The 64,703-nt window shown below is 42.7% G+C and overlaps 2 protein-coding genes across 2 annotated transcripts; both read right to left on the reverse strand.

Annotated features, from left to right (window-relative positions):
* Positions 1-24,314: 24,314 nt before the first annotated feature.
* On the reverse strand, positions 24,315-45,744 carry LOC142218633 (histo-blood group ABO system transferase 2-like). Its single transcript, XM_075287464.1, has 5 exons — positions 45,699-45,744; positions 34,280-34,398; positions 28,757-28,888; positions 26,258-26,386; positions 24,315-25,002 (listed from the first exon to the last, which is right to left on the reverse strand). The coding sequence occupies exons 2-5, from the start codon at positions 34,366-34,368 to the stop codon at positions 24,318-24,320; spliced, it is 1,035 nt and encodes a 344-aa protein (XP_075143565.1). The 5' UTR covers positions 34,369-34,398; positions 45,699-45,744; the 3' UTR covers positions 24,315-24,317.
* Positions 45,745-49,701: 3,957 nt separating this feature from the next.
* Positions 49,702-52,563, reverse strand: LOC142218694 (histo-blood group ABO system transferase 2-like). Its single transcript, XM_075287580.1, has 2 exons — positions 52,439-52,563; positions 49,702-50,386 (listed from the first exon to the last, which is right to left on the reverse strand). Exons 1-2 carry the CDS (start codon positions 52,561-52,563, stop codon positions 49,702-49,704), a joined length of 810 nt encoding a protein of 269 aa, XP_075143681.1.
* Positions 52,564-64,703: the final 12,140 nt, after the last annotated feature.

Below are 64,703 nucleotides of genomic sequence, written 5' to 3' on the forward strand. Positions count from 1 at the left end.
GCGCTGTGCAGTAAAAGCACACGGACCCCATAGACTATAATGGGGTCCGTGTGCTTGCCGCGCTCTGCCCACCCAAATCATGCGGACAGGAAAGTAGATTGTGAACTACTTTCCTGTCCACATGATCCCTGCAGAGATATGGCGGCAAGCACACAGACCCCATTATAGTCTATGTGGTCCGTGTACTTTCACTGGCACACCGCTTGCAGTTGCATTCAGTATTCCGTTTGGTGGGTCCTCATGCGGACTCCCCAAACGGAATACAAATGCAGATGTGAACGAGGCCTTACTATGTTAGTGACGTCACCGGCTTCTTCCCAGTAACTGCTGGGGCCCAGTGATCTTGTGAGGCTTAGGACAACCAGTATCAATGATTCAATTTACAACTTCCCTGTACGCCCCCACAGGTTGTTCCATTTCCTGGACAAACCCTTCAATAAATCCCAAAATGTAATAAAGTAACCCAGAACAATGGCACAAATGGCTTAATACATTCTATACTACCTAAAATTAGACTAGATTAGTAATTTGCCCCCATTGTTCCAAAATACAATCAATGTAGACATGTTTGTAGCTAGGCGTTCCTTAGCCCAGGGCAGTTTAGCTCATTGCCCTTACCCTGCATCTAAATACATATTAAATACATAATAATGGCTGGTTAGCACACCCCCTAACAACCAATATCCTGAGCACATTCCCTGGATGCCCCACCCTGGCTAAACAAATTGTGTAGAATAAAAGTAGCAGAAAGATCATTCATTACATTCTTCTATATCACGGGTGCTTGGAGCGGGATCGCAACCCAGAACCAGATATATGTAAAGTTCTACACTTACCGAAATGGAATGCAAATCCTATCACATGATCACATAATAGCATATCTGTTATCTGAAAGAACAAAGTTCACTATCTTAGAGGATATAGAACAACTTCAAGATGTCATTATTACGTATAAACAACAATATTGGGTAATGATACAGAATTGGTAACTTCGTGCATATATTACATATGTATAAATGAACATTGTCAAGAGCCAAAGCATTCGACTAAAGACACACATAAGATGGATAGCAGAAGCAATGTACATTCAGACAAAGCATTAATAATGTATGCAAAACCTGTGAGATAACAAGATGGTGATGATAAACAGTGCAAGGTACACAGGAGGAGCAGTCAGCTGAAAGCAGTATATAATAAAACTCACCAGATTGTCAGTATGTCATGTCTATGACAGCGTTTGACACTATGTATAAGAAGCTCATTGTCAGTGGGGAAATTTTTGTATTTATTATGCCTTCTACACCAGTTTTCTGGCATACAAGGGATCCAAAAATTTCACAATTCTGTGCAAATTGGGTTTTTGCAAAAAAAAAAAAAATTCACTTAGCCAAAGAAGACCTAGATTCCAGCAATGGTGCTCGACCCAACGGAGCAGCCGCCATATTTACTAAGAGGGGTGCGCCTTCTCATAAATCAAAGTGCCATGTATTCAGATAAGCAGAAAGAAAGGTGCAGAAAGGGCAGAAAGTCAGCACATATAATGAGAATAATGAGGCTTCAGGCTGGAATCCAAAAAGCGAGGCTCACCTTAAATGGTTGCGCGGTTACGCACAACTCTATTGATTTCTTTGATAGAGCATTAACCTCGTCTGACCAGGAATGGTGCCAGGTTATACGTGATGTGTTACACATGGAGTGGAGGAAGTACTCTCCCCCCAAGAGAACAAATTAGGCCGTCTTCACAGGTGCTAACCTTTAGAATAAAAACCACAGTAGAAGGCGTGTTGGAAGTGGCTTTATTTGAACAGACGTGTTTCAGGGTTTTAAGATCCATTTCTCAAGTCATTAAAGGAAGCAATACAGAACAGAACATCATACAGGGCACCAAAAAAACACCAGATGTGACTACCCCCTGGGGGAGGGGATTCTGGGAGATGGGAAGAAGAATAGATACGGTACGGAATGGAAACTGTAGCCATGTGGAGGTATGAACCAAGATGATGTTGGGTACTTGGTATGGGACATCGCGGTGGTTTTTTGGCACCTTTTTCATGTATATGTGCCCTGTATGATGTACTGTTCTGCATTGCTTCCTTCATTGACTTGAGAAAGGGGCCTTAGAAACGTGAAATGTGTTGCCTTTATAGTGCATAGTGTTGAGCGAGTAGTGTTCGATCGAATACCTCGCCGGCATAGGAATGCGTGTAATCGGCTGAACACCAAGGGGTTCAACGCATCGAACATTTGAAGTGTTTAACCCCTTGGTGTTTGGCAGATTACACACATTCCTATGCCGGCGAGGTATTCGATCGAATACTACTCACTCAACACTTATAGTCTACCCTCCTATACACTTTCATCTTTGAAACACTTTTTATTTTACTGGTTAGCACCTGAGATAACTTCCTAATATGGTCCCTTTGGTTTCTTCCTCCACTTCATCCTCAAAAAACAGGTGGCCCTTCTACCAGGGTCATGGAGACTGGCGTCCAATACACCACTCTCCTTAAATATGCTGGACACGTTGATCCAGGGTTTTTATACTGACTGCCAGATTGGAATCGGGATCGGGAAGGAATTTTTTCCCCTGAAATGGGGAAATTGGCATGAGCCTCATGTTTTTTTTTTGTCTTCCTCAGGATCAACTGTATAGAGGATTGTAGGCTTATAGGTTGGACTTGATGGACTGATGTCTTTATCCAACCTCATCTACTATGTAACTATGCTCCGATGACATTCTTTTGACTTTGCTGGCAGGTATAGCTAACCGCGTTTCCAAAGAACTTTGCTATCTTGGCTCTTTACAATGTCTCTAGGGAAGTTTCTAATAAAAACCAATAATAAAGTGTTTGTTTTACTTTTTTATTGCTTCAGTTTAGAAGGGACTTTACAACGTTGTTAAAGTCTTAAATTGTTGGAGGTTTCATCACTTAAAATTTACCAATGAACTCCTGGAACATTCACAGTCTGTCTTGTCGCCATCCAATCATTGATGGGATCATTCATGTAGACGATCCCACCATCAGCATTACCAATCAGGGGGCGGTGTAGATGTAAAACAAAAACAAATAGCAGCAGATCTGGTCAAGTTGGGTTACGGTCTGCCAAAAGCAACTGATCTTACCAAACATTCATATATTTGACCGACTTACAACCAAAAATATCAACCATAGACGTTCTGCTTTTGGCAGACCAAAGTCTTCCAATGGTCAGTCACGATATTAGCGGTGTTATTCCTATTTTTAGGGCCAACCCAGACAAATACTTGTCCCAAGCAGTGTTGTTATAAAATAGGGATTGGTCTTTTTTATTTTTCAATCTGATACTTCTATTGGACTATTTCAATAGGTAACGGCCAATATTATACTGACCTCTATCGTCTTCTCAGACCCATCTCCTGGTGGTAATATGGGGATCCAGGCATGTATGATATCACTCTATGGGGGCTTTATACTGTGTGGAGGAGGCGGCACTATGGAGGCATTATATTGAGCGGGGGAGGAATCAGGGCAAGGTTTATATTACCATTACTTTGGTCATTTTTGTCTGCACCAAACCCATATACTGTCTTGGTATTACTGGCACGTTAACTATTTCAGTCCCCATATCTATACATTATTCTTTGTCTTTATTTGTATCCTGTTTTTATCTGGTTAGTCATAAAACCGTGACTGTTTTAGTATTTTCAATGTGTGGCTATGTTTTTTTTGGTTTATTGACTAAAAACACTGACTCCACACACCTAAATGGTGGTTCTCTCGCTATGGAGTGAGGATATCCCCTCAACCCTGTCTAAGCCTCTCACCTCTGCCAGGTCAGTCCTCTCTGTGCCAAGCTGATGATATGCAAGAACATCAAAACAGCTGTCCTTGGCTGAGAGACTGAACCTGGTAAAATCCCAATATCATTGCAAACAAAGGCCTCTGAGAAAGTCGGCATGATGTTAAAGGGAGCGCCCTCTATTGGTTTGCTTGACTGAGACTCTGTCTTCCTAATTACATCATGGAAGATAGATTTGCACATTCTCAGTGAGCGCCCTCTATTGGTGTGCATTCTTGAGGCACTGGCTTCCTAATTATATCATGGATGTCAGATTTGCATATTCTTCCCATGTTCCTTTGCACAGTGGAGCGCTCATGGCTTAATAAGACTCCACACACCTAAATGGTGGTTCTCTCCCTATGGAGTGACAATATCCCCTCAACTAAAAACACTGTGGAAAGGACTGCATCTCAGTTTTTCCACAACACGAGGACTAAAAAAATTTAGTAGTAAATTGTGGTATCCAAAAAAACCAAACATTTTCCTCCCCTATACTTGTACATTTATGCGATTTAAAAAAAAAAAAAGAAAAATAATATAAAAATAAAAACACAAAACTTATTTAAATACTCCCCACCCCCTGCCAGAAAAAAGTAATAGCCTTCAAAACATTAAAAAGAAAAAAAAAGAAAAGAGTCCCGTAATAAACCAGAGAAAATAGTCCAGTCATGAAGGGGTTAATGAAAATGTATTATTATAAATAAATTCATGTATATCTTCAATTATTTATAAACACTCTTCTTATCTAGGGGGCAATCGATGGGCGCTAGAAGCAGCACATGGGGTTACATCAGGACACAGAGCTCAAGACCTTGGGGTATATATATATATATATATATATATATATATATAGATATATATATTTTTTATTTTTTTTTAACTCGTTTTATTGAAGAAGATATAACAAAATAAACAATACAATCAGGAGAGTGCATACGCAATACAAAATTAAGGAAAATTATATTTTTATATATTATATTTATGGATTAAAGATGACCTTTCACATGCTGTTCCTTATACTGCTGGAAAGCTGACAGTGTGCTGAATTCAGCGCACTGTCGGCTTTCCCGATCTGTGCCCCGGGTAAAGAGCTGTTGGTCCCGGTACCATAGCTCTTTACAGTCAGAAGGGCGTTCCTGACAGTCAGTCAGGTACGTCCTTCTCCACAGCAGTGCCTATCGCACTGTGCTGTGTGTGCTTGGTTGAGGCTAAGGCCCCACAGACCGGAGCCGCCGCGCTAAAGCACTGCGGGAACAACCGTGGTGTGAACACACTGCGGTTCTTCCCGCAGCGCTATGAACAGAAAGTTCACTTAGTTTTCTTCCGCGGACTTTCTTTTACAATTATATCTATGGGAAGGCCTCCGGCGTTTCCGTAGATATAATTGATATGCTGCGATTTTCAAAAACGTGTATCCGCGCTGCGATTTTTTTCTGCAAACTGGGCATGGGATTCGCATGAATCCCATCCACTTTTCAAGTACTGTAAAAATGCAGCGATTTTTTTTCCCACGGCGTTTCTGCTGCGGCCAAATCGTGGCGTTTCTGGCCCGTGGGGCCCTGGCCTAAATAGCAGAGGACCATAATTCCTTTGGATTTTCAACATAGCTTTTCAGTTACCTTTATTGCACATGAGAAACTCAACTGAAGACTCATATGAATTTCCGCAGAACAAAACTGAAAAACGCATGTACATGTGCGTTTTTTTCCATGACAGTTTTCTCTGCGTTTTTTTTATGCTGCATTTTTTTGCTGTGTTTCCACGCAGTGGGGACTTAGCCTAAAGGGAGTGAAAAGGAGTGTTGCTACGTCTCCAATATTACAATCCACTCCTGGTTTTGACTTCAAAAACTGCATCTGACAACCTGAACATGTAAACACACAACCTCTCCTCCTACATTCCAAACATGAATGAGCAAACACCCCGACAAAAGAAATATCACAGCCAAGAAATCGTCTGAGCGGTGTCCGTGTGCTCTCTAGGAATGGAGCATGCTCAGAATCAGCCGAAATGGTACGGAGGGGGGTTGAGACAAAGGATATGTAACTATCTAATAGTGTTCATATGAACAGCAGCATTGGAAGAAAAACCTGTCCTTTATCACGGCTTGCATCTCGTTCCTCCTCCCTTCTGATTCAGCTGTGCTCCATTCCTAGAGAGCATGGCTCGGTTCCAGGAACTAAGGGTGTACCATCGGAAGCAAATGTCAGCTATAAATTAAAAGCTGCTTTGATCAGTAAAAAAAACAAACAATAAAAACCTACATATAACGGCCTTCATAACAACCTGTATCATAGCATAAAGGCATACTGCTTATGAGGAATACCATTACATATCTCTAACAAATAGAATAAAAAGTGATCCAAATGAAGAAAACCAGCCATCACACGGGTCGGTAGATAGAACTAAAAAAAAGTTATAGCTAGACGCATGGGAAGTTTTGTAGGTTTTTAATAGGATAGTCTCGAATGGAAGAAGTCTCCATGAAGGTGTGGGCTGGATGGAGAAGAAAAGGGAAAGTGAAAATTCTAATCCGAGGTTTCAGCTGTAAGTCGCTGGTTTTAAAAGTGTTGTGTCATTACAGACTGTTATCCCCTTCCCACAAGCATAGGGGATAAATGTCAGAGTGGGACTCCCACCAATTAGAAGAATGGGTTACCAAAAGTCCCCCTCAAGCAGACCCCGTTCTTCTGATCACTGGAGGTCTCAGGGGTCAGACCCTCAGCAATCGGACTATTATCCCCTATCGCCTTGTTAAGGGGTAAGTAAGTGTAGTGGCACAACCCCTTTAACTGTGCTGTTCTTATATGTCCTTCACGGTGCCTGTGTATCTACCACTATATGGTCACCATATGGTGGTAATATTATACTTTGTGTAGCCATTTTTGTTTGGTGATATTATTCAGCCACTTTTTGATTATGATGCGGAGGTATTATTTCTTTGTGATGCAGAGGTGACTGTAGGTATACTATCATGGTGATATTGTAGATGAAGTTGGATATAGACACAGGTCCATCAAGTACAAGTTATAACCTACAGTGTTGATCCAGAGCAGTGGCGAAACTAGGAATGGCGAGGCCCTAAGACAACATTTCACATGGGTGCACCACTCCCGACTGACCCCCCCTCTCCCCGGAAGAGCCCAACCAACCTCCCACGCATTCCTGCACACACTATTGTGGCCCCTGCACACAGTATTATGCCCCATAGTGGCCCCTGCACACAGTATTATGCCCCATAGTGGCCCCTGCACACAGTATTATGCCCCATAGTGGCCCCTGCACACAGTATTATCCCCCATAGTGGCCCCTGCACACAGTATTATGTCCCATAGTGGTCCCTGCACACAGTATTAACCCCAATAGTGTCCCCTGCACACAGTATTATCCCCCATAGTGGCCCCTGCACACAGTATTATCCCCCATAGTGGCCCCTGCACACAGTATTATGTCCCATAGTGGTCCCTGCACACAGTATTATGTCCCATTCTGGACCACCCATGAACAATTATTATAGTCTGAGGTCTTTTAAAGGGATTCTACCATTAAACTACCTTTTTTTCTAATGAACATGTCGGAATAGCCTTAAGAAAGGCTATTCGTCTCCTACCTTTAGACGTGGGCTCCGCCGCGCCGTTCCGTAGAAATACCGGTTTTAACCGGTATGCAAATGAGCTCTCCACAGCAATGAGGGCGGGCCCCAGCGCTGAAACACCGATGAGCGCATCCCCATTGCTGCCCAGAGCTCTTTCCTGCGCCGCCTCCTTCTTCTGCAGCAACTCCGCCTCTTCTAGCTTCTCTTGCTCTTGTAGTTCTATACAGGAGCATAGAGAGGCCACCCCAAAATGGCCGCCGGCCAGCTCCTGTATTGAACTGCAAGAGTGGCTGCCCCAAAATGGCCGCCGGCCTGGAGCAGCTCTGAGCTGTGTATGTCTGACAAATAACGGAGCTCCTCAGATAGGGGAGGTGAGAGCTCCTGCATTTCTGATTCTGGTTTAATTGAATGTGGCTGATAAGGGCTGAGATGAGGAATCTGTTACTTCTGTATGTAATGCAAGATGACTCAAATCCAGCTCTGCTACATCAGCTTCATACTGTGGTAATGCATTTACAACCAATCCCTCATTACTGACTGCAAACATAGCAGATAGCAGAACAAGTGAAACCCCGCCCACCAATGTGCAGAGAAAACCAGAAAGTGAACAGAGCACAGAGCCTGCAGGTTGGTGAACAAAAGTTATGGAAATACCCCTTTAACTTTTCCAGATATAAACCCCTTCCTCCTGAGGGAAGGTCCTTGGAGCTACAAAGGTCTGGCCGCCAATCTGTTCCACCGCACCAAATTACCCCAAGCCGCAAGCACAGGCTCATGGGCACCATAACACCCAGAATGGCAGATTACCACATATCCATGGGACACCCCCCAGCAGGAGCACAAAGACCAGCCAGACCAAAGGAGCAATCCTAGTCCTAGGGTAAGCTAACCACCATGTTTCCCCTCCCCCAAAAAACTCGGGGTTGAGGGGGAAAGCACACAAGGCCGCGGGCAGGAGTGGGGACTGGTAACCCGAGACTACCTGCAGCCAAAATAGCCTAAAGTCGCTGTATGGGGGGTGGTTACTGTATAAGGCCCACAAAAGGCCATACTTAGGGAGCCTTCACATGGAGTAAACACGTTTATTTTTGCAAAATACACATTAAAAATAAGACTCCCATTGACTTCAATGATATTTTTTACACGTGTAAAAATACGCCTGTAAAATGTCATTGAAGTCAATGGGAGTCTTATTTTTACACGTGTATTTTGCAAAAATACACGCGCGTTTACTCCGTGAGAAGGCTCCCTTACTGTTTAGGGGCCTGCAAAAGAGGTGGTTATGGTATGGTGGCCACTAAAGGGGGCACTTGCTCTATTGGGCCAATAAATGTATGGATGCAATTTGTACCCACCAGTGTACAGTCTCTTCCAGCAGGAATTGCAAGCAAATTACCTTGGCTGTCAGCTGTCCCTTCCCTGCTCCTTCATGTTCATACACAGCAGTCTCCTGCTGCCGCATCTGGTTCTGACTATGGGACAGACAGGTCTCTTCTCCGCCAAGGCCCAGCAAGCTCACCTGTGACCTCTCCTCAGCCAATTCCTGGTTCTTGTCACCGATTTTTAAAGGGGCTCTATCACTAGGAAAAGTCATTTTTAACTAATCACATCCTTGCATAGCCTTTAGAAAGTCTATTCCACACCTACCTTTAGTATGTAGATTGCCTCAGTGGTTTCTGAATATGTCCGTTTTTATTCATATGCTAATTAGACTGTTGCATGATACATCGTGCACTCCTCTCCTGTTGTTTCCTATGCACAGGCTGCTGCTGCTGATGATGACTCCTGTTTGCAGACACACATAGGAGCTAATAGGAGAGACGAGTGCTGCTGGGAACTTCCTGTGCTGGCTGAAAGCTCATTAGCATATTAATAAAAACGGACTTATTCAGAAACCACTGAGGCAATCTACATACTAAAGGTAGGTGTGGAATAGCCTTTCTAAAGCCTATGCAAGCATGTGATTAGTTAAAAATGACTTTTCGCAGTGATAGAGCCCCTTTAACTTTAGCTCAGTTCCAGTTTCTAGAAGGATTTCATGTTTATATTCCTAATTGATAAAATTTCTGACTTTGCTTCTGCTGCTGATTCTGTTCTACTGCCCACCTGTGTATGACCTCTGCCTGTCCTCGACTTTAGAACCTGAGCTGCCTGTCCTGACTTTTTTGGCTTGTTTACTACCTTGCTTATGAATTGACCTTCATCCTGTACCCAAATATCCTTTGCCTGACGCTCTGGTTTTGCACACTCAGAGTCTGTCTGGTCCCTGGTAAGGAGGGTTATACTGCGTGAGGGACAGGAAAGAAGGCATTATACCATGTGGGGTCAGTAAAGGGGGCATTACGCCATGTGGGTGGCAGTAAAGAAGGTGTTACAACATGTGGGTGCCAGTGAATGGGGAGTCCTACTGTATGGAGAGACAGTAAAGGGGGGGGGGTTTAGTAAAATAGAATTTTATACTATGCGGGGGTCAGGAAAGGGTGCATTATACTGTGTGGGAGCCAGAAAAGGGCTTTATACTGTGTGCTATGGGGTCCAGTTTTTTCTAGTTTTGCCTCTGGCTACATCTGTACCTAGTCCAGGTGCTGACCTCAGTCTTGTCAAAGTAACAGTTCTTCTGGCTACCTGACAAATACCACAATGTATTTTATAGATAGATGGTGCTGATATACGTACAGTAAATACGCCTTGATCTTATAAGTAAGCCTTGCCCATATATATTACCAGCACAAACAATGAATATTTAGACTATATATGCCTGCTATTCGATGCTATAAAGCAGGAATATTGTACAGCGCACATATGTAACAATGCAGTATTCTCATATTTGTGTTTGAAGACTTCCTTTATTTGGTAGTCATTAGTAGAAATGTCATCTGATAGTATGGAAAGTAAGCGGGACTTTCTATGGAAATAACTGTGTGTTTACTCTTCTCGTTCATACCTTTCTTAGGCAGCACCTGCAGTAGTCAAACAGGCAGAAATGACGTAAAGAGACAGTTCATCTTTTACCATTGTCCTTGTTTCAGGCAGAAAAAAATAGAAAAAACATTATTCAGACAAAACTCATTCAAGTATACGCATAAAAAAAGTTGCAAACCAATAGTTATCGCGTCTGCCATTTGTGCACTTGTTATTTTTATGAAGTGCTTAAAAAGTTGTTACTCAAGTTATCCCACTGGTCCCATAGACTGTAACGGGGAACTTATGTCTCCGAATTTTTCTAACGGATTCGGGGAGAGAATCCTCGAATGGAAAGCAATTGCTGGTGTGAACCCAGCCTTTGTTTGCATCTGTTGATATCTGTTTTTTGCATTCATAAACGTATCTGGAATGAATGGAGGCTAAAAGATCTATCTATCTATCTATCTATCTATCTATCTATCTATCTATCATCTATCTACAGTATCTATCATAGGCAGGCAGAGGAACCTCAGTCCGGTCGCTTCGCAGCTCTCTCTTCTTGTCATCGCTTTGGCCGCTCTCAGCGCTGCATTTTGTGAATGTGCCGCCGGACACGGGGAGAGCCTGCGTCTCCTGATGTAAAGTTACACTGTGATGAAGAATAGAACTAACATTTAGTGACGGACACTGACACCTGAGGGGCATCTTACCGCCAGAGGGGCCTCCAGTTGTTGAAGCACCTCCTTATGGCGTCCAAGGGTATAAACCTGATTCTCGCCCCCCTGTTACCTCCACTTATAAATTTCTAGAAATCCTCCCCCTTTCCTCTGCCTATGTCAGCCTGCTCCATGTACCTACACACTGCCTCGTGCACCTCAGGAAGCTGCAGGAACTTGGGGTCATCATCATCTGGAGACTTTCCTGGGCTCAGCAGCACACTGAAATAAAAGGCCTATGATGAGGTTACAGCGCAGAGCAAAGGCGACTGGCCGAACCTCAAGTGCTAGACCACAGGAAAGTCTCAAGATGTGGATGAGGCCAAGTTCCTGCAGCTTCTTAAGGTGCGCGAGGTACACGAGGTACATGTGCAGCGCCCTCTAGTTGCCCCACCAGGAACTCTACCTTTTGCTCCTCAGATAGAGGGTACAGTTTAAACATAGACAGAATACTGTCCTTAAAGTCTTTTTGGGTGTGCGCCAGCGCCGCACCTCCCATGAGGCGACCTGAAGCGTCCGCTTCAGGCGGCGCTATGCCAGAGCCTCAGGGAGGGTGGCATTTTTGTCCATTTTTGTCCAAGCTGTCCTGGACTGGCTTAGCACCGAGCGGTGGTTTGGGGAGGCCACTGGAGCAGCGCTGCTCCAGCAGCCTCCTCTCACGCTCAGGCAGAGAGCAGGTCGTCTCCGTGCCTGCTCTCTGCCGGCGAACGGCGCTAAGCCCCTCCCCCTGTAATTTGCCACGCCCCCTCCGCTCTCTCCGGCGGGGGGGAGGGGTGGCTTTCTGCAGTTCGCCTCGGGCGGCGAAAGGGGCAGGTTCGCCCCTGGTGTGCGCTTCCCCTTTGTATTGGGGTACCCAAGGCGCACCCAAATAGTACGGCATGGTGAGCGGCATGATGGTCTCCAGAGAAGTAGGAACAAAAGACACATGCAAGGCAGCAGCCTCTGGGGACCCGCTTGGGCTGATAGCTTCATGATCACTAAGATCCAACATAATGGCAGATTGATGGATATATTGATTGATCTAGATGGATATAGCACTATACTAGAAAGTCTATGAAAGTGAGCTTACCCAAGATGGTGGCACCCAGGAGGCTCCGCTGACGCTGTTCTGGTAGGAGGGCGGTCCCTTTGAAGTTGCTGCTTCAGATTGGCTGGATTTGAACCTTTCCCGCCTGAGCGCTGGTTTGGCGGGCCGGCGGTTAACCTCTGCGGAGCTGTAAACTTTTTGTATGATGCAGCTCCTGTTGAGGCTGGCTTTTAACCCCTTGTGGGCCGGGCTCACGTGCACAGGCGATGTCGCAGCAATAAATACAGTCCGGTAACGGCTGAAAGTGTCTGTGGCTTGCAAAATGGTGGCACCAACTTGGCAAACAGTGCAACGGTCCACTGTCTTTGCGATTTTATCCCGGCAGGCTAGCGACAGGTAGTCCAGGCACATAACACAGAGTCTACAGTATAATCCACAGGGTAAAGTCTGTTACACAGCCAATAAAGGATTTCAGCTCACCACTTGTAGAGATGATTTTTCTAGGAGTTTTCTCCGTGGTAGTCTGTAGATGAGGGTAAGGACATGGGAGTCTGATCCTGCCGAGTACACCAAAATATTTGACATGCAGAAACCCGGTGGAGAAGACCAAAAAGGGAGAGTAAAGATGACTCTGGCTGTGCCCCCTGCTAGGCCTGGGACACTGCTCACACACTCCAATCCCTCCCCAGTGCTGGACACAGTTAAAGGTGATGCTGTTGATGATGCAGGTACGAACTTGGAAGCCCAGGTTTGCAGTAAACCAACAGTTTATTTTCAACAGCAACCAGCTAGAACAACCAGCAGCTGTGCAGATGGAAATATCGGTTGCAGTTCACGCCCATTGCCTCGCTCCCAGGAGGCTGCCCAGGGATGATGCAAGCTCTATCATAAAAGTCCACTACTATTCCTCCTCTCGTGCCACTCCCAATTTAGTGAGATGGGGATTCTAGTGGGACAAGGAGTTGCCGACAGGGCTCTGGTTACCTGGAAGCTAGTCCCAACTGCGTGCCTCCTGTCGGTTCCTCCGTTGCTCCTCCTGGCACGGCTGGCAAACGTCTCTGAGATACTGAAGTATATCCCCTGTCTCAGGGCTGTCTATGGATGAGCCTGGGGCGATGAATATTCCTCCAAGGGCTGTAAGAGCCGATCGTTGGCCCAGATTCTGGCTGCAGTGCAGGATACCTCTGCACACTTACCCTTCAGCACCTAACTGCCAGAACCCTGGACCAGGGATCACCAAGGAGATGCATGCCTACACTATCTATCTATTATCTATCTATCTATCTATCTATCTATCTATCTATCTATCTCCTATCTATCTATCCATCTCCTATCTATCTATCCATCTATCTATCTCTATCTATCTATCTATGTATCTATCTATCTATCTATCCATCCATCCATCCATCCATCCATCCATCCATCTATCTATCTATCTATCATCTATCTACGTATCTAGCTATCTATCTTACTTTATCTATCTGCCTATATCTTAATTATCTATCTAGTTCCTTTTTTATTTTCACAGTCTTTTAGGCTCTAATGCATTGGATTCCTTCCAGGTTGACTTGTAACATTTTCTAGTAGTTGATCTTGCTCATGAGATACTCATTACATTTATTAAAACTGGGCTTTGAGCCAGAGTCAATTGCTACATTTCTGTCCTGGTCCTAGTGCTTGATATTCTGTTCAGCGCTCATTAGTTACACTCATTAACCTCTAATGATTAACAGGTGATTAAAGAGACAGGAACATCTCCAAGCGAGAGGCTCTCATATATATTACACACTACAAATCTGTGCAAAGATTTTCTTTGCGGTAGAATATTAAAGGAGAACCAATATGAGGAGGTAGAGTGCTCATAAATCTGGTAGAAGGGCGGCTGCAGTGTACTATAAATCTCAGAACAACTGTTTGCTGTCCATCTGCCGTTACAGACTTTGTACTCATTTTTATGGCTTATTACACATTGTAAGTTTGGTAATGGTGAACGACATCATAATATTATGACGTGTAATTCCTACTAATATGACACAGAATTTTATATATATATATATTTTTTTTTTGTACGAAAAAAGGCTAGGGCTAATTTTTGGGGTAGGTCTTATTCTTCAGACTCTTGTAAAATGGTTAGAGCTAGTAACAATAACCTTAACCATTGATGGTGCAGTGTCAGTGGGTCTCTCTAAACATTTTGCATGGCAGTCACCCCCGTCCCCTCTCTATCTCCTCTACTTTACGCTAAGTGGAGCGACCACGTCTGGTCATGTCCGGTCACATAGGTAGCCAGGCCCACAACATAGTGGCTGAGAAGTGGACTTGAAAGCGGGTGAGCAGATTTTGCCCTGCCGTGACGGGAGGTAGCAGGGCACTTGTCCAGGACGGTTGGGAGCTACAGTATGCCTATTCTCCATCCAGGTGACAACCTAGCACTGGAGGTGCTGACTGTGACTAGGACTTATTTTTTGGTTAGGGCTTATATTTTAAGCCTACTCTAAAGACCCTGTAAAATCAAGCTAGGACTTATTTGTGAGAACCCAGGGCTGTGTGTCCGACAACGTGATCTGTACTACAGGGTCACCACAAGGTACAATTCTTACTCCTTTCCTCCCATCGTTTTCTAAAGACCTGAGCCCCTCCTGTTTGAGCACTTCACTGGTGCTTTAGTACATATCACCCTACTATGGTATGTTTTTTTCCATGCCAGATAATCTTTCCATGGCCATGTACTCATGTTCTCAAAAACAACAGCCTCGCTCTTCTTTCCCATAATTGTACCTGCAAACCAGTTACAGTTTCACTTGTGCACTCATTTCTATAGAAACATGATGATAATGGTGAAGGCCCTCAACATACAGTTGTCTGTATACACTGCATAGCACATAATGCTATTTGGTGTGGTCCATGCTGTGGACTCTTCATATCTATGCATGAGAAGACAGTCCTTGACCAACGCTGTTATAAAACAAATCATAGGAAGGATTGTATACAGTGAAGAAATAGGCAGAAGGAGGGACACGTATAGATTTAACCAGTGTCCTCAGGTTCTCAGCGGCCATTGAGCAAGATATGCTGTAGGTCTATGACCTCTACTGAACTAATGTATGATGTATGATGTGAACTATGGTGGATGTCCACATGGCTTATTTGGGCGTAAATACACAGTCCAGTCATATTAATGTGAGCACCGCCTACTTTTGACGTCACGTTAAATAACCAATCGCAGAAAGCAAGTGTCATCAGCCATCTGGGTGCACTCATCATTGTGGAAAGCACGATGGATCAACACAAGTATGCATGTATCCTTGCGGACCATGTTCATCCCTATATGCAAATGTTTTTCCTCAGGATGATGGCATCTACCAGCAGGACATTGTGACGTGTCATAAAGCTCGCAGTGTACGTGCGTGGTTCGAGGAGCACCAGGATGAGTTTACCATACTCCCTTGGCCAGCAAATTCCCCGGACTTGAACCCAATCGAGAATCTGTGGGACCACCTCGATCGGGTTGTTCGCGCCATGGATGCTCAACCACATAACCTAGTGCAGCTGGCCGCGGCACTGGAGTCGACATGGCTCAACATCCCAGTGACCATCATCACAACATCCCCTCTCTTCCTGCACGTCTCGCAGCGGTCCGCTCTGCCAAAGGTGGGTATTCTGGATTTTGACAGGTGGTCACATTAATGTGACTGGACTTTGTAGTACCTGGATTTACCTTTTAGGCTGGGTTCACATCTGCACCATTTGCAGACTCTGTTGCAATTGCTGCTGAAAATCGACAGATGAAAAAGTGCTGAAAGTCTGACATTTCACCCAGCGGTTTCAGTGTAATACCACAGACTCCTGGAGGATTCCTTTATAGTCAAAGGGTTCTGTTGGGAACTGTTGGCGTCTGCTGTTTTAGAGGTCCGTGCGTCCTTTGTTCTGGTTTTCCTACGTAGCAGAACAACAGACACCTGGGCGCAGATGTGAACATAACATTACAGTGGTTGTGGTGTGTTTTATAGCCATGTTGAAGTGGAGTTTTTGGCCCCTGATAAACTCTAGTGAACTAACCAGAGGCCAGAATCTAAGGGCCCATGTACACGACCATTTCAGTTTTGAATATTTTCCAAATATCTGTTTTTACTTTTGTTTTGCATAGTGCACTGAATATACATATGGTATTACAATCTAGCATTCCTGTGCAAATGGAGAGGTTATCCGAGACTATAATGCTGACCTGCACTTCCTCTTCTCTAGCAGTGATATCAGGTCCATGGGTGATATGGCCATATTACTGCTCAGTCCCATTCATTAGAATTCCCATTCATTAGAATGGGACTGAGCTGCAGCATGGACATGTGATGAATGGAAGTGATGTCACTTTAAGTACCAGATACCCACTTGTCATACACTGACGGCTTACCCTAGCAATGTGCCATCATTTTATGAGATGGTAACCTTTATGGAAATAACTTTGGCAAAGAGCTTCCATTTCTCTAGACTTCATTAACATAGCCGTAAGCTTATTAGATTTAGAAGGTATATTTTAAGGACAATTTTCAGTGAAATTTGGAATCTCTTTTTGTCCAAGCTCAGGATTTTTTAACTACACTGCATAATATAGCAGCGAGATCAATGCTTCTTTGTATGCATCAAGCAATATATATAACATGTCTATCTCTGCAGAGAACAGAGCTGGCAGAGTGCCCAAATGCACAGCTGTTTGTCAAAGATAGTGTCGCTGTAACAAATATCGATGCCACTCTGAATCCATCAATGTATAGTTTGGCCACTTTCCATATAATGTTCCTAATAATTATATCCATGTAAGTGAATCACTTTAATTGGTCTCAATTTATTACTTTGATAGAAACGACAGAAGTGTTTGGGGTAAAGACACACTTTCAGATTTTGTTGATGCAGTTTTTGAAGACAAAAACCAGGAGTGGATTGGAAAAAGAGTTGAAGAAGAACCATTTGTCTTTTATATGTTCTCACCCTTTTACGATACGTACCTGATTTAGGCGTTAAAAAGACACTCCAGTGTTTTTTTTTTTTTCGTGATTATGCAAGGTAGACTCAAAATCTGCCATTGCTGATGCTGTCACCAATGTTTAGGACCTGTAACCATGTCCAGTAGCATTACTATGCCTACTACCTGAACCCATGTCTAGTTCCGGTAACATCCTAGTACCTATACACATGTCTAGTATCATTACAATGCCTACTACCTATACGCATGTCTAGTACTGTTACTATGCCTACTACCTGAACCCATGTCTAGTTCCGGTAACATCCTAGTACTTATACACTAATTGCAATGGGAATAGGGAAAGGAAATGCACAGCCCAAACAAGAAATTCTTCTTATAATGTAAGGTAGAAATGTCCAGATGACGGTTAACAAATTTTGCCACAAAATTGACACACTAGAGAGCTTGGAATCATATAGTCCGAATGGATCAAATAAGATGGCACATGTTCGATATAATAAGAACATCCAAACACATTATGTGTGCAATTCACACTCACGGTTCCAGGAATATGCAGGTTCGGGTGCACGGAAGATGATTCTCCGTCGACTCGGAGTGTAGATACGAAGAGTAAAGAATCCAGCATCCACGATGATAAAAAATTGAAATTTCCTTTATTTATCTTGAGAGCTAAAAAACATATACGTCCAACAAACAGAGGTGATCCCCACCCCAACACACCGAGCAACAAGAGTGACATCAGCTGACGCGTTTCAGCACGTACGTGCCTTAGTCATGCCTTGGCTATGACTAAGGCACGTACGTGCTGAAACGCGTCAGCTGATGTCACTCTTGTTGCTCGGTGTGTTGGGGTGGGGATCACCTCTGTTTGTTGGACGTATATGTTTTTTAGCTCTCAAGATAAATAAAGGAAATTTCAATTTTTTATCATCGTGGATGCTGGATTCTTTACTCTTAGTACTTATACACGTCTAGTACCATTACCATGCCTACTACCTATATGCATATCTAGTACTGTTATTATGCCTATGCCTACTACCTGAACCCATGTCAAGTACTAGTAACATCTTAGTACCTATACACATGTCTAGTACCATTACCATGCCTGCTACCCATACACATGTCTAGTACTGTTACTATGTCTACGCCTACTACCTGAACCCATGTCTAGTACCGGTACCATCTTAGTACCTATACACATATCTAGTACGGTCTAGTACTGTTACCATGCCCATAAGCATGTCTAGTACTGGTATCATGCCTAGTACATATATGCATGTCTGGCACTATTACCATACCTAGTACCTGTACCATGTTTAGTACTTGTACTCATGTCTAATAATGGTATTTTGACTAGTACCTGCACCAATGTCTAGTAAAATCAAATCAAAAAAGCTTTATTGGCACGTCCGAATAGATATTTGGCATTGCCAAAGCTAGTGAAGTGTGTGTGTGTGTGTGGGGGGGGGTTGGGGTTGGATTCGGGTGGGTGAGTGGTGGGTATGGGGGGTTGGTTTGGGGTATAACAGTCCGTGGAGTCTCATCTTCCTCTTCGTTGGTGACTGCTATATGGGGAGGTGGGGGTGGGGGTGGGTGGGGCGGGTGTATTGGGATAAATATAACAGTCCATGGAGTCTCATCTTCCTCTGGTTTGGTGACAGCTGGACACGTATTGGGCAGCGATCTCCACAGTGGCCTCTTCTTCTCCCAGTAGGATGTAGAGTTTCCTCTTCTCGTCTGCAGATATGAAGTCTGGGATGTGGGCAGAGAGTCTTTGGTAGCAGACGGCCCTCACAGCTGAGTATTTGTACCTGTACCTGTAGTACCTGTACCCATGTCTATTTTCTGTTCCTGCAAAACACTGCGGAGCCAATAATAAAATGGAGCTTCCAGCACCTTAGACTGTGAGAATGGAGTCACCAAAGATCCTTGTAAAGCTACACCAACTGCTGCTGATAACAATGGGGAAAGTAAAGGGGGCCAGAATGCGAGAGAGGGGGAACTATAGGCAGTATGTGAGAGAAGTGGTCCATAGGGAGCAGAGGAGGAGCTGTGTCCCAAAATTTTGGGTCAGTGGAGGTAACCTGAAATGGGGTGTGGGGGAGCCTGTTTTAGAGACAGAGGTAAGTAGGGCTAGTTCACATGTAAATTACATGTGGCTTATTTTGGTCTGGAAAAAAAACGCTTCCTATTTAAGAAGCGGTTTTTGGACCTTGCCGTGTTTTTTGGAGCAGTTTTTGGTAAAAACCGCTTCAAAAAACGCCAGGTGGTTTTCTCCTCCCCTAAAGTGAATGGCCGCAAAAAAAAGCCTTGCGGTTTCGGTTGCTTTTTTTTGCAAAAAAAAGGTAGGCTTTATGCAAAAAAAAGCTAGGCGTTTTCCGCCTCCCATTCGCTTCTATTGCCTTTCCTCAGGTGGAAAGGTTATGTCCCTTTTTTTTTCTGCTAGCATGTGTCTTAATATGGCTTTCTAGGCACGGTCTATATTTAGATGTCACCATTTGCTTATCATATATTTGCAGTGTTCTATTCATGTCATTGTCTCCATCTACTGTGATGTTATTGTGTATCGCTCTCTTTTGTGAGAGCAGTTCCCATCATTTGTATTTCTTACTCCACTTCTTTCTCTATCTACAATGCTATCTCATTTTACAGCATTGTCCCTGTTTTTTAGCATTGTCACTGTGATCAGTTAGTCACAGACTGGCTGCATCTATTAAGTTTTTTGCCTTATATTAAAACCTAGAAATATATCCACTTCAACATGTTTCATCCTCAGGGTTTATAGCACTAATAGTGTTATGGACAGGTATATAATGCCCTCCCTCCTATGTCACAAAGCACCAGCTCTCCTTCTTTCCAATGAAAATCCCTTACTTTGCCTCCTGACTGCACTCTTCTATACTAGCCTAATGACAAGTGGCCTGTAAATCTTCCTTTGTCCTTGTGGCCAATTTGCGTTACAATTTCCCCTTTGCATCATGTATGACTCTTTAATACTCCCCACCTTTCTCTCCAGAATAACTACCAACAGGCTTGGACCTGCTGTCTGTATCTTATGTGACATGGTGACATTCCCCCTTGAACAGGAGTGGTTACTATGAGCGCAATCCGCTCTAAGTATCACCGTATTGAAGTCTGAATTAATAAAGTTGATGTATAAGCTAGCTTAGAGACACACATACACACAGCTTTGATGTATATAGTGGGTTCTGCTTTAATGGAGGGAAAGAGGACCAACATTCAAAAAGTAGGCCTCATAACTGCTAAGGGCTTGTTCACATCTGCGCCCGGTCTCCGTTCATGCAGGTTTCCGTTTCCTGCACAAAACTGAGTAGGAGACGGAAACCTGCAGGACTCTTTCAAACCCATTCATTTGAATGGGTTTGAAAGATGTCCAGCTGTGAGCACCCGTGAGCGTCTCATGCTCTCTGCCGCCAAACCGTTTTGGTTTTTTTTGTTTTTTTTTTTATCGGACACAGAGTCGGACATGCAGTACTCTGTGTCCGGTTTAAAAAAAAGTTTTCTCGGCGGAGAGCATAAAACGCTCACCGGCGCACACAGCCGGACCCGGTCTGACAGCTTTCCGTCTTCTGCCTGCAGAAGACGGAAAGCTCAGAACGGACTCCGGGCGCTAGTGTGAACCTAGCGTAAGCAGTGCTGTATATAGTGCAAGTGCTACCTAGAAACCAGTACACTTTTAATGAACACGTAGACAAAATTATATAGAAATATAGCACCACACATTTATCACATCATAATACTTTTATAAACACCAATTATCATCATAAAGTGCATAATCCAAGAACATATAAATAATACCAAACACATAGTAACACCAAACAGTGTAAAATAGAACCAAAGAACTTCATACCACCATACATTGCAAAAATAATGCCAAATAATATTGTTTTATTATCCCCAAAAACATCCATGCGGTGCCCAAATATGAATGGGATACTGCGCATTTATTTTCTCTAAATTACAGTATTATCCCGCATCACTAGTGGGAATGTATTGTTTTACATTTAAGTATTTGTAGTGACTGATATTAAAGGGGTTGTCCAGAATAAACTGATAATTAACCCCTAGACTAAACTCCCTCCATCCACCAAGCTAACACCAAGTAAACAAAAGGAGAGAATGCCAGCAGCAACCAGAGACACCCAGAAATCACCCTATACAGTATTTATTACTTATTAACCCATTACTAGCACTAACATACCTTTAAAAAAAAAAAAAAAAAAGACTTTCCGCCCGGAACACCCCTTTAAGTTTGGTCTGTCTCCTGTTTTGTATATGTTATATGATGTCAGCATATTTTTCTGTATAATGTGAAAAAGTCAACCCATAAAATCATGTGACAAGTAAGGTATAAAAATTGGAGTCTATTGGAAGTCTATGGGCAGACACACTATAGCTTGTATACTGTGTGTGTTCCTATTTGTTAAAAAATAAAACTAATCTTATTTTGTTTTAGACGACCGATGCTGTCATCATTTGCTAAGAATTTGGAATTCTCTGCACAATCACATTCCCATAAAATTAACAATTTTCAAAATTTGCATTTTTAGGCTCGTAATACAGATAGTCATACCATACCACACGTCTCACTACCGTCATTTAATGTAATTCACCAAAGGATGAGAGCAACGGACATTAAAAGTTAGATACAGACAGAGCCTCCTTCTTTCGGGTGTCTGTCTGCATTCACCCCATGTGAACAACAATTTTACTTTTCTGACGGAAGTAAAATATCTACATGTAGTGCAGACATGTGCAGTCGGCTCTGCCCAGGCCCGATGCCTGGCAGAGTGAATTCAGAGCCGGAAGATGCCACGGGGACGCTGCACAGAGAAGACTTCTCAGAGGATCCAGCCCGATCCTCACTCGTGGACTTGGTAAGTATAATTTGATCGAATGTTGCCTAACCCTGAAACGAGCATTTTCCCCCCATAGACTATAATAGGGTTCGATATTCGATTCGAGTAGTCGAACATTGAGGGGCTACTCGAAACGAATATCGAATCTCAAACATTTTACTGTTCGCTCATCTCTAGACAGAAACAGACTGTAATAACGTTACCGTTATTACAGTCTGTTTCTGTCTAGAGATGAGCGAACAGTACCCTTAGAAAGTTTGTTAATCCTTTAGGATTTGATAGTGAACAATACATTTTGATTATTCATTTTTTGAGTATGGCATTAACCATATAATTCATTAAATGACCACAACTAGGGTTGAGCCGATCTTGAGATTTCAGGATCATTTTTAAAATCCAATTTCTGATCATTTTCCATCTGAACCTGATCCTGATCTAATTTCCGATCCTAATGCAAGTCAATGGGATTTTTTAATGATTGAAGATCGGATTTTAAAAACGATCTTATTCACTACACAGCATGGAGTCCAAAAATTGAATGCTTCAATTGCTTCAATTTTTGGACTACATGCTGTGCAGTGATTTAAAAATCCCCCGGCTACTTAGTCCCCCCACTTACCTGCAAAGAATCGCTGCCGCTCCCCGTTGTTCTTGCTCCTCTTCTCTCTAATTCACATGCCTGCAGAGCACCGTGCGCACCCCCACCTCCCAGGCTAGTGTTACTGATACTGGGAGTAGGCGGGGCTTGTTGTGGCTTAGCAGAGTGTGGGCGGGTACAGGGTGGGGAGACATGTGCATCACTCACGTCTCCCCGCCCAGTACCACACTCTCCTACGCCACAAGCCCCGCCTTCTCCCAGCATCTGTAAGCCTGGGAGGCGGGGGTGCGCACGGCGCTCTGCAGGCATGTGAATTAGAGAGAAGAGCAGCGAGAACAACGGGGAGAGGCAGCGCTTCCGTGCAGGTAAGTTGAGCGATCGGAATTCTGTTCCCGATCTTTTTTAAGCGGGATCAGAACCCGATCGTGAAATTTACTCGATCGGCGATCGGGAGCCGATCTTTTCCGATCCCAATCGCTCAACCCTAACCACAGGTGATCAATTACTAAACAATGTTAATGATTAACATTGTCCCTAACAATGATTCAATGATGATTCATGATCAAATCATTAGTTGACTCTCAGCCTGCGCTGTGAACAAGCAGTTGACACTTGCAGGTCAGGCAGCAGCAGCTCCGGGGGATGACGCGCTCCCCGCTCTTAGGGATGGAGGGAGCTGGGGTGCTGCTTGTTCACAGCACAGGCTGAGAGTCATCTCCGGACACTGGCAGGCAGGGCTGCCGCAGCCCCAGCCTGCCAGTGTCCAGAGATGACTCTCGTCCTGCGCTGTGAACATGGAGACGCCTGGGATCCCTGGGCGGCCACAGAACGCCGCTGTCTCCTGCTCCGCGCCCACATGCCCGGCCCCACCACAGACACGCCCCGCCCACAAGAAGTGGGTAGTAGATCTTTGGACTTGGGCATGTTATAAAGTAGCTCACATGCTGACAAAGTGTGAGCACCCCTGGTCTAGAGTATATAACATATCTATACTAAGATCAGTAAACTAAGACTGTCTACACTAAGATATTTATGGGGGTTAATAAGGAGTGTTTTTTAATTGCTTTTATGTGTTTATAGCACACGCTATAGCAGTTTCACACGGTAGTCCTTCTACAGGGAAGAACAGGAAGGCAATGTATGGGGTTAGGAGTCCACTTAAAGGATGAAGGCACAAGGATCAGCTCTACAGCCTGATAATATAAGTGGTCTGGATGGGAAGGGATTAATATAGATAAATATGTGGAAAATTAAAAACATCACCAAAAAATCTTAAAAACTATGTTGAACATAAAAATAGGCTTGAAACATAAGGACATTTTCTGGTGACACATTCCCTTTAAGGGACATTTGATAAGTTATCTGATTCCTAGAAAGCCTCTTTAGAAATAAAAGGCACATATATAATAATACTAAAACTAATATTGTTTGCTCTTTCCTATGGCCCGCTCCACTGCAAATATCAGCAAAGAAGCAAATGAGTTCAATGTCCAACGTACCATATCTCACCTGGTACAGCAAGAACAGTTACGTATTCTATATTATAATATACATCATTCGTTGGATGTATGGCTTGTCACTGGTACTGTCATAGAAATTCAGTCAATGTCTTTTTTTCCTGAATTAGAGGAGCTTTGTTGCGGCTTAGGTCTGACCATGGCTCAGCCATTTATGAGTCAAAGTTGGGGTTGGGCTTTGGAAAAATGGAGGATTCAGATTTTTGTCAGTGCTTTGGTCTATTGGATCCACAGCCTTGTTTTATACATAATATTACATAAGTTATATCACAGTATTTCAGTTCCTGACTTCTTGGTGGTCTTTGTGCACTGCTATGAATCGCTTCTTCTTGATGAATTCTCCAAGAGGTAGATTAGTGTCCCAGATATATTCAGGAGAAAGGACCTTGGTAGGTTTATTGTACACTAGATATCTATTGAGATGAGATTCTTCTTGCCACAAAGCTTCAATATTCTTTTTCTTGTCCTCTATAATACCATTCTGGCATGTCGTACTGAGTTTGTAAATTTCATCCACTTTTCCACCATAAAAAGCAGCCATGTAATAGAAGTCTCCTTGACCGTAGGGTATATATGCTGCAGATATTGGTCTTCGCTCATAAGTAAAAGACTGTGGTTCAGAAAGGAAAAATACAGGATGGATTGTGGCAAACAAGTCTCCAAGTATTTCGACTCCTACATGATCATTGAATACCATATCTACATCGGCGCACACCAGGTAGTCTATCTCACTTGGCATATACTCCTTAGTGTAGACTGTGAGGATTTCCATTCTTCTCATGGACACGTCCTGCCAGCGTTGGTCAGCAACCACATTGTGAAGTTGTAGGATGCGACCATCAGCCATTTTGGGTTTAACTACTTCATCGACTTTGTCAGTGAACACATAGTAAGTAACTTTGTGACCGACCATGAAGTAACGCTCTGCAGACTCCAGGAATGGCTGAAGAAAGCGAATATACCTGAAAGGAGAACATTTACACCATTATTACTATAATAGACTGTAACCTGAAGCTATTTAGTAATTATAACGTACAGAAAGATTATGAGATCAAGAATCGAATAGAATGTTTCCAATTATGGACAGTTTTGGAGCTTTTTTCTGCAGGTTTGGGGACAGTTTTTGCATGGGTATCCATAGTGGGTCATTATTATAGGGGAACCTTTGGATTTCTTGTGGGCCAGTTCACCTTGGGATACTAATCTAGTCTGTACTGGTGGCACAACCAGCACTACAATAACACAAATGAACATAAATAACCACTAACTAACTATGATCTCATACAACAGCGATGCATTTCTACTTCTATGTGTTTGTCTCCCATTGGCTCCTGTACATCAGGGCTTTCTATGCTATCCAGAAAGCAATAAAATTGTCTCTGTCATTCCACCACCTACTATTATAAGATTATATTGCAAATAAATTCTGCAAGCTGAAATCTTATGATCTGTAGACTGCATAGAATTGCCAATGGTTGGCTCCCTAAGTTCAATGTAAGGCAAACATTCTGCAAGTTACCAGAAGTCAAGTTGGGCTTTTCCTCTGCTTACCGTCCTCAGTCCAATGGTCAACCCAAAACTATGAATCAATTATAGAAAACCTCCTCAGAAACGTTTCTTCACAAGACAAGTTCTGTAGATAAACTTGGTTCCCTTGGTATGTTTGATCCATTCTTCTGTTGTGTCATTGAAACAGATTGAATAATAACGGAGGATCTGATGACAAAGAACAGATCCTAAGGGACCACAATGACCATAATGGGGTACATTATGTATTCATTGTTTTCTCTTGACATAGCCAGACAAAAGTTCTGCTTATAGGACTTTTTCATTCACTTTGCCATTGGAGTCTCTCCAAGTCCTCCAGTACAGAGGCGTAACTTGAGGCTCATGGGTCCAATTGCAAAATTTGTAAATGTACCCATACCTACCTTGTGCTATTTAAAATAGTGGAATATTTCATGTGACAGAGGAATCTTTGGGGTTCAGGGCATTGTAATGACTGCTACCACTGCACCCCCAACAGCAAGCAACACCCCTGTCCAATGCAGATGTAGACAGACTGACAGTATTTTGTTTCCTTGGATTCTTCCTCTTGTCTCTGCTCTTATCACTTTCTACACTCATAGGCTGTGTTCAATCAATCCTTTCACGGTTTTCCTCTTTTGTGTTGTGCATTTATCACCCTAAAAACCAGCTCCATTCTAGAATACTCACTTTTTGACAGCAAATACAAAAAGTCCAATTCTTGTACTACTGTGTTGTTTATCTAAAATGTTAAGGTTATACGTTCCATCCCAGATGATCGGGGCAAGCCAGGGGGTCAGAACATTGAGAGCCATTTTTCTAGAAAAAAAATATATATATATATAAGTATGATGATAGATAGATAGATAGATAGATAGATAGATAGATATCCACAATAGTCTTTACCTTACATAGAGAGGTTGTAACAGAGCTCGATCTACCCCTTACCAGTAAATGGGTTCATTTAATAAATGACAACATTAAAATGGTAACCCTAAATACAGGAAACCTGTATAGTGTAGATTCTCCTAGCACTCCGCATTGGTTGTCTTTTCATATGCCTTGTTTCTTCTGGGACTCAAATTCAGAACTTGGTGTATGGGAGGCAGAGATGCTAACAATGGACCCACAAGCTGAACTGTTGTCTATGAGAGGATTTTGTCTGACTAAATACTACAATGATAATATACCAGTATATAAATACATACCTCTATAGGTCATACCTTATAAAATAGAAATAAAATAGATATATGTTTTTCGGTAAAGTTTGTTACAAAAAAAAAACAGTCTTAAAAAAAAATTAACTTTTTTTGTAAATTATTTAATAAAAAGCATTAAAATGATGCATTTTTTTTGCTTTTTGGAGTTCTTTGGTAAGAATAACAGACAAAAAAATGTTAAAGTTACAAATACAAGGAAAACATGCAAAATAAAATGTGGCAAAATGATGAGAAAAGCTTTATTGTTGTATAGTATAGAGGGTGGATGAATTATGTTGAGAGATAGTTTTGTGGTGTGAATTCCACATCAAAATCCACTACAATTTACACAACAGTGCACGTGGAGGAGGTTTTAAGAATCCAATCCACATGTAGCAAGAAAAAAAAACAATATAGAAATCCTATCCTACTAATATTATAAATGTGAAAGTTTGTGTGTGTGGATGTTTGTTCCTCAATCACGCAGAAACGGCTGAACGGATTTGAATGAACCTTGATTGAAACATAGGCTACGTTTTATCCCGGTAAATGATATGGCTTCACGACTGTTATGAATTTATGTTCACGTACTATATTGCACTGCTCTTATCTCAGTTTCTGAGAAAGTCAGGTCTGTTATCTCTCTGTGTAAACACACGTTAACCCTCAGTGGTTTGTGTACATGCATTTGCATATTATCTGATCTGCTCCAGGCACTGCTGACAAACTGACATGGGCAAACACCTTTAATCCAAATTGACAGCTTGCCAATTTTCAACATGCCTGGAAAAAGAAAATCTAATTTGTAGCAAACAACGAGAGCTATGAAGCCAGAAGTCACAGAGCTCTCATGAAACGGAGCTGAGGGGGATCATTGACCCGAACAGCACGCTTATTATATGATGTCCCAGCGAGCTACTCAGATACTGGAACAATCACGGGCACAGCTTGAGGAATGAGTTCAGTGGCAGCCCAGCTTGACAGCTGCCAAAATGCCGGAGCAGGTGAATCATCAACGCCAACAACACGCTCATTACATGACATTCCAGCGAGGTGTTGAGATGCCAGAACAATCACAGGCACAGTGCAAGAAACAAGTTCAGCGGCAGGCCAGCTTGAGTACTGCTAAAACGCCGGCGCATGCAGATCATCAACACCAACAACACACTTATTATATAGCATCTCAGCGAGTTGCTGAGATGGCGGAACAATCACAAGCACGGTGTGAGGAACAAGTTCAGCAGCAGGACAGCTTGAGAGCTGCTGAAATGCCGGAGCAGGCAAACCATCGACAGCAGCAATTTGCTGAACATAGGCAGATCATCCACACTAACAACCCACAGACGAAGTCACGGGCAGAGTCTAGTACAGAAATAAAAGCATGCTTTGAATTTTTACATTTGTTGCATGCTTATTATGTTCAGATTTTCTCCATTGTATGTGGCCTAAGGGAGTACTGCTGACATAGTGATAGGTAGCTTGTAGGCAAGGAAATACTAATTTCCTTCATTGACATGTAAAGTTTGACAGCTTTATGGTGTTTGGATTGTCTATTGGACAGTCATGTGCCCTGCAGGTCTGTAGCTCACACATCTCTCCAGTTCTGACAAGGAGCGTTCACACTAGCGCCGATGTCCGTCCTTTGGGAGTCTATCCAGAAGCCAGGCAAAACCTGTCGGGGACGGCTTACCGGCAGTCAGTTTAAAAGCCCTTTCATTTCAATGGGTTTTTAAAGCAAACCGCTGGTATCCATATGCAGCCTCTCCATTGTGAAGCCAGTTTTTTTTGCATGGACACAGTCCTGCATGGAGGGTAAAAACAAAAAGTGGCTCAAAAAGGTCCCCATGGAACAGGAATCTACAAGAATAGCTACATCCAGTCATCAATTTATTTAAATGTATTTCCAGGAGGAATAACGGAGGGACAGCAGCAAACAGAAAATTTGCTCAGAATTGTTACTTTGTGGATAACAAAAGAATCTGTAACTTACCTCTTATTTACGCTTTTTACGAGCAGCTTCCTCTCGCAGTGCGCCAGCTCTATCGCCTTCTCGGTCACTTGATCTGAGCAATGATTTGTCTCTTCTTGTTTGGATGGAGCTGCTGGAGTAGGGATCTGTATGCTGTGAATGAGACAGAATTAACATAAAATACTTTATTTATTTAGTTGCCACCATTTTTAGCTGGTAAAATTGGGGCATTTAAAGAAGTTCTCCTTTACAAGTATCCCCCTCCCCTTTTACTGCCATCTTTATTGTGAAATGTTATGGAATTGAAAGAAATCCTAGTCTTACAAGTGGATAAAAGCAGGTAAAGGTTATTTAGAAGATTTAGAGATGGAGGTAATGTAAGAGAAAATAGACGGATTGAAATTGTGGTCACGGAGGATTTCTGGAAGAGATTGAGAAACCTGACCCTGATCCCAAAACAGGAGTTCCTATGTTATATGTCTGACATCTAGTCACCACAATGTCCCCTTATAATCATTGTCACCCTTGTAGGAGAATTAGAATTATCTAGGCCACATGTAGAATTATACTAAGAAGCAACATGTAGTCTAAACAATTAACGGTCTCTCTTTGAAGTAGTGCGATCTAATATTGGTACCATCCTCTAGGACTGTTAGTTCCAAAGTAAAGCTTTACATAAAGGTCTGAGGATGGGACGGAGAAGAGATTCTAATTAAATACAATGAAATGTTTCCTAAAGACCCCAGCCCCTTACCCAGACCACATTTTTGTGATGTATTTCCAGTTTTCCATACCAAAAGTCACCACTTTTTAACGCAATTTTGGGTGGTCATCTCAAAGAGATATCACTGTACATCATACGTGATGAATGGAATATAGTAGCAAGGCCACAATCCCCTCCCTCAATCTCAAGGTGAGTTGGGGTCTCAGGAGTCAGACGCCCCTATTAGCAAATTTTTCCTCTATCCTATGCATATAGGGTATATATTTTTCATGGTATACCCACTTCAACAATGTTTTTTACTAGAGATGAGCGAACACTAAAATGTTCGGGGTTTGAAATCCGATTCGAACAGCCGCACACTGTTCGACTGTTTGAACGGGTTTCGAACCCCTTTATAGTCTATGGGGGGAAATGCTCGTTTCAGGGGTACGCAACATTCGATCAAATTCTACTTACCAAGTCCATGAGTGAGGGTTGGGCTGGATTCTTCTCCCTGCGCAGCGTCCCCGCGTCCGCACTACAAGCGGACATGCGCAGTCGGCTCTGCCCAGGCCCGATGCTTGGCAGAGTGAATTCAGAGCCGGAAGGGGATGCGGGGACGCTGCGCAGGGAGAAGACTTCTAAAGGTAGGAGAAGAACCAGCGTTGATTGGCAATGTATAGCATTCTGCCAATCAACGCTGGTTCTGCATCGAATCCTAACTTCGAACAGCGAGTGGTACTTGATCGAGTACGAGTATTTCGAATACCGTAGTATTCGATCGAATACCTACTCGATCGAGTACTACTTGCTCATCTCTATTTTTTACGCCTCCTTAAGCAGAATCTAGCAGTTGTCCCAAGGTATGTTTGCAAGGAGATTGGTCACTTTGAGAGGAAACGTTTTACCATACAGAGACATGACGGGACTTACTATCAGTTTGGAACTTACTTCTCATTTTTACCCTTTAACTGCAGCTTCTTCTCACACTTCTCCAGCGCGATAGTCTTCTCTACCACCTTCTGTGACCACTCATTCATCTGATTTTGTTTGGATGGAAATATTAGATCTGTTTTTTGGATGCTGTGAAAGGGCCACAAATAAAGGGAACAAGTTTATCTCTTTCCCCATGTTATCATTTACACATACACCTAAATAATGCTGGTAAAATTGGTGCAATCAGGAGGATTTTCAGTATCTTGGCTGTCTGCTCCAACAAAGCACCTCCCACCTGGCGATAAAGGGTGTAAGTAGTATATTGGGGACTGAAACTAACAGCTAGAGAAAAAACGCAAACTCTGCTGAAATCTGCAGAGCCTATTAAACAATGCAAAAAGTTAGTGGAAATGGTGAAAAGGTCAAAGAAGTTCTCCAGTGAGCCCCCATTTAAAAGGGAGCCTGTAATGTTATTGTGTAACTTACTCACAGCTTTATTATGAAGTTATGTGCTCCCCACCAGAGCACTGACCTCCTCTCTGCTCCTATTTGACCCCTTGATCTGACCCGATAGACATAAATTGTGAGTTTGACTTCCTGTTGATATAGGAACGACTGTGTGCATGAAGGTGCAAATAGATTAGTGCTCTGGAGGGGAGCATATAACCTCAATAACAGCGCACTACAGACAGGCTCATTTTAAATGAATAGAACAATTATGTTTTTTAACTAGAGTGCTGTTTTAAGCGCCACTCACGGGACAGCACCTAAACAGGGAATGTCCACTTTAAAATATGCCTTTTCGTACAAGGATAAGCTGAATCGGTTAGAATTGTTAGCCCCTTGTTAGGAGAGAAAATATGTGACATTTGCAGAAACTTTCAGACTGTTGGCAAGTATAGAGTGGTCTGCTTTGTATTAGTATTTTTCCATATGAACATAACCTACTGTGTAATCTGGTGGTCACTTTGCTCCAGGGGGCAGTACAGAAGTACCTATAATATTTCGACATTGATAACACCTCCTCTTGCCTGATCTATAGGCTGGAGTTCAGTGGTCTGGCAAAATCTGCAAATCGGATAATCCCCTAGTTTTTAGGAACCAGAAAACTAGGGGGTTGTTTTCCCGCACCTCTATGCTTGTATGGAGACATATGGAATCAGACACCACATCGTCCATAGGGTTAGAGCGCTGGATTGTGTAACATCACCTGTAGATGCAAAGCTACAGCACTATACATGGGTGTGGGCAGAGCCTAAGTGCAGCAGTCAGGATGGAGTGGGAGTGCTTCAGAGACAGGCCCAGAACAATACAGCTATGGGACAGACAGACAGCATAATGGTCAAGGGCAAGTTCGACGCTGGGAAGCTGCTGTTCCTGAAAAACTGGTGGAAGCCGGAAACCTGCCAATAGTTTCGCAATGTTTCACGGCTGTACCTCTGTGTACCTAGATGACTAAAAAAATAAAGAACAATTTCTCTAGCTAGCTGGGAATCTGTTCTTTTTGGGACAGAAATACTGATTTGGCAATTAAATCCACATTATGATAAAAAGACTTTATAATTGAGTCGTTCATGATGTTAAGGATGCTGCCCTCTATAGGGTGGTGTACAGAGTGCACTCTGTTCTCCTAATTCCATCCTGGAGAATAGATTTGCATATTTTTTACCCAGAATCCCTAGCGGAGCAGGAATGACTTGTAAGTCTCCGTACTGCCTATGTAGGCAAACACTCTCCCTGATGTGTACGATTGTCCCCTGACCCTTTATTATAGCATGCCATTGTTAGTCAGCCGAGCACTGCACCTTCCCCGTAAGATGTCTTATTTGTAGTAATATGTAAGAAGTCTTTCTGTACCTTGAGGGCTCCTTTATAGTAATGAAAACTTTCCAAGGTGCAAGACGTTACATTGGTACAATGTAAGACTCCCTTATTATAAAGTATAGGGGCTCCTCCTGACCACCACCATGTGTTGTGAACTCCTGATTGTAGCGGGCCAGATCTGGTGACCCACCCTGCACCTACATGTATGAAATGTAAGATCCAGTCCCTTGTAAGTAGCCTCAGACTCCTTGCTCTGATCCAAGCAAGAGGAAAGCTGCAGTGATAATACATTCTGAGATGACTGCTGAGAATGGGAAAGCTTGGTTATAGGTTTTTACACATGGTGGGTCGTATGACATATTCTAGGACTGCTGCTGGGACCAAGTAGAAGTTGGACTTCATGTAGACAAAGCCTGACAGCTGTTTGTGAAAGTCGCTGAAATGGGACCCCCACCCTCCATGTCATTGCTACCTATCTTATAATGCAAATATAAAATTAACCATGATGTGTTTGTTCAACCTAAGGGTAGTGCCACGTCATCTGCAGCAGAGCCACAGTCATTGCTGCAGCCGCCAATGCTTCCCCATATTACTGGCTGCACAGTAAGGCTAGGTTCACACTAGTGCTTGGTCTCCACTCTGGGTTTTCATATCCCATTCCACTTTGTGGCTAAGGCCCCACGGGACGACCCACAGCTATAAAGCGCTGCGGGAAAAACCGCGGTGGCAACGCATCATGATTCTTCCCATGGCGATTTAAACAGGAAGTTCTCAGAGTTTTCCTCCACGGACTTTCTGTTTCAATTATATCTATGGGGAAACCACTGGCGTTTCCATAGATATAATTGACATGCTGCAATTTCCAAAACCACGCCGGTTATGGAAATTGTGACGTGTCCACACCGTGGTTTTTACCGCAGAGTGGGCATTTGCCCATCCACTTTGCAGATACTGTAAAACGCCTTGATTTTTCGCACAGTATTTCTGCCATGGGCAAATGGCGGCATTTCTAGCCTGTGGGGCCCCGGCCTAAAAATGCACTTTACAGTCAGAAGGGCGTTCCTGACAGTCTGTCATGAACGTCTTTCTCCATAGCAGCGCCTATCGCGCTGTACAGTGTGAGCGGGGAGGAATGCCCCCTCCAAGACATGATAAATCGGCCACACACCCAAAAGTGTATATAAGAGAAAAAAAAAAAAAAAATTGTGACATGAAATTTGTGCATTTTGTACAAGTGCTTTTGTGGAAGCGTTTGTTGCTCGCACATTTTTCACGTGCATTTTTTCAGGATTTATTTTCTCCTATAGTAAATCCTATAAGAAGACACTTAAGGTCACACCCAGAACATGCTGTGATTTGCAAAAAAAAGTGTTAAGAAGTAGAAAATGCAGTGTCTGCCATCACAATCTACTTTCATGTCTGCATCTGCATGACTCGTGCGGGCAGCGCACAAAAAGCACACGGACCCCATTATAGTCTATAGGGTCCTTCTGCTTTCACTGCTCATCACTTGCCAATGCATTCAGTATTCCAGTTGGGGAGTCCTTATGTGGACTCCCCAAACGGATTACCAAACGCAGGTGTGAACCAGGCCTAAGGCACTCTACTTTCCGAGGCAGCAAACCTATACAATGACAGTCCTGTTCTCGAAGAGGAAGTGGGCATAGTGGTATCCTATGTAAGCAATGCTTGTACTCTGAGTATATTAACTGTAAGTTCCTTTTTCAATATAAATACAAAGTGTAATTTTCTTCTTCCCTTCGAATTACATTAACGTTAGCACTTAAAAACATGTACAATAAAATAGTACGTGTCTAAATGTTAAAGTAAAAAAAAAATATATAAATCAAGGGAAAAAAATTACTTAAAAAAATGCACTCATGGTTGTGCCTCAGAGTACCTTAGAAAGTTACAAAAGTCTTTACACTTTGCTTTATAGAATAGAGAACATCTCTCCTTCTTACAATATTTCTACCAAGTATCATGCATGAAATAAGCGGATTAGAATCAGATAACTCTACACAATAGATAGAAAGTAATCAATGTAAAATATACAACAGTATAATACAAAATTGACTTACCAAATTCCTATTAGAAATAGGATGAACACAACCAGGGTTCCAATAATATAAGTCCTGGACGGCAGCATGCTCTTAGAGTTTCCTTGCATGTTCGTGTCCAGGGTCAGTGTTACAACTTCCTTCATGTAGATAAAGAAAAAGCAGCACTCCTTATAAAGTTAGTAGACACTGTCTTAGAGACAGGTAAGCCTTAGGAGGGACAGATATGGGGGCACATGAAGCGAAATGAAGGTAACCTCCTGAGTTTGCTGATGTTTCCTCATGAGAAGACTGAGGGGAATGATTTGGTTACGGAGTAGTGGTGGGGCTGGAGCAAAACTACCTCCTCCTCCTCCTCCTTGCACTCACATGTTTACAGGCAACACACAGTTCTCAGTTACTACCAGTACTTGTTCTCATCAATGTACCTGCTGCCTTACTACTTTAGTGGAAGATGGTCCTCCTTCACCCCTTCAGAATTATTTGGCTTTCATCACTACTTTCAGAGATCCAAATCTTTTTTTCATTTTCAGTCATCAATTCTATATAAGGGCTTGTTTTTTGTGGGAAGAGTTGTACTTTACAACTTAAAGGGGTTGGCCACTTTCAGACCAATATTGACAAACAAATGTACAATAAAAAGGATATACAATTTCCCAATATACTTTCTGTATCAATTCCTTACAGTTTTCTAGATTTCGGCTTGCTGTCATTCATTCTGTTACTTCTAGAGGATAAAACTCTGACCATGGTCATGTGATTTATGTGATTTAGGTAACAGAATGAATGACAGCAAGCCGAAATCTAGAAAACCGTGAGGAATTTTTTTATTGTACATTTGTTTGTCAATATTGGTCTAAAAGTGGCCAACCCCTTTAATTAATTTTCATTAACATTTTTACTTTTTTTTCATTTTAAAGGGATTCTATCATTTAGAAACCATTTTTACAATAAATACACCTAGGAATAGCCTAAAGAAAGGCTGTTCTTCTCTTACCTTTATTATTCTGATCCGCGCCGCCGTTCCTGAGGAATTTCTTCTTTCTTCCTTATGCAAATGAATTTTCTCGCAGCACTGAGGACGTTCCCAGTGCTGCTTGAAAACTCTCCAGCGACACCTCTGTCTTCTTCTTCAACACCCCCACCTTCCTCTCTCGGGCTCCTTCTCTGGGTCCAAAAGCGCCGAATGCGCATTTCCGTCAGCCGTTTTCCTGTAGGCCAAATGGGAGAGGCCACAGGAAAATGGCCGACTGCACATGTCCTTCAGCCATTTTCCTGTGGCCTCTTCCATTCGGCCCACAGGAAAATGGCTGACGGACATGTGCAGCCAGCGCTTTTGGACCCAGAGAAGAAGGAGCGAGAGAGAAGAAGGTGGAGGTGGTGAAGGAGACAAGCTGTCGCTGGAGAGTTTTCAAGCAGCACTGGGGACGCCCCCTAGTGTTGCGAGAAAACTCATCTGTATAAGGAAGAAAGAAGAAATTCCTCAGGAACGTCAGCACAGATCAGAATGATAAAGGTAAGAGAAGAATATCCTTTCTTAAGGCTATTCCTACGTGTATATATTGTAAAAAGGGTTTCTAAATGAAAGAATCTCTTTAAATGTATGCCTTTCACCTTGCAGGACTAATAAGGTGTTACCTATATTGAATGGATCGGTAGGATTATGTTGATACCAAATAAGTATATTTTAATATTTAAGTACGATGACAGCGCATTGTGAAAAAAATATTTTTTTTACATCACAGTATTCCAGACATTTTTCAAATGGAATAGGGGACGTAATCCGGGAACGGTCAGCGAGCGCACGTGTGAACCTGTTACATTATACATCCTGATAAAGTCCTTGCTCACGTATACATGCTACAGTTTATGGGATTGAGCTGCAGAGATAGATAAAGATAAACTTACAGAACAACGCAGGGTCTATCCACACAATTTTGGCCGAGTGGGAAGGGACACGACGCTGACAATCCTGTCTAGCACTGGCCTTACAAGTAGTCTAAAAACAGAAGATTATTTCATCTTATTAAAATCAAATCCTAGAAGTAGATCCATGGCGCTCTCTCTGCTGTCACATATCTGAGCTTTTTACAGTGGTTCAGAGTTACAACATACTGAAACAAAGAAAACTTCCTGTTTAAAGGCGCGCCATTTCCTAAACAGCTGTACATTAACCCCTTCCCATTCAAGGGATTTTTCAATCTACATTTATGACTCCCTACCTTCAAAACCCCATAACTTTTTTATTTTTCAATTCACAAAGTCAGTTGAGGGCTTAAAGGGATCCTATCAGTCAGACACAATTTTTTGTACGTACCACATCGGAATAGCCTTAAGAAAGGCTATTTGTCTCCTACCTTTTGTCTTCTTCTCCACGCCACCGTTTGCTTACTATCCCGGTTCTTGTTGGTATGTAAATGAGTTGTTTTGCAGCACTGGAGGAGGGCCCCAGCGCTCAGACAGCACTGGAGGTGTCCCCAATGCTGCAAGAGAACTCTCTCCAGCGCCGCCTCCTCTTCTTCAGTAGCGTCATCTTCAGTCTCTTCTTCCGGCGATGGCTTGTAACTTCTAGGCCTCAGTCCTTGGGCAGAGTAGACTGCGCATGCCCACAGGCCACAAGAAAATGGCCGCTTGCACAGTATTGTAAGTGGCCATTTTCTTGTGGCCTGCGGGCATGCGCAGTCTGCCCGAGGCCTTGAAGTTACAAGCCATCGCCGGAAAAAGAGGCTGAAGAAGAGGAGGCGGCGCTGGACAGAGTTCTCCTGCAGCATTGGGGATGCCCCCAGTACTGTCTAAGTGCTGGGGCCCGCCCCCAGTGCTGCGAAAGAACTCATTTACATACCGACAAGAACCGGGATTGTAAGCGAACGGCGGCATGGAGAAGACGACGAAAGGTGGGAGACGAATAGCCTTTCTTAAGGCTATTCTGACGTGGTACATACAAAAAATTGTGTCTGACTGATAGAATCCCTTTAATGTTTGCGGGACAAATTGGTCTTCATAATGGTACCATTTATTATTATGTACAATGTACTGGAAAGCTGGAAAAAAAAACATTCTGAATGGGTTGGAATTGGAGAAAAACTGCATTTATGCGACTTTCTTACGGGCTTCGTTTTTATTCCATTCACTCTGCAGCCAAAATGACATGTCACCTGCATTCTATGTTTTGGTACGATTCCAAGGATACCAAGTTGCATTTGTATTGCATTTATATGACAGGCCGCTACAAATGTATGGCAAACAAACGTAGGAGTCTTCAACAGGCTCACAGCTGTCATAGGAATGGAACACTCGCCCCGGATCTTACTCGGGGGGTCAGTGATCCCTGGCAGAATGGTGGCAACAGCAAAATGTCACCTCGGTCAAAGTTGATCGTGGGCATAAGCACCAGGTCTCTGCTGTATAGTAGCGGCTGTCATATTTAAATCCCGCTATATACTAAATACTATTACAGCAATTGTTGGGTAGACCTCAAATATATTAACCCAATAATCTTCTCCCAATGCAAAAAAAAAAAAAACACTTAGTTCCTCCCAATACAAATAAGTACATAATACAGTTCTCTGCTTTTTAGGCTTAGGCCCCATGTAGCGAGCCACAGCCAAAAAGCACTGTAGGGAAAACCATGGTGGAAACGCACTGTGGTTTGTCCTGGGGTGTTTTTCACAGAAAGTACACAGAGTTTTCCTCTCCAAACTTTCTGCGCCTACTATACCTATATGGAACTGTATTCAAATATGAATATATGTATCCACATAGTAATACGATTTTTAATAAGGGAATTACTGTATAATGAAAGAGTCACACAATTAAAAGAAAGAAAAGTAGAAAAGTTTATTATACTTAACTTCGGTGAAGAAATGTTCACATCACATTTCTCTGGGGAGCCGCGCCCATCTCCTTATGGCCCAGAAATATGAAAAAAATCTCTGGACACAGCTATGATGTCTTCCTTCTGTCCCAAATTGAAGCTCAACTCATAATCACATGTCAGCTCTTATATCTTGTTAGATGGGGGCAGACAGTGGTCTCATTCCAACTACTTTGAGCCAGTTGTCTCCCTTCCGCTACACAATGGACAATGGAATAAACCCTCCAATCATCCCAAGGAAGGTTCATAAACACCTAACTAGAAATTTCAATGGGACCCTTCAAAGATTAATAAACATTTCCATTGTACCAAAGAAAGGTGAATACACATCTTAATGGGCCAATAAACATACACTTCAATGGCCCAAGGATGGTAAATAGATACATAGCTGAGGACATCCCCAAACAAACGAAGCATCAAACATTAGCATGCAAAGTCAGCACATCAAATGACCCACAACCCCCATTGTGTAACAAAAGGTGAAAGGTAGAGATGAGCGAACAGTGAAATATTCGAGATTCCATATTTGTTTCAAGTAGAGCCTCAATATTTGACTACACGATTGAATATCGAATCCCATTATAGTCTATGGTAAAAAATGCTCGTTTCAGGGGAAAGCACTATTCGACTAAAGGAGAGTCACCAAGTCCACAAATAGCAGGAGGAGAGTGTTTAGGAGGAGTGAAGTGCAGTTAAAGCGCACGGACCTCTGGTTCCTGGGGATTGAGGCCAGGGGCTAAGGAGCGTCTTGAAGGCTTCTAGTGCAGTGCCCTGGGGGTGCCGTGTGGCTCCTGGGGTGCCTTAATTCACTAGGGGTGGGAGCCCACTGAATTTCGGCACTTTGCAATGCACTTGTGTAGTCTTTTTATGTCACGTTTTTTTCACCCAGTCACGTCTTTTTTGTGTGGATGAAGGGATGCGGTGCCCTTGTGGGACCTTACCGACGTCTAGAGGAGGGGCTGCGAGTCCTATGGGCTCTCCCCTCCGGTGTGCAGGCTTGCCTCTGCTTCGGTGGATGTAGGCAAGGTCTGAGATCCAGGAGTATCCCAGGTGGTGGCTGCCCAGGGAGAAACTGGACTTTGGATCGGCTCTGAGTACCCTAGGTGGTGGTAGCCCAAGGGGAAAACGAGCAAGTTGGACTCTCTGCTTCGGCAGTCCGTCCTTAGTGGCTCTTGGCTACTTGGTGCCATTACGGTCCAATAGTCTTGAGCAGTCAGGAGCCCGAGCCCTTTTAGGATGGGCAACCATGGCTGTAAGCTTCCTGCGCACGTTTTTTTTTAGTGGCACCCCACTTTTTTTGTGCCTTTGGTGTGATGTTGGCACAGTTTAGAGGCTTTCAAAAATATAAAATCCCTGTATGTGGAGCACCCCTGCATATAGAGCCCCATGCATATGGACGTGAGTGACATTTGAGTCCCTAATCGTATCCTGTATCTTGCACAGACTTATTAGAGAATGGTGCCATATGCGCCTGCAATGCTTACATACATACAGTAGTATTTCCCACAATGTGATTATGGGAAATATTATTCATTGCTTTGTCACGGATTTTTCCCATGCATTAGTGAACATTATTTTTTGTAAAGGAAAGTCTGAAAATGAGTATTATTTGTGCATTTCAGCATCTGTATTAAGGTCACCAGACCACACTGTATTTGATGTACTTCCCCATAGGAAACTGTAATAGTGATAATACTTACACCTACATGCCATATCGCATGTTATGAAGTCACAAGACCACATCCCATTTTCTACTCTTGCAGACCTGGACCATACACAGACATACAGCTGTAATGTTGAATTTCAATTTTATTCTAAGAGGAGGCGTAAAGTTTAATGTCTACAGTACATGACTCCAATCTGTCAGTGCGAGAACACACAATGGTGGTTACAATCTCTCATAGTCTTACAGAAGTAGGTCAAGTGGTTTAGGGTTGAAGGCATTTTACTCCAAACAATAGAGATGAGCGAATTTTTAAAAAATTTGATTCGGCAGCTTTGCAGAATTTTCTGATACGATTTGATTCGATCCAAATCAATTTGCGGCATATCGACATCCACCTAATAATACAGTGCCACCATGAAAAACTTCCCACAAACCTCGCGAAAGCATGGTGCGCACAAAGAAACATGACTGAGACCTTTCAGTGGTTTTATTATATATTGGGGTCCCGATTAGGTGCAGTCGTGATTAAAAGTAATAAAACACTGATACTCACCTATCCTGGGCACAGCATCCACTCCGGAGGTCTTCTGGCCGGTGACTGGGGCCCTGCTCCCCAGACATCACTGTTGGGGCCTGAGATTGGGCCTCAGCGGCCACATGGGGCGCAATGATGTTATTAAACTGCCGTACTGACGTCATTACACCGGTGCATTCCACATGACCACTGAGGCCCAATCACAGGTCCCAACAGTGAGGACTGGGGAGCAGGGCCTCAGTCATCGGCCGGAAGAGCTCAGGAGTGGATGCGGAGCCTAGTACAGGTAAGTATCAGTAATTTTTTAATCACAACAGCACCCCTGATCTCGCCACAGGAGATGCCGAGAGTGACATGTAGCATGATGGAACCCCTTAGCTGCCACGATCCTGTTTGACCACGGCATCTAAGGGTTTAAAACTGATCGAAGCTGTGCAATTTGTTACCATGAAATGAGATGAAATCAGGATTTAAAGCGAATTGAATATTTCCTGAAATTCGGATCGAATTCCACTTCGTCACCTTCGATTCTATCATCTCTGCCAACCATCTCTGCTGCTTATGTTGGCCCTTCTTCTGTGAATTGTACCCACCTACAATATGGGGCCACGTGTAGACTTTTTCGAGGGCCACTTTAAGTTCCTAATCCACCCCTGATTATACAGACAGCTTTCTCCTTCTTCAGGAACCTTCAGTGTCAGCTCTCTAGGCTGTGTATGGTGTGAGCCGTCTGGCTCCTCACTAAGAATACATTCACACTGGTATCAGGTAATCCATTCTTAATGGTTCATCTTTTTTTCAATAGAGTAGATAGAAAAGTAGAAGAAACTGATGTAAATGGAAGTTACTTTTTACAGATTATGATAATGTATCCAAAAGAACGGACCACAATTTCCATTTCCATTAGTTTTTCATCAGTCTTTAATGGATACAAAGTTATTTTTTTATGCTTAACTCTTTAATACTGATGAACACACATTATTTTTTGCAGATCAGAGTATTGTTTTTGTGCTGCTATATTTTATAAAATGCTTCCTACATATTGGATTTACAGCTTGGATGTTGTGATCCTAAGCCCTCCTGCACAAGACTGTCTACAGAGTCAGTGTGCTAGCGTGCTGACCCATTCCTTGCTATGGCCCCATAGCAAAACTCAGGACAAGTCCTATTCTTGTCCTGTGTCTACTGACCTCATTGAATGGGGCCGTGGAGGCGCTGGTGGCGCATGGGTGTCATTCTCGTGCCATCTGTATTGTTTAATCATAACCCAGTGACACGCACACAGGCATGTGAATGTCGCCTAAGGATGAGAAGGAATATGCTGGCCATGGAGAGATGTTGGCATCAATATTGGGTTTGGCCAGTATGAACTGAGGCTTCCATGCCACCTTGTACAATGAGTTTTATCAACATCCCGGAAAGTTCTTTTATTACCTTTGCACAAGTGTAGGAAGTTTTGATGACTTTTTCCATTGGCTAACAGACTTTAATATGCACTGTCATTTAAACAAAGGATTTAACAAATTTTAAGAAACCCATTGAACAATACAGGCAATTGTAAGACATTTAGTAATATATCTTTTTGGAGAGATGTGCCTTCTTCGGCTCTTATCAGGCTCTCTGACTCCTTTTTCCTCCCTCTGGTAATATAAATTTTGCTCTGAAAATCAATACTATCTCCAGAGGGATTTCAGGTCACATGATTCATGATGACTCATGTTTTAGAAGTCTATGGAGAGGGGAGGAGTGAGTAGAAAACACAAGAGACAAGAGAAGAAACCCAGACTTAAACTGATGAATAGAAGTTTTTCTATAACAATCAAAGCACATTAGTATGTATCAGTACTTATCTATACAAAGGCTACATTGGTCTTGGAGTTGTTTGTCAGGGAGAGAGAGGAAAATATAAAGCAGATGTACTCTTGCGTTTTCCTGCTCACTCTTCCTCTCTCGATAGACTTCTAAGACATGAGTCATCATGAATCATGTGACCTGGACTCCCTCATGTGACCTGCAGTTAGACTCTATCCACCAGTTCAGAGAGGAATGCAAACTAAATGTAGCGTGTAGAGAGGGGAACTGGAAAACATAGTATAAGACATATAATGGCCAGATATAGTTTTGCTCCTCATGTGCACACAGCAGCTTATCCTGAAGAGTCAAATTAAACAACAACTACTCATAGGCAAGACCCGTACCTCTGTATAAGCATCCGACATATTCACATACTAGATCAGGTTGGATGAAGACACAAGTCCATCAAGTCCAACCTATAAACCTACAATGTTGAGTCAGAAGAAGACAAAAAACCTCCATGAGGTTGATACCAATTGCCCAGTGTCACGGGAAAACATGACCTTTCTGAATCCAAATCCAGGAATCAGTATAAACCCTAGGTCAGCTTGTCTTTACCAAAATTTAAAAACTGATGAACACCTTTGGGTGAATCAAAGAGTAGGATCTCTGTATTAGATAATACAGATTGACACTTTACATTTAAATTCCGTTAAAAAAAAATCAGATTTTATATTTATAAATTTTCTTAAATATATTTCTTTGTTTTTCTCCTATCAATGTATATTTTTATATTGGTCTCCTATGGAGGAAGCGTCTTCTTGATTCACTTTCTTATTTAAAGGGATTCAATCATTAAAACTACATTTTTTCTCCCTAACAAGTCGGAATAGCATTAAGAAAGACCATTCTTCTCCTACCTTTAGATGTCTTCTCCGCGCCGCCATTCCGTAGATATTTCAGTTTTCATCAGTATGCAATGAGTTCTCTCGCAGCACTGGGGGCGTCCCCAATGCTGCGAAAAAACTCTCCAGCGACGGCCTCTTCTTTGGATGGTTTCTTCTGGCTTTTAATGGGACACATGCACAGTCGGTTCCACTTTAATTTTGGGGGTGGCTCCAAATCCAGGCCTCCATTGGTTAATAAATTTTATTTCCATTGATGATTTTTGTGTGATTTTGTTGTCACCACATTCAACTTTGTACAGAACAAAGTATTCAATGAGAATATTTCATTCTTTCAGATCTAGGCTGTGTTATTTGAGTGTTCCCTTTATTTTTTGAGCAGTGCACAATAGTCTTAGTTAATGTGTACAGTTTCCTGAGCAACCAATGCATTCAGAGAACCACAAGGCAGGTATAATATATAATGATAGCACAATACGAGTATACAGAGCCAGTATACAACTTCTGGCCTTGTGCCAATAACTCAGTGAGATAATTGAGGAAGTTGGAATCACCTAAAGATCAAAGAGCCAATTACTGTACAAATGTCTTATAGTCATTCTGAAATAAATGCACAAGGTAAAAATGATTCAGTCAAGAAGAAGTGAGTTCTCTCCCCAGAGATATAAAACCAAAGTGAAAAAGGAAAAACGCAGAAGCTACTTACATACGAAGTGCAGATCATAAGACTACATATTTAGGATTACATAATGTAGATACATAGGAATATTATGATATATATGAATATACATTAGGCTACATAGAATACAAAATTCCCAGGCCCACTGTGCCAATACTCTCGCAGTCCTGACTACAATGGGTAGTAGCAGAATCCTTAGTCCCCTCGGAACAATGAGTTATAAATAGATCTCTATTGCTTCTACATCCTACTAGTCCTTTCTATAAATTTTTGAGCTCTTTTAAAGAGGACCTTTCATGGTTTGGGGCAGAGGCAGTTCTATATACTGCTGGAAAGCCGACAGTGCGCTGAATTCAGCTGGAATCGGCTTTCCCGAACTGTGCCCTGGGTAAAGAGCTTTCGGTCCCGGTACCGTAGCTCTTTACAGTCAGAAGGGTGTTCCTGACAGTCTGTCGGGTACGTCCTTCTTCAAAGCAGCGCCTATAGCACTGTACAGTGTGAGCAGGGAGGAACGCCTCCTCCCTCTGCTCACAGTGCTCATCCGTAGACGAGTATTATCAGGAGGGGAGGGGGCGTTGGACTGTACAGCGCAATAGGCGCTGCTTTGAAGAAAGACTTACCTGACAGACTGTCAGGAACGCCCTTCTGACTGTAAAGAGCTATGGTACCGGCACCGATAGCTCTTTACCCGGGGGACAGATTGAATTCAGCGCACTGTCGGCTTTCGAGCAGTATATAGAACTGCCTGTGCCCAAATCAATGAAAGGTCCTCTTTAAAGGGGTTGACCTGGTTAAATGAATAATTCTAATATAAGCTAGCCATGCGCAATCTGCCAATCGGCACCAGTATAATATGGACTGCTTTTTGTGCAATCCATATGATACTGTGTGGAGGCCACCATAGAGCATATTATACTGTTTATGTATATATGCATGAAGCATACACACACATATATTTATCAATGGCAAAAAAAAGCATGAAAAATTAATTGTTATCCTGAAGCTTTCTCTGTGTGACTGTAATGATGATATACAGAAGTGATTACAATATTACAGCCAAAAGACAAGGTAATTGAGTGAATGAGAAATAGGTGTCTAAACATGGCTGCTGAGGGTGTAGTGAATAGGCTAGCTAGGGAAACGGGGAGGGGAAGTGAGTGAAAGGGAGAGGGAGGGAAGAGGTGGGAGTAAGCTCTGAGTGTAGCCCAAGGCATCATGGTAGTTGTAGGAGAACACAGAACAGGAAGCTGCTAAACACTACTAAAGGTATTTGGGTGCACTTATTATCCCATTAATAGCACTAACAGATCTTTTTTTTTTTTTTTTTAAATATTTTTTTGCCCAGAAAACCCCTTTAGGCTGAGGCCTCATAATATTCAAATGTGGGTTTTTTGCTGTATATTATTTTTGCTAGCTTTTGAGCCATAGCCAGGAGTGGATTGAGTAAAAGGTAGAAGTGTAAAAGCCTCCTACATATTTCCCATTTCTTTAATAACCATTCTTGGTTTTGGCTCAAAAAAGGCAACAAAATCTACAACAAAATAAGCTGCGTTTCCTCAATTTGGGGCTTCAGCCTTAAGCAGGCCACTAAGCTTTTATCATGAAGTTTCTGAAAATTCTGTTGCAAAGCAAATGGTTTTACAATGCAACCTTTTGCAAAAATACAACCTAGGAAGCGTTACAGTATCAGGCAGAGATCGGCTTTGATAAGAAAGAGGAAGCTCTAAAGAAAGCCACTGAACAATTACTTCGCATAAATCAAGGAATCGCGCTCAGTTCCTCGGAAACATGCAAGACATAAGAGTGAAACAATTCTACCATCTAGTCCAACAACAAACTAGATATTAGACAGACGTATAATAAACAGAACATCAGAACAGGACCCTCTAATACAAACAGACGACCACCAAGAAATCGTGAAGGCTCTAATAGAGATGGGGATAGCGATAATCTATTTGTGATGGATGGGCTACATAGAAAGACCTACCAGACACAACACATTCCCCAGAGGACAGAACCAGCACAGATACAAAGGAAGACTAACGCAGGCTGAAAGAGCAGAGGAACCAGACATCGTGAGTCATCAAACACAAATAGCATCAGCTACAGTGGTTAATCTTAGACAGAAGGATCTCAGCCAAGGTATCCGGTCATTTCTTTCAAGGATGATTGTCTAATGACAGATTTACGTGGATTAAGTCTTTTCATCAGAAAACATAAGTGGAAGGAATTCTTCACAATAGATCACGTAAACATATAATTCATGCCAGCTTTCTAGTATGAGTTATTGCAAATTTGTTAGGCCTTGGCATCCCTGTCCTCAACTGGTCTCCTCCTGATTCACCTAAAAGTGGCAAGCGGGGCTCAGATAAAATGACGTATGGAATATTTTGTACCAGAAAGAGCCAAGTGTCAAAGATGTGCCCCATTGCCAAGGTCAGTTTTGGTGCAGGAAGACCTTGAACGCACGATGTGTTTGATGTGGAGCCCTGGGCCACAAACCAATAGGTGACAAGAGCAGATATGTGGTTGAGTGCGTTTGGTATATTTTTGGTGCCTGGAGGACATAAGTTTGGCCTATAGATAATTAGGTCAGGGCTTGTCCATCAAGGAAGAGTTGTTTGACAAGAGGCTTAAGTTATTTTGTCCATTGTGACAGTGTTGCTGGACTGGACGTCATGAAAAGAATGATGAGGATCCTGAGGAAATGCTCATAGTCAAGAGATGGCATTGTTGTGTTTCCTAGCAAGACGGAGGACCAGATGGTAAGCTGACATAGGAATCCAGTCCATCCAGTGATGGGATAAATCCCACAAAATCAGAGGAACCAGCGCTGGTCCAGTAAAAATGTCTTTAATGAAGCATAATACACTACGCATTTCAGGTGAAGCAGTGACCTTGTTCAAGTGTATAAAATTGATGTAAACACAGTCCAGACGTCTTAGTAAATGCTTCTATTTATTTTGTGCAAGGCAAACAGTGGACAACCTTAAGCAGCGTCTTTCAGCAGGAGGGCAATAAACAATCATGCGGCAAACACAAAGTCCTTACTTCTGGCAAAATGTCCAAAATAAATCACTTGGTCTACTCAGCTTGGTAGCGACATAGGTGCCTTGTTCAGCTTGGAACATTCAGAGCAAGGTTCTCCTTCTAGTCTCTTAGTCAGACACACCACACCCTCACTCGGTTCACCTTCTTAAATCTGGGCAGGTCATAAGGAAACTTCTGGATGGAGTATAGGAGTGACCTCTGTGGTCTGTGTTGGAACACATGGAGTGGAGGCTCTAGAAAAATGAGAGGATAAATCCACACTTTCCAGATAAAGAACTTTATTGAAGCTCAAGACACACAACGCATTTCGGATATTTAAAATCTCTTTTTCAAGTGTATGTGAGACAAGGCAAAGGGAGATGGAAAGAGCGGATTTATCCTCTCATTTTTCTGGAGCCTCCACTCCATGTGTTCTGACGGATACCTTTATCGCCCGGATTTCTGAGGTCCTAACTCTGAGAGATCCTGTAGCTTCCTGAAATGTGTGTATGGTAGTTGTGATGAATCACAACTTACCTAGGTGAGAGTTAGGGCTCATCGAGACAGAAACGCTGCTATTTGCTCACGGTGGAAATGCTGCAGGAAAGATCATGGCATTTTAAAGTAATGGTAAAGTTGTAAAATAGTTCTGGCCCATGGCTATTGAATAAGAAACTGGAGAGAAGTCACATCCCATCAAGGCTGAGGGGGGATGTGAGCTCTCTAAACAAAGAAGAGTGTAGACTGGCTGCAGGCATGGCACCACATGGCCCTGGAATCCAACATGGAGGTTACACAAGCTGACATCCTCCACACTACCAATGAATGCAGGCTTCCCATCCACATACATGATCCAAGTGCTGCATATGCAGTAAGGTTCATATCCCCCCTCCATCTCTGCCCCAGTTTCATGTCGTTCTTCCCCCTCCTTCATCTGTCCCTAGTTTCATGGGCCCCCTTCATTATGTTCCCGCTCAATGTTTAACACAAAACAACACTGATACTCACCTTTCCCTCGCTACCCGCAGCTCTTTCCATAGTCTCACTTACAGAGTTGTAGTCGTGATGTGAGTGACTTCACCACATCACGCCTACACATCCAGGAGTCAGATCGCAGCGTTAAAGCAGATCTGAGTTGTGACAGCTCCTTCTTTACTCGCCTATGTATTCAACTCTGGAAGCAGATAAGTTAGAACCGGGACATACCTCCCGCTGACCGGGATGTGTATGTCCCAATGTGGGACAGGACCCCGAATCCGGGAATGTCCCGCAGAATCCAGGACTGTTGGGAGGTATGTTTAAAATTGTTATTATTTTGGCATTTTACTAATTTTAACAACTTTTTTTTTCATTTCAACATTTTTATTGATTTTACATATTCAATACATATTATGTAGTATAAACTATTACAACTATTTTTTAAGCTATTTTTTTTTTATCAAAAATTTGAATTTATACACCTTACACAAACATCTGAAATATTTACACCCAATTAACAACATAATGCAATCCTCCCCCTCCCTCCAGTGTAATCTATAAGTAGTTCATGGACAAAAAAGTAAAATTGGTTTACAGTTACTCAACTATCTATTGTAGGGCTTCAGTGATGAAAGCTCCTGTATAGTCAGCAATAATGACAATCTTACTATGAGGCAGTTATCGCCTGACCAATATGGCTGCTCAGTAATGGTGCATTCATACTACGTAATCGCCAGCTTATTCTGAACGTAAAACACGTTCAGAATCACCGGCGTATAAAGCAGCTCCATTCATTTCTATACGAGCGCTCCCCATAGAAATGAATGGGCTGCTTTTTTCACTACGAGCACTCCCATTGAAGTGAATGGGAAGTGCCCGCGTGTACGGCTAGCTCTGCTCATTCCAAGCCGTACACGCAGGCACTTCCCATTCACTTCAATGGGAGTGCTCGTAGTGAAAAAAGAAGCCCATTCATTTCTATGGGGAGCGCTTGTATAGAAATGAATGGAGCTGCTTTATACGCCGCTTATTCTGAACGTGTTCAGAATAAGTTGGCGATTACGTAGTGTGAATGCACCCTAAGGCTGCTTGCACACTACAGTAACACTACAGGGCCATGGATTCTACAGCTTCATAGACTTGTATGGAGCCTGCAAAATTCACAGCTTTGTGCACAAAGTCTATGGAACCGCCAAATCCATGGTCCAGAGCTCCGTGAAAAATACTATAGTGTGCAAGCAGCCACTAATGATACCAGACGTGATTTTTCAGTGCGTGTGTGTATGTGTGTGATCCATGTGTATGTATGCGTGTGTGCATGCACATGTGTGGTACGTGTATGTGCGTATGTGATCCATGTGTTTGTGCGTGCGCAGTGCTAGTGTTCATGCGTGAGGTAGTTGTGTGTGAGTACGCATGTGCTTTGTTCGTCCGTGTGCATAGTGTGCATCCATCTGAGTGTGTTTGCGTGTGTGATGTGCATGTGGTATTTATGGGGTGGTATTTGTGGTCTGGTGTTTGTGTGGTGTGTTGTGGCATTTGTGCAGTGTTGTGCTTGTGGGTTGGTGTATGTGTGCTGTCTGTGTGATGTTTATATGGTGTGTTGTGTGTGGTGGTGCAGCCCCTTTAGCAGTATCTCTTTGACGCCGTCGCTATAATCTGTCCCTATTAGTCACAACTGTTGTTTTCCCCTCAGCGCTTTCACTTTCACATTTCCCCATTATATGTATAGGGTCTAACATCGGGGGCCCCAATCTCATGGCGGGGGGACGCTAGCGAGATGTAACGTACGCAGTATTCTGCTCCTATGGGTGGAGAGGGGGCGTGCTAAATTTCACCCAAATTGGTCGAGAACTGCGGATTTGTATAGAGCGGACTACTACAGATTTTGAGTTATATATATATATATATATATATATATATATATATATATATATATATATATATACAGTGTATAATTACATAAGTTATATCACAGTATTTCAGTTCCTGACCTCTTGGTGGTTTTTGTCCACTGCTATGAACCGCTTCTTCTTGATCAATTCTCCATCTGGTAGGTCCATGGCCCAGAGATATTCAGGAGAAAGGACCTTGGTAGGTTTATTGTCCACTAGATATCTATTGAGATGAGATTCGTCGTGCCATAAAGCTTCAATATTCTTTTTCTTGTCCTCTATAATACCATTCTTACATGCCACGCTGAGTTTGTAAATTTCATCCACTTTTCCACCATATAAAGCAGCCATGTAATAGAAGTCTCCTTCCCCATGGGGTACATATGCTGCAGATATTGGTCTTCGCTCATAAGTAAAACCCTGTGGTTCAAAAAGGAAAAATACAGGATGGATTGTGGCGAACAAGTCTCCGAGTATTTCGACTCCTACATGATCCTTGAATACCATATCTACATCGGCGCACACCAGGTAGTCTGTCTCACTTGGCATATACTCCTTGGTGTAGACTGTGAGGATTTCCATTCTTCTCATGGACACGTCCTGCCAGCGTTGGTCAGCAACCACATTGTTAAGTTGTAAGATGCGACCATCAGCCATTTTGGGTTTAACTACTTCATCGACTTTGTCAGTGAATACATAGTAAGTAACTTTGTGGCCAACCATGAAGTAACGCTCTGCAGACTCCAGGAATGGCTGAAGATAGCGAATATACCTGAAAGGAGAACATTTACACCATTATTACTATAATAGACTGTAACCTGAAGCTATTTAGTCATTATAACTTACAGAAACATTATGAGATCAAGAATTGAATAGAACTTTTCCAATTATGGACAGTTTTGGAACTTTCTTGTGCAGGTCTGGTGACAGTTTTTGCATGGGTATCCATAGTGGGTCATTATTATAGGCGAACCCTTGGATCTCTGGTGGGCCAGTTCACCTCTGGATACTAATCTAGTCTGTAATAGAGATGAGCGAGTAGTATTCAGTCGAATACCTCACTGCCATAGGAATGCGTGTAAGTGGTCGAACACCAAGGGATTAAGCGCATCGAATATTCACTGTGCTTAACTTCTTGGTGTTCGGCCGCTTACACGCATTCCTATGGCAGTGAGGTGTTCGATCGAATACTACTTGCTCATCTCTATTCTGTACTAGTGGCATAACCAGTGCTACAATAACACAAATAAACATCAATAACCATTCACAATCTATGATCTCATACAACAGCTATGTATTTCCACTGCTATGTGTTTGTCTCTCGTTGGCTTCTGTAGATCGGGGCTTTCTATGCTACCAAGAGAGCAATAAAATTGTCTCTGTCATTCCACCACCTACTATTATGAGATTATATTGCAAATAAATTCTGCAAGCTGGAATCTTATGATCTGTAAACTGCATAGAATTGCCAATGGTTGGCTCCCTAAGTTCAATGTAAGGCAAACATTCTGCAAGTTACCGGAAGTCAAGTTGGGCTTTTCCTCTGCTTACCGTCCTCAGTCCAATGGTCAACCCAAAACTATGAATCAAATATAGAAAACTTCCTCAGAAACGTTTCTTCACAAGACAAGTTCTGTAGATAAACTTGGTTCCCTTGGTATGTTTGATGCATTCTTCTGTTGTGTCATTGAAACAGATTGAATAATAACAGAGGATCTGATGACAAAGAACAGATCCTAAGGGACCACAATGGCCATAATGAGGTCCGTCATGTATTCTGTTTCTTTCTCTGTGCCATAATCAGACAAAAGTCCTGCTTGTAGGAGTTTTTCGTTCACCATTTTAGAGGGATTCTGGTGCTGGAGTCTCTCCAAGTCTTCCAGTACAGAGGCGTAACTTGAGGTTCACGGGTCCAATTGCAAAATCTGTAAATGTACGCATACCTACCTTGTGCTACTTAAAATAGTGGAATATTTCATGTGACAGAGGAATCTTTGGGGTTCAGGGCCTTGTAATGACTGCTACCACTGCACCCCCAACAGCAAGCAACACCCCTGTCCAATGCAGATGTAGACAGACTGACAGTATTTTGTTTGAGTTGAACTTTTAAGCGTACCACAACTTTAAAACTTTTCCTTATATTTCATATTTCCTTGGTTTCCTTCCTCTTGTTTCTGCTCTTATCACTTTCTGCAGATTTTGCCACCAAATCCGGGGCAGATTCTTCCCAGAATCTGCCTCCCATTCTTTTCAATGGGAAGCAGCAGGACATAGAAAAGAAGAAGCGTCCTGCTCTATCTTGCCGCAGAGACCATGGCTGATTCAACCGCGGAGTCCATGGCTTGAGACTTCCTGCTGACTAGGTCCATTCATCTGGGCCTAAATACGAGCAGCAGGATGTCACTACAGAATGCCGATGCACTGTATAGCATCCCGCCGCGGCTAGGCCACGAGGCAAAAATGCCGGCATTGGAAAATGAAGAGGAATTAGTCTTCATGTTCTGCTGTGTGAACGTACCCTTAGAATGACAGTAACAACTAAAATTCTGTACCACTTGGTTTGCAATCATGTTCAATAAAGTTAAATACTTTGAACCTAATTTGGTCTAGGATTGTCTTCTTGATAGGGGAACCACTTGTGCACAGGGACATTACATTGTACCAGAGATTACATACACACAAGTGAGAAGCTCAAGACGAAACAGAAGACGGGAACATTATTCATGTAATTTTCTTAATCTCCAGAATCAATCCTTTCACGTTTTTTCTGTTATGTGTTGTGCATTTATCACCCTAAAAACCAGCTCCATTCTAGAATACTTACTTTTTGACAGCAAATACAAAAAGTCCAATTCTTGTATTACTGTGTTGTTTATCTAAAATGTTAAGGTTATACGTTCCATCCCAGATGATCGGGGCAAGCCAGGGGGTCAGAACATTGAGAGCCATTTTTCTAAATAAATAAATAAATAAATATATATTAGATAGATAGATAGATAGATAGATAGATAGATAGATAGATAGTAAATGACTTGTACAATGCAGTGAACATATTTATGGTGCTCGGTAAATGGCACAAATTAAAATGGAACCATTGTTTTTTGCTGTGTTTAAACCATAATGAAAGTCAATAAGCATTAAAGGTTTACTGATACAGGTATGTGCAGCAAAATTATGTCTAAAAACTACAGATAATCTCACAAAAAATGGGACGTCTTATGGCAATGCTGAAATATATATATATATATATATATATATATATATATATATATATATATATATATATGTAAATTCCATATCAAAATCCACTACAATTTGGACTAGAATGGAGAAGGTTTTGCAAATCCAATCCACTGATGCTTTGAATGGTGTTCGGATTGTCTGTTGGACAGTCATGTGCCCTCCAGGTCTGTAGCTCGCACATCTCTCTAGTTCTGACAAGGAGCGTTCACACTAGCACCAATGTCTGCCCTTTGGGAGTCTGTCGAAAAGCCAGGCAAAACCTATCGGGGACGGCTTACCGGCAGTCAGTTTAAAAACCCATTCATTTCAATGAGTTTTTAAAGCAAACAGCTGGTATCCATATGCAGCCTCTCCATTGTGAAACCAAGTTTTTTGCACGGACACAAAGTCCTGCATGGAGGGAAAAAACAAAAAGGGTCTCAAAAAGGTCCTCATGGAACAGGAATCTACAAGAATAGCTACATCCAGTCATCAATTTATTTAAATGTATTTCCAGGAGGAATAACAGAGGGACAGCAGCAAACAGAAAATTTGCTCAGAATTGTCACTTTGTGGATAACAAATGAATCTGTAACTTACCTCTTATTTACGCTTTTTACGAGCAGCTTCCTCTCACAGTGTGCCAGCTCTATCGCCTTCTCGGTCACTTGATTTGAGCAATGATTTGTCTCTTCTTGTTTAGACGGAGCCGCTCGAGTAGGGATCTGTATGCTGTGAATGAGACAGAATTAACATAAAATACTATATTTCTTTATTTCCCCATTCACAGGTACTTGAATAGTGTTACTTAGTTGCCACCATTTTGACTGGTAAAATTGGGGTATTTAAAGAAGTACTCCAGTACAAGTATCCCCCTCCCCTTTTACTGCCATCTTTATTGTGAAATGTTATGGAATTGTAAGATATCCTAGTCTTACAAGTGGATAAAAGCAGGTAAAGGTTATTTAGAAGATTTAGAGATGGAGGTAATGTAAGAGAAAAGAGACAGAAAAAATGTGGTCACGGAGGATTTCTGGAAGAGATAGAGAAGTTCCTATGCCAAATGTCTGACATCTAGTCACCACAATGTCCCCTTATAATTATTGTCACCCTTGTAGGAGAATTAGAATTATCTAAGCCACATGTAGAATTATACTAAGAAGCAACATGTAGTCTAAACAATTAACTGTCTCTCTTCGAAGTAGTGTGATCTAATATTGGTACCATCCTCTAGGCCTCTTAGTTCCAAAGTAAAGCTTTACATAAAGGTCTGAGGATGGGATGGAGAAGAGATTCTAATTACCTTAAATACAATGAAATGTTTCCTAAAGACCCCAGCCCCTTACCCAGACCACATTTTCGTGATGTATTTCCATACAAGCCACCACTTTTTAATGCAATTTTGGGTGGTCATCTCAAAGAGATTTCACAGTACATCATACGTGAGGAATGGAACATGGTAGCAAGGTCACATGTGAAAAGGCCAGTAGTAAAGTAAGCATTATACATATATACTGTAAGAACACAATATATTAGTAATTAATTAATAGTAAAGGCTATAATGATCATCATGATTGTTTTTATTAACAGTTACATGCTCCCTTCTGGAGCACTGAACTCTCTGCGCCTATGATGCGCACAGTGTTTCCTGTATGAATGAGAGGTCATTCTCACAATGTAGTCTATTGCACTAAGAACACACTAGAATTTGAGCCTCTCCGTCCCAGATTCCACTTTAAAAATTGGCAGAAAGAAAAGTCCTGCAACCAGGCAGAAAATGAGCGGACCCTATTATATTCTTATAGGGTCTGTAAGTTTAGGCATACAACCATTTTTTGTGAACAGGGTTTCCATCTTTTGGGTCCCCACGTGGAACCAAAGGATGGAAACCAGAATACTAGTGTGTTAGCTAGTTAGAATGTTGATCTGACTTCAGGTGTAGCAGAGCTGTGTGCTCAACACTGCTACATCTGAGATCGGACTGTGGACCGATCTTAGACTCTGCCTCCTCCGGCACTCAACTCTGCTACATCTCGGGTGTAGCAGAGCTCAGTGCATGGCCAGCTCTGCTACACTTGTGCGCTCAACACTGCTACATCTGAGATCGGACCACAATTTAGACTGCTGTAGACCAATCTTAGACTACGCCTCCTCCGTTAGAACCAGCGTTGATTGGCTGAATGCTGTACTCTGTATGGCATTCGGCCAATCAACGCTGGTCAATGCATTCCCATGGGAAAAAGTCAGCTCCCGCATTTCGCAAGCTGTCAGGGATCCCGACGAGATAGTGGCATAATACAGGGACTTGGGCATGTTAGATGCCCCCAGGCATGCTTCCCCTGCTGTCCCAGTTGCATTCCAGAGGTGTTGTCCTCATTTCCTGGGGTGTCAGAGTAGACTTGGTGATTCTCCTGAGTCGAAGTGTGGCTTCCCCTGAAACGAAGCATTTTTCCCCATAGACTATAATGGGGTTTGATATTCGTTCGAATAGTCGAATATTGAAGGACTATTTGAAACGAATATCATACAGAGACATGACGGGACTTACTATCAGTTTGGAACTTACTTCTCATTTTTACCCTTTAACTGCGGCTTCTTCTCACACTTCTCCAGCGCGATAGTCTTCTCTACCACCTTCTGTGACCACTCAATCAACTGATTTTGTTTGGATGGAAATATTAGATCTGTTTTTTGGATGCTGTGAAAGGGCCACAAATAAAGGAAACAAGTTTATCTCTTTCCCCATGTTATCATTTACACATACACCTAAATAATGCTGGTAAAATTGGTGCAATTAGGAGGATTGTCAGTATCTTGGCTGTCTGCTCCAACAAAGCACCTCCCACCTGGCGATAAAGAGTGTAAGTAGTATATTGGGGACTGAAACTAAAGCTAGAGAAAAAACACAAACTCTGCTGAAATCTGCAGAGACTATTAAACAATGCAAAACGTTAGTGGAAATGGTGAAAAGGTCAAAGAAGTTCTCCAGTGAGCCCCCATTTAAAAGGGAGCCTGTAATGTTATTGCGTAACTTACTCACAGCTTTATTATGAAGTTATGTGCTCCCCACCAGAGCACTGACCTCCTCTCTGCTCTTATTTGACCCCTTGATAGACATAAATTGTGAGTTTGACTTCCTGTTCATATAGGAACGACTGTGTGCATGAAGGTGCAAATAGATTAGTGCTCTGGAGGGGAGCATATAACCTCAATAACAGCGTACTACAGACAGGCTCATGGATAGAACAATTATGTTTTTTTTTTGTTTGTTTTTTTTTTTTTACTAAAGTGCTTTTTTTAAGCCCCATTCTCGGGACAGCACCCAAACTGCAAGGAATGTCCACTTTGGGTGAGGTGTGCATAAAATATGCCTTTTCGGACAGGGATAAGCTGAATCGGTTAGAATTGTTAGCCCCTTGTTAGTAGAGAAAATATGTGACATTTACAGAAACTTTCAGACTGTTGGCAAGTATGGAGTGGTCTGCTTTGTATTAGTATTTTTCCATATGAACATAACCTACTGTGTAATCTGGTGGTCACTTTGCTCCAGGGGGCAGTACAGAAGTACCTATAATATTATTTCGACATGGCTGGAGTTCAATGGTCTGGCAAAATCTGCAAACCAGTTAAACCTCTAGTTTCGTAGGAACCTGAAAACTAGGGGGTTGTTTTCCCGCGTCTCTATACTTGTATGGAGACATATGGAATCAGACAACTCATCGTCCATAGGGTTAGAGAACTGGATTATGTAAGAGTGCTGAATGTCATTTATAGATGCAAAGCTACAGCACTATACATGGGTGTGGACAGAGCCTAAGTGCAGCAGTCAGGATGGAGTGGGAGTGCTTCAGAGACAGGCCCAGAACAATACAGCTATGGGACAGACAGACAGCATAATGGTCAAGGGCAAGTTCAACCCTCTGGTGGCTTTTAGCAGAGCAGATAAGTTAGTCTAGAAGTGGGAAGCTGCTGTTCCTGCAAAACTGTTGGCAGCCGGAAACCTGCCAATAGTTTCGCAATGTTTCACGGCTGTACCTCTGTGTACCTAGATGACTAAAAAAATAAAGAACAATTTCTTTATTATAGCATGCCATTGTCAGTCAGGCGAGCACCACACCTTCCCCATAAGATGTCTTACTTGTAGTAATATGTAAGAAGTCTTTCTGTACCTTGAGGGCTCCTTTATAGTAATGAAAACTTTCCAAGGTGCAGCACGTTATATTGGTACAATGTAAGACTTATTACAAAGTGTAGGGGCTCCTCCTGACCACCATCATATGTTGTGAACTCCTGATTGTAGCGGGCCAGATCTGGTGACCCACCCTGCACCTACATGTATTAAATGTAAGATCCAGTCCCTTGTAAGTGGCCTCCAACTCCTTGCTCTGATCCAAGCAAGAGGAAAGCTGCAGTGATAATACATTCTGAGATGGCTACTGAGACTGGTAAATTTCGCTACTTTTTTTTCCTGCATTTTTTAAATGCAGTTTTGCTATATGGCGGCTTTAGCCTAATGCAGAAATTCTGAGTTCAGAAGAGGGAGCAGGACTCTTATTAGCCACTCTTTCAGTGTGACTAATAGATGAAGATTCTGAACAAGAATCCCCCTTCCCCCAACTTCGGTGAGCAGTGAAAGCAAATGGACCCCATAGACTATAATGGGGTCCATGTGCTTTCCGCGTGGTGTCTACACGGAACATGCGGACAGAAAAGTATGTCACAATTTACTTTCATGTCCACATGACTCGTGCGGGCAGAGCGTGGAAAGCACAAGGACCCATTATAGTCTATAGGGTCCGTCTGCTTTCACTGCTCATCGCTTGCCAATGCATTTGATATTCGGATTACCGAACACAGATGCGAACCAGGCCTAAGGCACTCTACTTTCCGAGGCAGCAAACCTATACAATGACAGCCCCGCTCTCGAAGAGGAAGTGGGCATAGAGGTATCCTATGTAAGCAATGCTTGTACTCTGAGTATTTTTAGGTTTAGCTGTAAGTTCATTTTTCGATATTAATACAAAGTGAAACTTTTTTCTTCCCTTCGACTTACATTAATGTTACCACTTAAAAACATGTACGCCAAAATATTACGTGTCTAAATTTTAAAGTAAAACACACATATATATATATATATATATATATATATATATATATATATATACATACACTCACCGGCCACTTTATTAGGTACATCATGCTAGTAACGGGTTGGACCCCCTTTTGCCTTCAGAACTGCCTCAATTCTTCGTGGCATAGATACAACAAGGTGCTGGAAGCATTCCTCAGAGATTTTCGTCCATATTGACATGATGGCATCACACAGTTTCCGCAGATTTGTCGGCTGCACATCCATGATGCGAATCTCCCGTTCCACCACATCCCAAAGATGCTCTATTGGATTGAGATCTGGTGACTGTGGAGGCCATTGGAGTACGGTGAACTCATTGTCATGTTCAAGAAACCAGTCTGAGATGATTCCAGCTTTATGACATGGCGCATTATCCTGCTGAAAGTAGCCATCAGATGTTGGGTACATTGTGGTCATAAAGGGATGGACATGGTCAGCAACAATACTCAGGTAGGCTTTGGCGTTGCAACGATGCTCAATTGGTACCAAGGGGCCCAAAGAGTGCCAAGAAAATATTCCCCACACCATGACACCACCACCACCAGCCTGAACCGTTGATACAAGGCAGGATGGATCCATGCTTTCATGTTGTTGACGCCAAATTCTGACCCTACCATCCGAATGTCGCAGCAGAAATCGAGACTCATCAGACCAGGCAACGTTTTTCCAATCTTCAATTGTCCAATTTCGATGAGCTTGTGCAAATTGTAGCCTCAGTTTCCTGTTCTTAGCTGAAAGGAGTGGCACCTGGTGTGGTCTTCTGCTGCTGTAGCCCATCTGCCTCAAAGTTCGACGTACTGTGCGTTCAGAGATGCTCTTCTGGCTACCTTGGTTGTAACGGGTGGCTATTTGAGTCACTGTTGCCTTTCTATCAGCTCGAACCAGTCTGGCCATTCTCCTCTGACCTCTGGCATCAACAACGCATTTCCGCCCACAGAACTGCCGCTCACTGGATGTTTTTTCTTTTTCGGACCATTCTCTGTAAACCCTAGAGATGGTTGTGCGTGAAAATCCCAGTAGATCAGCAGTTTCTGAAATACTCAGACCAGCCCTTCTGGCACCAACAACCATGCCACGTTCAAAGGCACTCAAATCACCTTTCTTCCCCATACTGATGCTCGGTTTGAACTGCAGGAGATTGTCTTGACCATGTCTACATGCCTAAATGCACCGAGTTGCCGCCATGTGATTGGCTGATTAGAAATTAAGTGTTAACGAGCAGTTGGACAGGTGTACCTAATAAAGTGGCCGGTGAGTGTGTATGTATATATATATATATATATATATATATATATATATATATATATATATATAATTTGGAAAAAATGCTTTAAAAAAATGCACTCATGGTTGTGCTTGAGTATCTCAGAAAGTCTTTACACTTTAGTGTTATAGAATAGAGAACATCTGTCCTTCTTACAATATTTCTACCAAGTATCATGCATGAAATAAGTGGATTAGAATCAGATAACTCTACACAATAGATAGAAAGTAATAAATGCAAAATATACAACAGTTAAATACAAAATTGACTTACCAAATTCCTATTACAAATAGGATGAACACAACCAGGGTTCCAGTAATATAAGTCCAGGATCGTAGCATGCTCTTAGAGTTTCCTTGCACGTTTGTGTCCAGGGTCAGTGTTACAGCTTCCTTCATGCAGAGAAAGAAAAAGCAGTACTCCTTATAAAGTTAGTAGACACTGTCTTAGAGACAGGTAAGGGCGGGTTCACATCTGTGGCCTAACGTTGTTATGCAGGTTTCTGTTTTCTGCCGGCAGAAGACGGAAACCTGCATTCACTGCCCACGGGTGAGCGCCCCTGAGCGTTTTGTGCGGCGACACCGTTTTTTTTTTTTTAAATCGGGCACAAATTCCTGCATACCTGACTTTGTGTTTGGTTAAAAAAAAACGGTTTCACCGCGGAGAGCACAAAATGCTCACGGGCGCTCACGGCCGGAAACTTTTCAAACCCATTCAAATGACAATATTGTCAACAACGTTGTTTCACCTCTGTAATGTAGACTCTCTACCTGTATATTGCAGATTCACCTAGTTTACGTGTTTTTACTAATACTTGTGTACCCCATCTCCTACACCATATCCCTTTTCTATTGGAACAATTCTTTACCATTCATATTTGTTTTTGTACCCTGTTATCCAGTGGGTAGGAAATATAAAAAACAAAAAACTTGTGAGTCTTCAGTAGTTGATACCTTTTTTAATGGCTAACTCATAATGATGACAGATTACAAGCTTTCAAAGCTCTCAGCTTCTTCCTCAGGTAAATTTAAAAACCATTTCTGAAGGATGTACATTTATGTACAAAAGGACACTTAGGAATAGAATTTTAGGAGGGAGGGTGGAAGAAGGTTATTTGTACATACAAGTGAGCAGTTCATCAGTTCGCAATGTTCTGTTCTGTATGTTGGAGAGACTGGTCAGAAGATTAGAATGCGAATGAACTCACACCATCATACAATTAGAGAACATTTCTGCAATGAAGATCACAATCGTACCAATGACATGAAAATTTTGGTTTTAAGAGGGAATTTTAAATCAAGGTAAGAGAGAAGGATTTATGAGTACAAGCTGATGATCTTGTTTCACACATTGCAGGAAGGGATGAATCTGTCACATGGGTTCATGGCATCCTACAAAAATCACTGAACTGAGACAGTTATAAAAGACGACTCTTTGAACTGATAAGAACATTGCGAACTGATGAACTGTTTACTTGTATGTACCAATAACCTTCTTCCACCCTACCTCCTAAAATTCTATTCCTAAGTGTCCTTATGTACATAAATGTGACTCCTTCAGAAATTGTTTTTAAATTTACCTGAGGAGGAGGCCGAGAGCTTCGAGAGCTTGTAAACCTGTCTTCATTATTAGTTAGCCATTAAAAAAGGTATCAACTACTGAAGACTCTCAAGTTTTTTGTTTTTTATATTTCTTACCATTTATACAAACAGTATTACACTATGTGCAGCTTGGTGTTGTCTCTTTAAACTCTATGGTCTGTGGACACTCCTAAAGCCTGGATTACTTCACTGAGACAAGGGTCCTCGGTGACGCATATATCCCATCCACGATTCTTCTCCTTGGATCGCTACAATACAGTATATATAATTTATTTATATTCATATCGTATCTAAATAATAACATCGGAGACATAAGAGCCAGACCATTTCAAAATAGGGTCCGATTTATCAAGACCCTCCTTTCTTAAGGCGATCTTCAAATCCTCTGCGATGGTGGAAGACGTGCTTACTTTACAACGGGGCACGGAGAACCCAGAGTTTGGAAAATTCAAGTCGAATCTGCTTTGGTGCAAAATGATTCACTCATCTCTAGAGATAATAAATCGCTTGCATTATATCCGAAATGGATTTAGAGTAAAGCTGTACATACAAAATAGGAAGATAGTTAGGGGGCCCCTTGTAATGTTTGCTATGAAGACTAGAGATGAGCGAACACTAAAATGTTCGAGGTTCGAAATTCGATTCGAACAGCCGCTCACTGTTCGAGTGTTCGAACGGGTTTCGAAGCCCATTATAGTCTATGGGGAACATATACTCGTTAAGGGGGAAACCCAAATCCGTGTCTGGAGGGTCACCAAGTCCACTATGACACCCCAGGAAATGATACCAACACCCTGGAATGACACGGACAGCAGGGGAAGCATGTCTGGGGGCATAAAAGTCACTTTATTTCATGGAAATCCCTGTCAGCTTGCGATATTCGCAAGCTAACTTTTCCCCATAGGAATGCATTGGCCAGCGCTGATTGGCCAGAGTACGGAATTCGACCAATCAGCGCTGGCTCTGCTGGAGGAGGCGGAGTCTAAGATCGCTCCACACCAGTCTCCATTCAGGTCCGACCTTAGACTCCGCCTCCTCCGGCAGAGCCAGCGCTGATTGGCCAAAGGCTGGCCAATGCATTCCTATGGGAATGCAAAGACTTAGCAGTGCTGAGCCAGTTCTGCTCAACTACACCGTGTGCCGGTCAGCCCATCTGATATAGCAGAGCCGAGTGTGCACACTCGGCTCTGCTATATCAGATGGGCTGACCCGCACACTCGGCTCTGCTACATCAGATATAGCAGAGCCGAGTGTGCTGGTCAGCCCATCTGATATAGCAGAGCCGAGTGTGCACATCTGATGTAGCAGAGCCGAGTGTGCACACTCGGCTCTGCTACATCTGATGTGCCGGTCAGCCCATCTGATATAGCAGAGCCGAGTGTGCCGGTCAGCCCATCTGATATAACAGAGCCGAGTGTGCACACTCGGCTCTGCTACATCTGATGTAGCAGAGCCGAGTGTGCCGGTCAGCCCATCTGATATAGCAGAGCCGAGTGTGCACACTCGGCTCTGCTACATCAGATGTAGCAGAGCCGAGTGTGGATATAGGAATCCATAGGAATGCATTGGCCAGCGTTGATTGGCCAGAGTACGGAATTCGACCAATCAGCGCTGGCTCTGCTGGAGGAGGCGGAGTCTAAGATCGCTCCACACCAGTCTCCATTCAGGTCCGACCTTAGACTCCGCCTCCTCCGGCAGAGCCAGCGCTGATTGGTCGAATTTCGTACTCTGGCCGGAAGGCTGGCCAATGCATTCCTATGGGAATGCAGAGACTTAGCAGTGCTGAGCCAGTTCTGCTCAACTACACCGTGTGCCGGTCAGCCCATCTGATATAGCAGAGCCGAGTGTGCACACTCGGCTCTGCTATATCAGATGGGCTGACCCGCACACTCGGCTCTGCTACATCAGATGTAGCAGAGCCGAGTGTGCTGGTCAGCCCATCTGATATAGCAGAGCCGAGTGTGCACATCTGATGTAGCAGAGCCGAGTGTGCCGGTCAGCCCATCTGATATAACAGAGCCGAGTGTGCACACTCGGCTCTGCTACATCTGATGTAGCAGAGCCGAGTGTGCCGGTCAGCCCATCTGATATAGCAGAGCCGAGTGTGCACACTCGGCTCTGCTACATCAGATGTAGCAGAGCCGAGTGTGGATATAGGAATCCATAGGAAGGCATTGGCCAGCGCTAATTGGCCAGAGTACGGAATTCGACCAATCAGCGCTGGCTCTGCTGGAGGAGGCGGAGTCTAAGATCGCTCCACACCAGTCTCCATTCAGGTCCGACCTTAGACTCCGCCTCCTCCGGCAGAGCCAGCGCTGATTGGTCGAATTCCGTACTCTGGCCAATCAGCGCTGTCCAATGCATTCCTATGGGAAAAAATTTATGTCACAAAAATCACAATTACACACCCGATAGAGCCCCAAAAGGTTATTTTTAATAACATTCCTACCTAAATAAAGGTTATCCCTAGCTATCCCTGCCTGTACAGCTATCCCTGTCTCTTAGTCACAAAGTTCACATTCTCATATGACCCGGATTTGAAATCCACTATTCGTCCAAAATGGAGGTCACCTGATTTCGGCAGCCAATGACTTTTTCCGATTTTTTTCGATGCCTCCGGTGTCGTAGTTCCTGTCCCACCTCCCCTGCGTTGTTATTGGTGCAAAAAAAGCGCCAGGGAAGGTGGGAGGGGAATCAAATTTTTTTGGAGTTTGCCACGTGATGTTCGATTCGAATCGAACACATCGAACAGCTTAATATCCGATTGAACATGTGTTCGATAGAACACTGTTCGCTCATCTCTAATGAAGACCCTTCATGTATGCCAATGGCACTGATAGGATTATTCTTATGCTTTTCAAAGGCTGATGTTTTGTACAATAGAACACCTGTCCTTATGCTAAATATAGATAAGAGGATCTTCTTATACACACACACACACACACTCCGCAGCATGTTCTAGCTTTGTTACTCCAATTTGCACCTGCTTTCTTCTTGCTTATGTGGTGGTGTCACATATGTTACTCTTATGGATCTGGTTGTAATGATATTTTCCTTTCACGTATAATATAAATCAACCAACAACTGTCATCATGTTGTAAAAATGTATTGATCTAACTTCTGACATACAACCACAACTTACTTACTCTTATTGTTTGCAGATTCCAGGTTAATCTGAAGTGTCGCAGGAAAAATTTGATCAAGTAGGAAAATAAAGGCCTAGCCCAGCAGAGCACCCATTAACTAATAATGTGGTAAATTCTCTAATATTAACATATAATTCTTTGGTGCTGGTTTTGAGGCAGGTTCTACCTAAAAATCAACATAAATTTCCATCCTGAATTGGCCTCTCATTGTTATAGCATGCGCAGTACACTCTGTACTCCATAGAACTACAGGAGTGTACTGCGCATGCTCGCGTAAGTGGCCACAAGAAAATGGCTGCCGGCATGTGCACTCAGCTCTGCCTGTGGCCCGAAGAAGATGAAGAGGCCATTGCTGACGAAGATGGAGGGTGGCGCTGGAGAGAGTTCTCTCACAGCATTGGGGACGCCCCCAGTGCTGTTTGAGCACTGAGGCCTGCCCCCAGTGCTGCAAGATAACTCATTTGCATACCGATGTAAAACAGATTTTTAACCGAATGGCAGAGCAAAGAAGACATCTAAAGGTAGGAGAAGAATAGCCTTTCTTAAGGCTATTCCGACGTGTCAACCAGAAAAAAAAAAGTTTTTAATGGTAGAACCCCTTTAAGTTTGTTGGCACTTACTGAGGACATGCTAGTCTTCATATGGTAAATTGCTTTTTCTCATCAAGTACATCCTTTTACTTCCAATTAGACAGAATATAGTTACTGAATACATTTTCTGTTGAA

This window comes from Leptodactylus fuscus, chromosome 9, assembly GCF_031893055.1.
Source record: "Leptodactylus fuscus isolate aLepFus1 chromosome 9, aLepFus1.hap2, whole genome shotgun sequence".
In the NCBI taxonomy this organism is placed as follows: domain Eukaryota; kingdom Metazoa; phylum Chordata; class Amphibia; order Anura; family Leptodactylidae; genus Leptodactylus; species Leptodactylus fuscus.

What these genes read in the sequence shown, in the direction of transcription:
- LOC142218694 (XM_075287580.1), bottom strand. Translation starts at nt 52,563, where the DNA reads ATGGCTCTCAATGTTCTGACCCCCTGGCTTGCCCCGATCATCTGGGAT. An exon ending in TTTGTATTTGCTGTCAAAAA is followed by an intron (nt 50,387 to 52,438) that starts GTAAGTATTCTA and finishes TTCTCCTTTCAG; the next exon opens with GTATATTCGCTATCTTCAGC.
- LOC142218633 (XM_075287464.1), bottom strand. Translation starts at nt 34,368, where the DNA reads ATGCAAGGAAACTCTAAGAGCATGCTGCCGTCCAGGACTTATATTATT. An exon ending in CTATTTCTAATAGGAATTTG is followed by an intron (nt 28,889 to 34,279) that starts GTAAGTCAATTT and finishes TCTCATTCACAG; the next exon opens with CATACAGATCCCTACTCCAG. An exon ending in TTTGTATTTGCTGTCAAAAA is followed by an intron (nt 25,003 to 26,257) that starts GTGAGTATTCTA and finishes TTCTCCTTTCAG; the next exon opens with GTATATTCGCTTTCTTCAGC.